General features: G+C 38.7%; 2 protein-coding genes and 1 long non-coding RNA gene across 5 annotated transcripts; 2 read left to right on the forward strand and 1 right to left on the reverse strand.

Annotated features, from left to right (window-relative positions):
* The first annotated feature begins 11,048 nt into the window (after nt 1-11,048).
* LOC131233852 (uncharacterized) lies at nt 11,049-14,950 on the forward strand. 3 transcript variants are annotated; one of them, XM_058230668.1, is made up of 3 exons: nt 11,049-11,693; nt 14,183-14,379; nt 14,757-14,944. In XM_058230668.1, exons 1-2 carry the CDS (start codon nt 11,423-11,425, stop codon nt 14,359-14,361), a joined length of 450 nt encoding a protein of 149 aa, XP_058086651.1. In that variant the 5' UTR covers nt 11,049-11,422; the 3' UTR covers nt 14,362-14,379; nt 14,757-14,944. The 3 variants fall into 3 exon arrangements, with proteins under 3 accessions (XP_058086651.1, XP_058086650.1, XP_058086652.1); XM_058230667.1 differs by having other exon boundaries at nt 14,183-14,950; XM_058230669.1 differs by lacking the exon at nt 14,757-14,944 and having other exon boundaries at nt 14,191-14,358.
* A 25,120-nt stretch (nt 14,951-40,070) lies between these two features.
* LOC131232976 (proteinase inhibitor-like) lies at nt 40,071-40,816 on the forward strand. The gene is made up of 2 exons (XM_058229518.1): nt 40,071-40,128; nt 40,499-40,816. Exons 1-2 carry the CDS (start codon nt 40,086-40,088, stop codon nt 40,690-40,692), a joined length of 237 nt encoding a protein of 78 aa, XP_058085501.1. The 5' UTR covers nt 40,071-40,085; the 3' UTR covers nt 40,693-40,816.
* Nucleotides 40,817-49,710: 8,894 nt separating this feature from the next.
* LOC131232977 (uncharacterized) lies at nt 49,711-51,722 on the reverse strand. The gene is made up of 4 exons (XR_009165010.1): nt 51,459-51,722; nt 51,231-51,342; nt 50,914-50,982; nt 49,711-50,139 (listed from the first exon to the last, which is right to left on the reverse strand). It is a non-coding gene; the product is annotated as an uncharacterized LOC131232977 (long non-coding RNA).
* Nucleotides 51,723-72,089: the final 20,367 nt, after the last annotated feature.

Below are 72,089 nucleotides of genomic sequence, written 5' to 3' on the forward strand. Positions count from 1 at the left end.
TTTGGGATTTTTGAGATTATACAAGCTGATGCTGTTGTGTTTCGATGGGTGTTTGACTAATGCGGGATAATCTTTCCGAGCATCTTTTGCTATGGCAGTGATTCTAATGGGTAGAAATGTAGAATGTCGTTTTCTATGTATGTTGGATTGTGATTTGTAGTTGTCTATTTGTTGTGCTATTTTATGAAATACGATTATCGGTTTCAGACTGGAAATTGGTAATTTTATTCTGGATGGATTGGGACTTTTAACTGGCACGTCCTACTCACAGCTGCACTCACGGGGCACCTGCCAATGTGTCACGTGTGTACGAAATCTGAACTGTTCATCGGTGGGCCACGACGTGCAGATGCTCTGGTCCAAAAATAGCATGGGTCATTCTTCCATCATTGGGTGTCCATGCACGTGTGATGGCAATGGATGGTTAGAAATGATTGTTGATGACCCACTTCCAACTTATAGGTGTGGATGGTTCTTGGGGTGGGTCCTGCCTGATGAATGGATTGGATCTTGCACAGGTGAGCCATGTTGTCATATGAGCCAGCCAGAGCACCTGCAAGTCTAGATATATTCCTTTCTGGAGTACAGAAGAAATATGAGCAACCTGTATAGATGGTGTTTGAGGTCCCTTATGGATGACTCCGTTGATGTCGAAATCAAGTTAATCAGGCTCATTTGAGTTCTTCTCAATATGCCTCTACTTCACTAATCTACAATCATCAATTTTGATTTTCTTGTTCTTGATTGTGCCATATAATCTTTTTTTTTTCAATTAGCTATGATGATTGTGTGTGGGCATGCATTCTTTAATTAATTATGCTCTTGGTGTTGTCTAATCTTCAACACCTTATCCTTGACATGCGCGTTCTTTAATGAGCAATGTCCTTGGTGTCATCTGATCCTCGGCATCTTTTCCTCGACATTGATGATTTTGTGTGTGTGCTTGCATGTGTGTGAGAGATGTGGCTTGTAAGGATTCTTGATGACTTGGACCATAGAAATGTTTATGAGTACTTAAAAGGAATGGTGAATTGTCATAGGATGCATCTTTTTGATGTTGTTAAAAGGAATGGTGAATTGTCAAGATTGAGGATTTCACCTTGTCTTTCATTCCCCGTCCTTAAAAAAGGGCGCCTCTTTACTTTTTCTTACTTTCTCCTTGATTTTTCCGTAAGACTTAGCTTTTCGCACTTTTTTTCCTAGAGGAATTCAAAATCGCATGTAAAAGTGCTTATTGAGGTGAAATAGATTGTGTCTCGTCCACTTAAGTGCTGATTTCTTGAGTTTGCTGGAATCCTTCAATATCTGGGTCACTTGGATTTGAGGATTTTTATGCACTTGAGCTCACATGGTCTTTCCTTCTCACTATGTCCATTACTTGTACCCAGTCTTTTAGACAGTGCAACCGCATTTAGTGAAAAAGCAATAAAAAAAATGGTGAAGTATAGGAAAAGAAAGACATTGCAGGGCAAAGTTAGGGGGATTTGGGTGTGGGAGTGCAAAAGTGTCTATAACAAATGACTAGCAGGGTTAAACACCGAAGAAGCAGAAACATACTTTCCACTTTGAACCAATATGTTTTTCAAGTGGCATTGAGAGATAATAGCATTAATGTTCCAAAGAACAATCAGGAATCTTATAGCTGGTAATTAATAACAGCTGGGACAATGGTCATTCTCTCCCTTCATCTCTGCATTTTTTAAAATGATCTATACTTTATATTCAAACAACTGTCATATCTGTTATGAAGAAAAGAATAAGAAAATCACCATTATGAAGGTTGTCCTAATGGTTATTTTCCATAAATTTCTTCTTTTTGAAAATTGATCTTTACATCCTAGTTGTTATAATACACTACGACTAACGATCCAAAAAAGAAAGACTATGATGGTTACTACTATTAGCTATTGCATCACATTCATAATATAACCAAACCCCCCCCTTGTTTGGTTTTGAATTGATTTAACCAACTTTCAAATATGTATGTCCTTTTGAACCTTCCCTAATTGCATAAGTGGCTGAACTATCTCTATATGTTACACATAATTTGCATCCACTAGTTTATGTAAATGATCCATGTTGTATGCGGTGAGCTTCTCCTCAAATGCGATCTTTTGAGCAATTTCTAATGGTAAACCATAAATCCCTTTATATGCATCCCCAATAATCACACTACGAGAAGAGAACCCTGATCCCTTCCTGATAGACAGTGTCCGCATCTTTTCAAGCCATGCCTTTGTAGAAGAATTATTAACCTCTTTAACAGCCACATACTTCCTAGTAATGTCATGGGCTGCCTTGTAACCTTAACCTAAACCTATAACCTATACTTACAACCTTAACCGAAACTTAACCTAAACCTATAACTTATACTTATAACCTATAACCTACAACATTAACCTAAACCTAAACCCAATCCTGAACCCGAACTCAATTCCCTAAACCTTAACTTACACTTTAACCTAAACCTATACTTATAACCTAAACCTATTCTCAAATCCCAAAACCTATAACCTAAACCTAAACCTATAACCTACAAATTGAACCTATAACCTAAACCTAAACTTGAAAACCCAAACCTAAACCCGATCCCGAACCCGAACCCGATTTCCTAAACCTAAACCTTAACCTATTCTCAATTCCCTAAACCTATAGCTTATAACCTAAACCTAAACCTTAACCTAAACCTAAACCTAAACTTATAACCTTAACCTAAACCAAAACCTATGACCTAAAACCTTAACCTATAACCTATAACCTAAACTTATAACCTATAACCTAACATTAACCTAAACCTAAAATCTAAACCTTAACCTAAAACCTAAAACCTAAACCTAAACCTAAAACCTAAATGTATTCTCAAATCCCTAAACCTAAACCTACACCTAATCCTAATCTCAACTCCCTAACCTAAACCTAAACCTAAACTTGAAAACCCAAACCTAAACCCGATCCCGAACCCGAACCATATTTCCTAAACCTAAACCTTAACCTACTCTCAATTCCCTAAACCTATAGCTTATAACCTAAACCTAAACCTAAACCTTAACCTAAATCTAAACCTAAACCTATAACCTATAACCTAAACCTAAACATAAAACCTAAATATATTCTCAAATCCCTAAACCTAAACCTACACCTAATCCTAATCTCAACTCCCTAACCTAAACCTAAACCTAAACTTGAAAACCTAAACCTAAACCTGATCCTGAACCCGTACCCGATTTCCTAAACCTAAACCTTAACCTATTCTCAATTCCCTAAACCTATAGCTTATAACCTAAACCTAAACTTAAACTTTAACCTAAACCTAAACATAAACCTATAACCTATAACCTAAACCTAAACCTAAAACCTAAATGTATTCTCAAATCCCTAAACCTAAACCTACACCTAATCTTAATCTCAACTCCCTAACCTAAACCTAAACCTAAACTTGAAAACCCAAACCTAAACCCTATCTCAAACCCGAACCCGATTTCCTAAAACTAAACCTTAACCTATTCTCAATTTCCTAAACCTATAGCTTATAACCTAAACCTAAACCTTAACCTAAACCTAAACCTAAACCAATAACCTATAACCTAAACCTAAACTTAAAACCTAAATGTATTCTCAAATCCCTAAACCTAAACCTACACCTAATCATAATCTCAACTCCGTAACCTAAACTTAAACTTGAAATCCCAAACCTAAACCCGATCTCGAACCCAAACCTGATTTTCTAAACCTAAACCTTAACTTATTCTCAATTCCCTAAACCTATTGCTTATAACCTAAACCTAAACCTAAACTTAAACCTAAACATATAACATATAACCTAAACCTAAACCTAAAACCTAATGTATTCTCAAATCCCTAAACCTAAACCTACACCTAATCCTAATCTCAACTCCCTAACCTAAACCTAAACCTAAACTTGAAAACCCAAACCTAAACCCGATCTCGATCTCCCTTGTTGCAGTAAGAGATGTAACAAGAATATGCATTGATTGTGTATTTGAATTTTTTTAAATTCACCAACCAGAAACGATTTGAGACGACGTTCAATGATACTTTGTTAAATATGAAATTTATGACATTTAGTAACTTGGTTAATTAAAAAGAACTACATAATGGCTTGATCCCAATCTGACTTTTTACGTACGTAGGCAGCCGTTCGTAATGTACTAGAATATCAGTGCAGCCACAAATCTTTTTTCTCCTTTGAATTGTAATAGACTGTATCGTTTACATTTTTCTCTTTTATACAGGTTGTGGCTATCATAGATATAATATCACCTCCTTACAGGGAAACATTTAATGATGTGTACAGATAAATTCATTTTTTCTTATTCCTTATATTATTTCCCAGTTATATTTGTGTTGGTTTCAGAGTACAGGTAGCAATAGAAACTGTTGGTCGATTGTGGCTTATAGACAAAGGGATGAGTTACCAACAATACGAATATGGGAGGCCTTCCCTAGGTATCCAGATGCTTTTAGATATAATTATGTTGTTTTTAAAGGTATTAGCTCGAAATTGATAGAGTAGACCCGGATGTGCATTGGAGCTATCCTGATGTTGAGCGGAGGTCCCTCGAAGGTGGGAACCGCTGTTATGACCATGATGAAACTGTCCATTTCTTATGGACAGCATTGGAGTGGCCTGTCCATTTGGACAGGCCATGTTTATGTATTTACTCAAAATTGATGAGGCAGACCTAGATGTGCGTCGGAGCTATCCGGATGTTGAGCGGGGGTCCCTGGAAAATGGGAACCGCTGTTATGACTATGATGAAGCTGTCCATTTCCTATAGACAACATTGGAAGGGCCTGGCCAATTGGAGCAGGGCGTGTTTATATCTGTATGTGCAGGGACCACACCCTTAACCTATAACCTAAACCTATTCTCAAATTCCAAAACCTATAACTACAAGCTAAACCTATAACCTAAACTGAATTCCCTAAACTTTAACCTACAACCTAACCTAAACTTATACTTATAACTTAAACCAATTCTCAAATCCCAAAACCTATGACCTAAACCATAACCTAAACCTATAACCTATAATCTATAACCTAAACTCAATTCCTTAAACCTTAACCTATAACCTAACCTAAACCTATACTTATAACCTAAACCTATTCTCAAATCCCAAAACCCATAACCTAAACCAATAACCTATAACCTATAACTTGAACTTATAACCTAAACTCAATTCTCTAAACCCTAACCTATAACCTAACCTAAACCTGAACTCATAACCTAAACATATTCTCAAATCCCAAAACCTATAACTATAACCTAAACCTTAACCAAAAACCTATAACCTAACCTAAACCTAAACCTATAACCTTAACCTAAACCTAAACCTATAACCTTAACCTTAACATATAACCTTAACCTAAACCTAAACTTATTCTCAAATCTCTAAACCGAAACCTAAACCTAAACCTATTCTCAAATTCCTAAACCTAAACCTAAACCTTAATGTATTCTCAAATCCCTAAACCTAAACCTATACCTAATCCTAATCTAAACTCCCTAACCTAAAGCTAAACCTAAACTTGAAAACCCAAACCTAAACCCGATCCTAAACCCAAACCTGATTTCCTAAACCTAAACTTTAACCTATTCTCAATTCCCTAAACCTATATCTTATAACCTAAACCTAAACATAAACCTATAACCTATAACCTTAACCTAAACCTAAACCAAAACCGGTAACCTATAACCTAAACCTAAACCTCAAACCTAAATGTATTCTCAAATCCCTAAACCTAAACCTACACCAAATCCTAATCTCAACTCCCTAACCTAAACCTAAACCTAAACTTGAAAACCCAAACCCAAACCCGATCCCGAACCTGATTTCCTAAACCTAAACATTAACCTATTTTCAATTCCCTAAACCTATATCTTATAACTTAAACCTAAACCCAAACCTAAACCTAAACCTAAACCTATAACCTTAACCTAAACCTGTAACCTATAACCTAAACCTAAACCTAAAACCTAAATATATTCTCAAATCTTTAAACTTAAACCTACACCTAATCCTAATCTCAACTCCCTAACCTAAACCTAAACTTAAACTTGAAAACCTAAACCTAAACCCGATCTTAAACCCGAACCCGATTTCTTAAACCTAAACCTTAACCTATTCTCAATTCCCTAAACCAATAACTTATAACCTAAACCTAAACTTAAACCAGTAACCTATAACCTAAACATAAACCTAAAACCTAAATGTATTCTCAAATCCCTAAACCTAAACCTACACCTAATCCTAATCTCAACTCCCTAACCTAAACCTAAACTTGAACTTGAAAACCCAAATCTAAACCCGATCCCAAACTCGAACCTGATTTCTTAAACCTAAATCTTAACATATTCTCAATTCCCTAAACCTATATCTTATAACCTAAACCTAAGTCTAAACCTAAACCTTAACCAAAGCCTAAACCTAAACCTGTAACCTATAACCTAAACCTAAACCTAAAACCTAAATGTATTTTCAAATCCCTAAACCTAAACCGAAACCTAATCCTAATCTCAACTCCCTAACCTAAACCTAAACCTAAACTTGAAAACCAAAACCTAAACCCGATCCCAAACCCGAACCTGATTTCCTAAACCTAAATCTTAACCTATTCTCAATTCCCTAAACCTATAGCTTATAACCTAAACCTAAACCTTAACCTATTCTCAATTCCCTAAACCTATAGCATATAACCTAGACCGAAACCTAAACCTAAACTTGAAAACCAAAACCTAAACCCGAACTCGAACCCGATTTCCTAAACCTAAACCTTAACCTATTCTCAATTCCCTAAATCTATAGCTTATAACCTAAACCTAAACCTTAACCTATTCTCAATTCCCTAAACCTATAGCTTATAACCTAAACCGAAACCTAAACCTATACCTTAACTTAAACCTAAACCTAAACCAATAACCTATAACCTAAACATAAACCTAAAACCTAAATGTATTCTCAAATCCCTAAACCTAAACCTACACCTAATCCTAATCTCAACTCCATAACGTAAACCTAAACCTAAACTTGAAAATCCAAACCTAAACCCGATCCCGAACCCGATTTCCTAAACCTAAACCTTAATGTATTCTCAAATCCCTAAACCTAAACCTACACCTAATCCTAATCTCAACTCCCTAACCTAAACCTAAACTTAAACTTGAAAATCCAAACCTAAACCCGATCCCGACCCCGAACCCGATTTCCTAAACCTAAAACTTAACCTATTCTCAATTCCCTAAACCTATATTTTATAACCTAAACCTAAGCCTAAACCTAAACCTTAACCTAAACCTAAACCTAAACCTGTAACCTATAACCTAAACCTAAACCTAAAACCTAAATGTATTCTCAAATTTCTAAACCTAAACCTATACCTAATCCTAATCTCAACTCCCTAACGTAAACCTAAACCTAAACTTGAAAACCAAAACCTAAAACCGATCCCGAACCCGAACCCAATTTCTTAAACCTAAACCTTAACCTATTCTCAATTCCCTAAACCTATAGCTTATAACCTAAACCGAAGCCTAAACCTATACCTTAACCTATAACCTATAACCTAAACATAAACCTAAAACCTAAATGTATTCTCAAATCCCTAAAACTAAACCTTCACCTAATCCTAATCTCAACTTCCTAACCTAAACCTAAACCTAAACTTGAAAATCCAAACCTAAACCCGATCCCAAACCCGAACCCGATTTCTTAAACCTAAACATTAACCTATTCTCAATTCCTTAAACCTATATATTATAACCTAAACCTAAACCTAAACCTAAACCTATACTTGTAACCTATAACCTAAACCTAAACCTAAATCCTAACTATATTCTCAAATCCCTAAACCTAAACCTACACCTAATCCTAATCTCAACTCCCTAACCTAAACCTAAACCTAAACTTGAAAACCAAAACCTAAACCCGATCCCGAACTCGAACCCGATTTCCTAAATCTAAACCTTAACCTATTCTCAATTCCCTAAACCTATTGCTTATAACCTAAACTGAAACCTAAACCTATACCTTAACCTAAACCTAAACCTAAACCTATAACCTATAACCTAAACATAAACCTATAACCTAAATGTATTCTCAAATCCCTAAACCTAAACCTTCACCTAATTCTAATCTTAACTCCCTAACCTAAACCTAAACCTAAACTTAAAAACCCAAACCTAAACCCGGTCTCGAACCCGAACCCGATTTCCTAAACCTAAACCTTAACCCATTCTCAATTCCCAAAACCAATATCTTATAACCTAAACCTAAGTCTAAACCTAAACCTTAACCTAAACCTAAACCTAAACCTATAACCTAAACCTAAACCTAAACCTAAACCTAAAACCTAAATGTATTCTCAAATCCCTAAACCTAAACCTACACCTAATCCTAATCTCAATTCCCTAACCTAAACCTAAACCTAAACTTGAAAACCAAAACCTAAACCCGATCTCGAACCCGAACCCGATTTCCTATACCTAAACCTTAACCTATTCTCAATTCCCTAAACCTATAGCTTATAACTTAAACCGAAACCTAAACCTATACCTTCACCTAAACCTAAACCTAAACCTAAACCAATAACCAATAACCTAAACCTAAACATAAAAACTAAATGTATTCTCAAATCAATAAACCTATACCTACACCTAATCCTAATCTCAACTCCATGACCTAAACCTAAACCTAAACTTGAAAACCTAAACCTAAACCCGATCCCGAACCCGATTTCCTAAACTTAAACCTTAATGTATTCTTAAATCCCTAAACCTAAACCTTCACCTAATTCTAACCTTAACTCCCTAATGTAGATCTAAACCTAAACCTGAAAACCCAAACCTAAACCCAATCCTGAACCCGAACCCGATTTCCTAAACCTAAACCTTAATGTATTCTCAAATCCCCAAACCTAAACCTACACCTAATCCAAATCTCAACTCCCTAACCTAAACCTAAACCTAAACTTGAAAACCCAAACCTAAACCCGATCCCGAACCCGAACCCGATTTCCTAAACCTAAACCTTAACCTATTCTCAATTCCCTTAACCTATAGCTTATAACCTAAACCTAAACCTAAACCTAAACCAATAACCTATAACCTAAACCTAAACCTAAAACCTAAATGTATTCTCAAATCCCTAAACCTAAACCTACACTTAATCCTAATCTCAACTCCCTAACCTAAACCTAAACTTAAACTTGAAAACCAAAACCTAAACCCGAACCCGATTTCATAAACCTAAACCTTAACTATTCTCAATTCCCTAAACCTATTGCTTATAACCTAAACCGAAACCTAAACCTATACCTTAACCTAAACCTAAACCTAAACGTATAACCTATAACCTAAACATATACCTAAAACCTAAATGCATTCTCAAATCCCTAAATCTAAACCTTCACCTAATTCTAATCTCAACTCCCTAACCTAAACCTAAACCTAAACTTGAAAACCCAAACCTAAACCCGATCCCGAACCCGAATCCGATTTCCTAAACCTAAACCTTAACATATTCTCAATTCCCTAAACTTATAGCTTTTAACCTAAACCTAAACCTAAACATAAACCAATAACCTATAACCTAAACCTAAACCCAAAACCTAAATGTATTCTCAAATCCCTAAGCCTAGACCTACACCTAATCTTAATCTCAACTCCGTAACCTAAACCTAAACTTGAAAACCCAAACCTAAACCCGATCTCGAACCCGAACCCGATTTCCTAAACCTAAACCTTAACCTATTCTCAATTCCCTAAACCTATAACTTATAACCTAAACCTAAACCTAAACATAAACTTAAACCTAAACCTATAACATATAACCTAAACCTAAACCTAAACCTAAACCTATAACATATAACCTAAACCTAAACTTAAACCTAAACCTATAACATATAACCTAAACCTAAACCTATAACATATAACCTAAACCTAAACCTAAACCTAAAACCTAATGTATTCTCAAATCCCTACACCTAAACCTACACCTAATCCTAATCTCAACTCCCTAACCTAAACCTAAACCTAAACTTGAAAACCCAAACCTAAACCCGATCCCGAACCCGAACCCGATTTTCTAAACCTAAACATTAACTTATTCTCAATTCCCTAAACTTATAGCTTATAACCTAAACCTAAACTTTAACCTAAACCTAAACCAATAACCTATGACCTAAACCTAAACCTAAAACCTAAATGTATTCTCGAATCCCTAAACCTAAACCTACACGTAATCCTAATCTCAACTCCCTAACCTAAACCTAAACCTAAACTTGAAAACCCAATCCTAAACCCGATCCCGAACCCGAACCCGATTTTCTAAACCTAAACATTAACATATTCTCAATTCCCTAAACCTATAGCTTATAACCTAAACCTAAACCTTACGCTACCAAAAAAATGAGCAAAGGCTACGGACTATTCTGTTTTTAGCTACGGACATAAACCGTAGCTAAATAGCTACGGTTTAAAACCGTAGCTAAAAATGATCATACCGTAGCTGAAAGCTAACACCACCACACGTACTTACAACCTGGGACAACTCCATAAGGGACTCTACGAGGCCCATTAAAATGTGTGCGCTCCATCTAATACGTCTATCCATTTTGAAATCGCATTTTTTGGTAAGAGCCCAAAAAAGTAAGTAGATCGAAGGCTCAAGTGGACCACACGGTAGGAAACAGTGGAGATTAAATACCTACCATTGGTCGATGGTGTGGTTCAACTAGACCTTCGATTTGCCTAGATTTTGGGGTCATTCCCTATAAAAAAATTTACAAAATTAATGGACGGAGTGGATATATGAAATGTATCACGATGAATCCCACAAAGCCCTTGAGAGGACAATTCGTCCAGAACCGGCAAACTCGTGCGGAAGTGGACATGGTGTGAAGAACGGGACAATAGCTACGGTCCAGATGGATTTTAGCTACGGTTTAAGACCGTAGCTGAATCGTAGCAGGTAAAATTGCAGAAACTTATCCCGCGCTGCCCTTTTTCTTTTCCCTCCTCTCATGAAACTTTTCATCTCCCTCCACTCCTGGGAATAAAACCCCATTCCGCATCCCTCTCTCTCTCTCTTGATCTCATGCGCCCCTTTTCTCTCTCTCGATCTCCCCTCTCACGAACCCCTCTTCTCTCCCCAACCATCCCCTCTCTCTCGATCTCACGAAGACTTCCCTCTCTCACGCCATAATCTGCGTCCATTTTAGGTATGGAAGACCGATTAAATACCTACCAAACACTAGAATTTTCCTCTGAAAACAGCCCCAAATCCTACACGATGATACATGGTTGAAGAAGAAGAAGAAGAAGAACCAGGTCCTTCTGGAAGGGTACGTAGCGACGGACGAGAAGAACGATCTGATTCTTCAACATCAGCAGCAACAGCAGGGGATGATGTTGAGGATGAAGAGCCTGACTAATGGAGATCTTGACGAACTGAAGGGGTGTTTGGATCTAGGGTTTGGTTTCAACTATGAAGAGATCTCGGAGCTTTGCAATACCTTGCCGGCGCTTGAGCTCTGCTACTCGATGAGCCAAAGGTTCTTGGATGATCAGCGGCAGCAGCAGCAGAAGTCTATGGATGGGAGGGATGCAGAGGAGGCATGCTCCGTGTCATCAGCGGCCGCGAGTCCGATCATGAATTGGAAGATTTCAAGTCCTGGTATGCGATTCCTCTCTGTTGTTTTTTATTTGCTGAAAGTTGAAAGATTTGAACTTTCTTTATGTAAAGAAATTCTGCTTGTTTGAAAGGATTATATGATAAAACTGATATTTACACACCCTTTTCTCTGATATGAACTCCCCTTTGGAAATGCTGGTGGCAGAAGTGATGAACTTTGCTGTAGGGGCTTTGATTATGACTGAGAATTAGGCATAGATTGTAAATATTTTAATTTGGGGGAATTTTGATAGATTATTTTTAGAAAATTGGGGTGAAATTTTGACCTTTTTCCAATAAAAAATTGAATTAGGGTGTCTGATTCGAGTGGAAAATGCACAGAGCTCATGAAAGCTTAAGATTTTCCCTCCCTTGGAAATATAGTTGAATTCATTTTTGATTTATAGGTATGGATTAGCAGAGTTTAAGAGAGCATATAGATCTGAAGCTCCACTCTCTTAGCAAGAGAAAACTCTTGCCTACCTAGGTACCTACAGGGAAATAGACTTGCGTAAAATGCACCTTGTTCATCAGGTGCATTACCCCTTGTTTGGCCTTGATCCCAAAAATCAGGCTGATTCAACATTCAGGTGGGCCACTCCACAATTAAATCCTCTAAAATCATGCAGTATGGTCCACCTGAGTTTTGGAACACAATGATTTTTGGATAATTATTTCATCCCTGTGAGACACATAGATGAATGAATTGGATGGCACAAACATGATGGTGGGCATCCCTCATCCCTAATTTTTCCTAGGGTGTGGCCGACTTGAGTTCTGGATGGTCTTGATTTTTGGGTTCCAAGGTGTACATGAGCAACTTACGTGATGGATGGTGGATCTAATGGAAATTCCACCCAAGTGGCTCTCAATGTGCCTGTGGCTATTTAGCAATCCCTCCTTTCCAATTAATGATTTCAGGAATACCCAGAATTCCTTTCTTAGAAAATATTCATTTCCATTTTCTGTTGGAATCCTTTACATTCTTACTGAAAATGTTGAAATTACACGAATGTTTACCGCATTAAAAGATGATGTTTTTGGGCTTATGTGAGTAATTCGAATGAGTTTTGGAGTTGAAATGTACAGAATCTCTAGATTTTGTGTTCACGACTTTGTATGGGATTGTATCCTCAACATTAGTATCTCGGATTTTACTAATCCTTAAGAGATTGGTTTCTGCTTCTGTTTAAAATCTCAATTAAGTACCATGAGATGCTCAAACCTAGAGTTTGCCCTTCCTGACCGACCAATCATCTAGAAGCACCCACAATAGAAAGATCATGAGGAAATGATCTAACCTATCTGATCTTATCATCCATATGAAATGACCTAGAAACTATTGTCCAGAAAAGAAGTTTTTCACGCACCTTGGTGATGATCTCTGACACATGTGGTTTTTTCCATTTTGACCATGTCATCATTGCCTTGGTGGTTGGTAGCTCTTCACAACCTTTCTTGTATTTTGGAAATGTCATTTCCCTCTAATTTGTATAAATTTACTTACCTTTCTTGTCTTCACAACCTGTGGAGGCTTCTTCTAGGCTGCTCCAAACAAATGGTGGAATGGATACTAGTCCATTCTAGCCATGAAACCCATCTCACCCACACAAAAGAAATGATATGGATGGCATACATGGAACATTTGAGCTTGTCCATCAAATGGACCTTGCTATAAATGCCCTGAGTCCAAAACCAGAGTAGCACACTCCTCAAGTGGGCCCTAAAGTCAGAAATACTCTTGGGGCTGTTTGGATGCAAGCAAAGTTGTGTTTGCATGTCTTGGACAGGCTACCCAAGTCATGCTCTCCTGAACTGACTATTATGTTCACTATGTTAAGCACCAATCCCCTCGAGCATGAGTAAAGATAAACTGTAGTGCATGTGTGGAGCTTAATGTGAATGGTGGCATATGTAGCATTTATAACACATGCACATATTTTTGCATGTGGCAAATGTTGGGCACTTAAATATTGCAACTTGCTAGTTTTCATTGTATTAGTATCTTTACATGTATCAATATCGTTGATATTAAAAAGAAAAACATTAGAGAAGGAAAAATGTTGGGATTTTTTTAGTAAAACTTCAAGAGGTGTTAAAATTCATATATTTGTATATTTTTTTTTAAAAAAAATTGCGAAAAAAAACATGCATAACAAGCTTTAATTTAATGGGGGCTTAAAAAGGCATCAATGGCTATTTTTGTTTGCAGATCTCAATCTATAATGGACCAAATGGATGGCTCAGTTTGAATCTCATTGCTAAAAATGAATAGCCATTGATTTCACATACATGTAAAGTACCATTGTGATTTCTCATCCTTGATGGTATCGAAGATTATTACAAAGATTTTTTTTTTCTTTTTACTAAAAAGATTTAATTATAGGAATACTAGGAATACTGGTACCAAAGGATCGCATTTCCTAGTTCTTATAATAGAAGAACAATCTTTTCATAATCAACCTTGCAATGATAGTTGCTGTTGTTTCCAGCAATGCAGGGACATTGGCAAGGAGCTTTGTTGGATGATTTGGGCCCTCCAAATAGCACACTTGCACAGATGGATGGAGAAAGTCAGGTAGACACTCATGAATTGTCGTGGATTGATTTGGCAACCATACAACTTGCCACCAATAACTTTTCGGAGGCAAATAAGCTTGGACAAGGTTGATTTAGCCCTGTTTACAAGGTAATAAAAATTTCAACCTAACTTGGAAGGACTGGTTAATACCATCATTGGTGGACAATCTAACTTCCCTAACGAGGAATTATTACATGAAAATTCGAACAAGGTGTGTTACCTGATGGAATGGACAATCTAACTTCCCTAACGAGGAATTATTTCAAATTTTGATCATTTGACTCTGTTTGAGATGTGTGGCAGTGGCGTCCACTGTTAGGAATAAATGGCATCTAACCTGTCCAGCAGTATCACTCCACCATTCAATTGGATTTCTGAAAGTTCTATCACTGAACTATACAGTTTGGTTTGCCTTTTACTTGTTTGTTGACATTGTTGTATGTGCTAGAATGATGGAAAATGCTTACTGCTTATGTGTGAATCAGGTTTCAGACACATTGTTTACATGGGCAGACTTGCAGGCCAAACTAAACAGTGAGTTGCTGAGTAACTTGGGCAATTTTGTTAATCGGGTCCTGAGTTTCATTGTTAAACCTCCAGGTTGACCAGTTGTGTTTGAAAGAAATGTGTTAGTTTGAATTATCTGCATTTTCTTGAACATGCAAGTACTATTATGAAATCTAATTTAATGAATTTTGATATTCCTACAAAAAAATAAAATAAAAATGCTTCACTCTTCAAGTGGACCAAAAATGATGGGAGCCAGTGGCAGATAATCTGAAAATTCTGGCATGAAAACTGTAGCATTATTGTGTAGTTTGTGTTCTCGACCATCATCATGGTTTTGTTGCTTTAAATATAGTCTGCATATTATTTATATTGACAAGGTAAGAACCCTAGGTTGGGTATCTATAGCTTATTCATGAAATTTTATGATTCACTTGAGGCATTCCAGAGAAGAAGGGTGTTTAGAGACAATAAAGGGTCCTAGATGCATTTTACTTGGACCGAAAAAGATAGCTTATTGAAAGGGAAAATAGCATGTTGGTATCATCCCGTGAAAAGATAGCACTCTTTTTCTTTCCCGATAAAGTGCACACTAATCCTTAATGGGGACGTGAGCAATGCCTCCAAAGCTTTTAATGGACACATGGGAGGACCAATCATCAATTTGAACCGACCATTCTTTCATACAACTAACCATGTGAAAAAATCATGCAATAGGAATGATCCCAAGCAACTGATCAGTAACATGGAAAATGGACAGTCAAGATTGAGCAGATAAACAAAATAAGTCCAATTATCATCTTGAACCATCTATTTGATAGATCCTACTTTGTATAAGTTATGATAGATCATCTTGAACCATCTTGAACCTTCTCAGCTCAGCTGTTTCCATATCTAATCTACATGAATATTGAGAAAAAAAGAAAGAAAAAATGTTAAATTCAAATTTTAGTTTCTCAGTTGAGTTGATGAGGAACACAAGGTTTTTGTAAATATGGAGTTTGGGTGTGGTACTTGCAGGCCTGCCCTGAATTGCATTTTAGTCCTTTGCCATCTCCCAAATAAATCCTTACTGAAGAGGGTTCCGGTGGTTTTGATCTCCTCTCCCCTTATTTTGTGCAAGATGCTAGCTACTCATCACATGGGCCCACCATGGAGGTGTCCGTATAAAAAAATTAGGTCGATTTGAAAATCCTTGCCATTGAATAAGAGGTCGAAGATAGATGGTTAAATAAAATTAGTTTAATGGATTTAGCCATAACGATTGTTTAGTCTTTGCTGGCATATTAGATTAATCATTAATCATTAGTTCTCTATTGAATCTATAACCATTCTGTGATTATCATGCTTGATTGAGTTCTATTTTTTAACGTATACTTGACTGAATTTTTTTTCAGGTCTTCTCTTCATGGGAAGGGATTAAACAAATTCTGGTCTAACATTGAAGGTTACTATGGAAGCTCTGCATATGTCTATGCTATAAGCCCAATTTTCTACGTATTTCCACCTTCTGGTACGTAGAAAAAATTCTTTCTACCTGTACTGGCATTCTGTAGCTCAATTGAGCATCTATTCTGTCACTGTGCAGGGAAGGACAAGAATTTTGTATATAGCCACTTGCATCCTACGGGGAGATATGAAGCATATCCAAAGCCAGTGGGTATCGTGTTTGGAGGAACTATTGGAAATGAGAGAATATTTATAGATGAAGATTTGGCTAGAGTTAATGTTCGTCATCATGCAGCTAACAAACTTACCAACCTGGCTCTCTAGTTCCCAATCAAGTAAATTTAGAACCACCTGGCCCTCTAATTCCCAGTCAAAGTGAAAGAAAAACATCGCTACCTACCTGAGTATACTGTGCATTGGACTTTGGCTCCTAGTCCTGCTTCCTTACATATTTCTTTTTCTTTTTTGCCTGCTATCTAATTACCTAAATTTCCTTCTATGCAGCTATATTTTAATCCTACTACTGTGAAAATGCTGAGCAACCTGAAGGTATATATTGTTGATATATGGATTGCCTTTGACATTTTGCATTTTTCATTTTAGCACAACTGTTGCACACTTGCTGTATGTTGATGAAGTTTGGTTTTGCAGCATGAAAGCAATGCATGGTCCATGAGGTGGTTAGATGACAGTTTGCAATTACAGGTGAGGATCTTAGCTTTGAATGCCTCATATTTTTTGAAAAATGGAGGTCATTTTGTGATATCAATTAAGGTATGCTACTGTCAAATTTATTTAGCCTTGCTTGGTAGGATGCGAGTCAAACTGCCTTTTAAATAAAGACTGTGGCACAAATGTTCTCAAGTGTTCTCAAATGTTCCCTAGCTTTTCTTTGTAAGATATTCTTTGTAAGATATGTTGATTGGTGGACCATTTTTATGAGGGTTCATTCCAAAATTTCGATGGACTAGACCTCATCATAAAATGGACTGTCAATATGAAAAGATCTACTGCAATTCAAAAATAGCAAATAGATTTTCAAATATAAAAAATACTTGATTATTTTAATTTTATATTCAAAAACAGCAAATAGATTTTTCAAATATAAAAAATACTTGATTATTTTAATGTTATTTTACCTATCTCCCTGATACCTTTGCTGCTCTCTCACACTCTTTACAAAGTTTCCTAGGGGACTGTCTTCTTTATACATTCTGTTGAACTTTTATCCATCAAGTGAACTGACAAATCATAGGTTGAGTGAAATCTTAATTTAGCTGAAATGGTTGATCTATTCTGTTTTCACAAATTTAGTTAGTATTGCTATACCTATATTAGTTGGTATTTTGAATAGCTGAATGTTTATTTTGTCTTTGACTGTTGCAGATTTTACTTGTTTAGAAATGAGAAGATCAGCATATGCTCCCGAGTATTGTCTTTTTTTTTTTCTTTATGTCATCTCCTCGTCGTCTTTCTCTATAATTTAGTTCTTCAATTTCGGGGCATAACTTTTTCATATGACTACATTTTTTATATGATGAAATTGATTTTCAGCCATGTGCAGTAAGCTTTTGGATTAAAACAAAGCTGAGAATTGGGTGTTAGTTGATAGCAAATTGATAACCAGTAGAGGCACATCCATGGAGTTCTCGCTTGTGATTGTTGACTAGCTATTTGGCTACGAGAAGGCATTAGATCTTGCTGTCAATGAGAACTTTAAATAGACATATATCTATTATGTTGCCATTGTACTTTTGTGATTGAATAAATGAATGAATGATTGAATGGATGAATGAATGATTGAATAGATGAATGAATGATTGAATGATTTGGCTATGAAGTAATATGAGTCGATCTATCAGGGCATGTACTACAATGGTAAGAGATGCCATTACTATATATTTTTAATTTTTTTAAAAAATAGGCATTAGCTACGGCTATTAACCGTAGCTCTTTATCCGAAAATCGTAGCTGTTGCTAATTTCAGCCTATTGCTACAATTCTTACTCCACTTTTAGCTGCAGATATAATCCGTAGCTGTATATACTTAAGAGCTACGGAAAGTATGGCTACGAATTTAATCCGTAGCTGTTATTTCTATGGCTACGGATTTAATCCGTAGCCATAGCTTTAAGACCTATGGCTACGGCACCAATGGCTACGGTCGTGCTACGGACTATAACCGTAGCCATAGGAGTTTAGCTACGGCTTTTATCCGTAGCCTTTACTCAGTTTTCTAGTAGTGTTAATCTAAACCTAAACCTAAACCTAAACTTAAAACCTACACCTAATCCTAATCTCAACTCCCTAACCTAAACTTAAACCAAAACTTGAAAAACCAAACCTAAACCCGATCCCGAACCCGAACCCAATTTCCTAAACCTAAACCTTAACCTATTCTCAATTCCCTAAACCTTAACCTATAACCTAACCTAAACCTAAACCTATTACCTACACTTATAACCTAAACGTATAACCTAAACCTAATCCTAAAATCAAAATGTATTCTCAAATCCTTAAACCTAAACCTACACCTAATCCTAATCTCAACTCTCTAACCTAAACTTAAACCTAAACTTGAAAACCCAAACCTAAACCCGATCCCGAACCCGGACCCGATTTCTTAAACCTAAACCTTAACCTTAACCTATTCTCAATTCCCTAAAGCTATAACCTATATACTATAACCTATAACTAAGACCTAAAGCTTAACCTAAACCTATAACCTAAACCTAAACCTTAACCTAAACCTAAACCAAAACCTATAACCTAAACTTTAACCTATAACCTATAACCTAAACTTATAACCTATAACCTAAACCTAAACCTATAACCTATAACCTAAAACCTAAACCTAAACTTAAAACCTAAATGTATTCTTAAATACCTAAACCTAGACCTACACCTTATCCTAATCTCAACTCCCTAACCTAAACCTAAACCTCAACTTGAAAACCCAAACCTAAACCCGATCCCAAACCCGAACCCAATTGCTGTAATAATGTAGCCCAATCACATGGTAAGAAACAAGAATGTATCTCTTTTAACACATGCCCCTTTTTACAAAGCTTTAATTTTTGTTGTTGTTTCTATTAACTTGAATTGTAGCCCAATTACATGGTAAGAAATAAGAATGTATCCATTTTAACACATGCCCATTTTTACAGAACTTTAATTTTTGTTGTTGTTTCTATTAATTTTGAATTGAAACACTTTTTTGCATTATTTGCTTGTATTAGTTTTATTTTAATGATTAGTTTTATTTTAAAAAACTACCCACTTTTTTGTGAGAAGTTTATGCAATTCTTCATGATTCTGAATTATAATGTTTTGTTGGTTTAATATATATATTTTTTCAGATGAAAGACAAAAAGAAAATTGTTGCTGATTTTTTTCCTTTTTTTATTTATGATGTTAAACTTATATGTATTTATGCGTGGATGAATGTAATGTGGATAAGATTGTTTGTGTTTGGATGGACGTAGTTTATGTTTGGATGAATGTAGTTTATGTTAGATTTACATAGTTTGGGTTTAGATGGATGTGAATGTGAATATGATGAAATATATTATATAACAGGTGTATATCAGGAAAAATACGATGAAATATATTGTTACAGGTGTATATTGATCCTCTCAAATTTGAAAATGTGCTTTTAAGGCTCATAAGGGATGGTCCATGACCGTCTTTTTAAAGGACGGTCCATGGCCGTCCATTAAAGGCCCATAAGAGACGGTCCATGACAGTCCTTTTTAAGGATGGTCCATGGCTCATCCACTGAAATTATATATCAAAATTTATGGGCGGCTTAGATAAAACACACATATTCTAATGGGCCCCATGGAGCTCCTTAAGCACCATCAATCTCTAATAAGATCTTGGTGGAATGTAGGTTTTAGCTACAGGTTAAGTAGGTTTTAATTATCGAATAAATCCATATTGAATTAGCTATGGTTTATATCTGTAGCCAAAAGCTTCCAAAGTCCGTAGCTTTTGCTCAATTTTTTGGTAGTGAATTCATTGTCCCCTTCAAATAGAATTCTCAGGATTGACTGCAAGAGGCCGAGCGAAGGGGTTGAGCCTTCCGACTTGAACGCTAACTCGAAGAACTTTACCGCTTCCGATTTGATTAAGATGGGATCCAGAATTTGCTCCCCACCCTGAATATTTATCAACCTAATTTCCGCTCTCCTAATTATGTCTAAAACTAAGGCGTGGAAGAACTTTGTGTTCTTGTCGCCCTCCTGCCCTCTTGCAGGCAAGAATTTCTTAACTTTTGCTTCCAGAAGATTTTTTCCCTTAGCTCCATACTTTGCAAATGCTGCTTAGCTTCAATAAATTGCTGTAGAGTTCTGCATCCTCTACTCAATGTTCACCGGCGCTTCTTCTGCCGCTTTGACTTGAAGGTTGATGTTGCCGAAGAACTCTTTGTTTCCTAACCATGCATATCTGATCAATGATTTCTTCCCTTGTAGTCATCCATTTCCCAAGACACCAATCAGATTGTTAGTCTTTGAATCTAAGTGAGTCTTTTGATGTAAGTGATTCATAGTTTGAAAAAAAAAATCCCCAAAAATTGGGGGCTATCAAGTGTACGATCAATTTTGATAATCATACTTTCTTTTATCATTTATGAAAACTGTCCATTTTGAAAGCCATTGATTCAATGGTCAAGATCATCCAGTCAGTTTGGTTTAATGCTAGTGGCTCATGACTATTATTATTTTCCGCTTGTCCAATACCACCCATTTACACCCTAATGCGTAGGATGCCTAGGACAAGTTGGAAAGTAGTACTTCCTTTTGGGGATTGCTCACTGACGTTCCTTCCTTCTCGAAGGAAGCGGAATGCGTGTTGTGCCGCGCGCCACCGACCACCAGCGGTGGTTTGTTGACGTACAAGTTCTGTGGGGCCGCCATTATGTATCATGTTATATCCACTCCATCTATCCATTTTGCGAGATCAAAATCGAGGCAGATTCAAAGCTCAAGTGGACCTCACAATAGTAAGAATTGGGCACAATGACGCCCACCGTTGAAACCTTCCAGTGGCCCACCATCATGTTTATTGGTCGTCTAACATGTTCATAAAGTCGCACAGAACTGGATGCCTTCTATGCCCACCGCTGTGGGGTCTACTTAAGCTCTGGATCTGCCTCATCTAGAAAAATGGATGGACAATATAACACATACATTATGGTGGGACCCACAGAACTTTGAGGTTGACACACCACCAAGGTGGGTGGTATGTGCCACGCAATCAGCTTCCCTTCTCGATAAGCTTTGACATGGTAAGCCTAACAATGCCGTGGCTCCCTTAAATGTATAAAACTCTTCTCTCTCTCTCTCTCTCTCTCTCTCTCTCTCTCTCTCTCTCCAAATTCAATATTCAAACTTCAAGTATAACAGCTACTTAGTCAAGAACTACATACGTGAGACAGCTCCCACTTGCAAGGCACCATTCTATAAATACCCAATTCCTCCTGTGAGTTTCTAAATCAGAACAAACAAAGAAATCAAAAGATGGCATCTCAATGCACAGGTAAGCTATTGTTTCACCATCTAGGTACTTCGCTGACATGCGGCTCATGCACAAAATCCAAGCCCGAAATCAGGCTGCCCAATTCATTTTTGTGAGCCACAACCGTAGTCGCAGTGGACCACTTGAAAATTTTTATAAAACCATCCATTGTTCTCATATACGTGTGGCTTAGCCTGGTTTTGGGGGAAGGCCATCTAATTCTGGTGTCCTCCTGATAAGTGTCTTGAATCTCACACATGTGCCACATGTCATCATTTGTATTTGTTAGATGCCAGTGGAAAATATAAGAGCTATGTTAGTTTATCTCTAATTCTTTATGATTTATGATGAAGTGTTGAATGATATATACTTATTTTTCTTTGAATGTGAAGGTAAAAGCGTATGGCCGGAGCTCTTGAATGTAGCAGGAGAGGCTGCGAAAACAACGATTGAGGACGAGAATCCGTCAGTAACTGCCAACATCGTTGAGGAGGGAACGATCGTGGATACGCAATTTCGCTGCGATAGGGTTTGGGTTTGGGTTAACACCAATGGTATAGTTACAAGGATTCCAATGATTGGTTAGAATATGTTACATGGTATCGAAAGACTCGTATTAATTATTGTATTACTATTTGAAAGGATTACCACACATGAGGTTTCTCTACTTCTCATGTATGCTTTATAAATAAAATCCTTAATTTCTTCCTTATTCAAGTCTAACATAGATCTGAAAGCCGTGGATATTCAGTCACCACATTAAGCTGGCTTGGGAGGTGGATCAAATTGGTCCTTCTTATGTGTCCCATCTGTACAACGGCATTGTTATTATGGCTGGGCTCAGGCCTATTTTCTTTTTGTGCGGTACCCAGGCTAAGGCAAAGCTCGGCCTAAGTTTTATTTTGTGTGGTAGACAATTGGATAGATCTCAGCCCTGCTTTCTGACAGCTATATATATAACTACAGATAAAATGCAGCTAAAAAATGTTGACGTAGAAACAACCAAATTTTCACATAAAAACCTGACTGTCTAGCCAGCTTGTCAGCTCATGCAAAATATAGGAGCCATTCAAAAGTGAGTCTGACTATGAAAATTATCTGGTGCAAAAAATGAGGCGAGTCCACTCACCAAGGGAATGTACATTCAATATATATGTGGGCCTGGCTGTCGCACCTGATATCGGTCAGGCTTAGGCTGTACATAGGCTCGCAGATCCATCACGAGCCTGTTTTTAGGCCCAATTGATTAAGGTTGGATGGGGTGTAGGTTTGGAAAATTTTCTTACCAAGGCCCTGCCTAAGCGCAATTGGTAGGTGCATTTATGACCTAATGGTCAGGCTTGGGCTGATTAAATATCAAGTCCTTCAAACCCATGCACTGAAATAAGGGTGATATCCATCCCCCGGGCTCACGGTGTGGAGAACTTAAACCACCCCCTCTGTTTTGGGTCAGTAGCAAGAACAGTTTGGATGCATTTCCACATAATATTTGATGTTCCTCACATTCCTAATCAGTCCATTCAGCAGAAAATTGAATTATGGTCCTCAAAAGCGTCGAATTCCTCTCGCATCAAGCAATTGCTTGGCATGGCTCCTGCATTAATCTCCTGGGAATTATGGCTGAGCGGCAACGACTCACGCTTTGAAGGGGTAAAGATGTCAGCCCTCAAGGTTATTGCTCAGGTTTCTCGATGGATGGAGGATATTGGCAACCCCTTGCCTCACAATGATCATCAATCTCTTAGGGAGTTGGCGACCATTCATGCTCTCCATCTGGACAGCGGCAGAGTGACACCCGCTCCTTTCCCTACGATTGTTAAATGGTCAACACCTCCCCTTGGCTGGTAAAGCTGAACGTTGATGGTTCTTCCCACGGAAACCCAGGTGAGAGTGGCGGAGGAGGTATTACCAAGGACTCCCACGGTCGGGTGATTTTTGCCTTTCACAGGAATTATGGCCTTGCTTCCAATACGATTGCTGAAGCCCAGGCTATGTTGGATGGAATTACTCTTTGTAGCAAATTGGGACTCTCTAATGTTGTTGTAGAATCTGATTCCAATCTGGTGGTGGAGGCTACTGCGGACCCCCTAGCCCACTGCCCTTGGAACATTTGGTACAGGTTGGGAGCCATTCATTGCTTCAGCCCGAGGCTCAACCTTTGTTTTAGGCATATCTTCCGGGAGAGCAATTCTGTGGCAGACGCGCTTGCCAGGATGGCTAGTGATGGTTGTGCCAACTCTTTCTTTTGGTCTCGCTCGGACCTGCCAAGGAGTATTAGGGGTCTGTTGGTTCTCGACAAAGCAGAGCTAGGCTATTTGAGAGCATGATTTTGGTGCTGGCTCTCTTCCTTTTTGATTGGCTGGTGGGATCGATCTTCCTTTTGCTGCCTGGCCCTCCGTGTATTGGCCATAATTTGTTGTCTATAGTCATGTAGGTGTGCTTGTATATGATAGGCGGGGCTCCTTACCTTTTTGTGGGACCCTGCCCCAAGAGTTGTTCTGTCTATATCTTTCTTCTTTTAATAAAATTAGGTGGCTAGCTTCCACCTTAAAAAAAAAAAGGGTGATATCCATACCATATATATATAAATGGAGTAGCTTTTGGCTTATTTAAAGGATAGGGGATCGATTCTGCAGTCCCACATGATATGCAATAGCCTCTTTTTATTCAATGGAAATATAAATGAGTTGTTTAAAATAAAAATTAAAAAAGGACGGGAAGAGTTTTCAACAAAAGCAAAGGGTATATGCATAATTTAGAAAGGTGCGACGGAATGACAGTGTGATGGACTACACCCCCACCTCGAATTTAAATGGTGAAAAACTTTAATAGTTGGTCAGAGTATGATGATAATATATATGGGAACTAAGAAATTAAACTATAGATAGAGAAGACCATGGCCTACAATCAGACTGCAAATGGTGTGTTTCAATTCTTTATTATAAAAATCATATTGATTTGATTTTTCCAATAGGATGATTGGCACATACTCAATGTTTGCATGCACAGGCATCACACACACACACACACACACACACATATGAGAAATGCTCACCCATTACTTGTTGGACCATTCAAATTGATCCAATTAGATATGCATCAAATAGAGTAATTAATATTAATAAATATTGCCTTGGGAAATAATTTATTTCAAAGTTGAATGGAGTTGTTGGATTGGGTGGGCCCCATCATGAGGTTACTATGAAATACACCCGGATCATCTGGTATAAGTCACCCCATGTTAGAGTTAGGACCCAAAAATCAGATGCATCTATTATTCAAGCGGGCTCCAAGTTTGGAAAAACTGTACCGTGAGTAAAAAGCGCAGCTTTCAAACTGTTTTCCTTAGTATGGCCCATTGCATCACAAATGGGACTGACTGTTAGCCCCCAAGCATCGGTTTTCATCGTGTCATCTAATGGTTGAAGAGGATTTCACATACTCATAATGGTGGGCCATGTACAAATCAAGGGTAGACATTTATTTCTCGATTATTACATTAGTGTGGCGTACTTGAATTACAAATCAACCTAATATTTTTATTTTGCCCTAGGATGAGGTTACATATCTAATAGACGGATTGGATCTACATATAAATCAAGGTGGGCCTCTCAAAAATCAATACTTAGCTTGGGTCTTCCATATATTCTGTTCTTGATGGTGTTACGTTTGAGATTGCATCCCCCAAATGGAGCTTTTAAGTTGCGTTTGAGATTACATTCCATTAGATGGATGGTGCAGATTAAACACATTCTGAAAAGTTCCTATGCTGTGAATATAGGTGGGGCCCACAGTGATGTTTTTGAGAAATCCACCTCGTCTATCTGTTTTGGGAGCTCATTTTAGGACAGGGCACAAAAACTAAGCTGGTTCCAAGACTTAGGAGCCTACACAAGAGGGAAAATTGGGGAAAGAAATGCATATTGTTAAAACCTTCCTGGGATCCACCATGATCTGTATATGCCATCCAAACCCTTTATAATTAAGGTCATTCCCATTAGGATGAAATAAAAACAAAATAGCTTAGCCTGATAATAAAAATAAAAAAAAATCGTGGCCATGCAAATGTTTCAACAGTAGCTCACTGTTTCCTCTTGTGTGGCCCACTCAAGTCTTGGATCCCAGTCATTTTTTGTTGCATGACTTAAAATGCGCTTGCAAAATGAATGGACAAGTGGATTGCTCACAAACATCACATTGGCCGCCTAGATTCCTAGCGTAAGAGCTTCTCTTTTGGCAGGAAATCCGCACATGAATCATGGTGGACTCTATGGAGGACCAATTAGCACCAACAAGTACCGATACCGATAATATTAATGTGATGATAAAATTTATGAGAAGGTTTATGAAAGAGGATTGACCAGAAGCTAGGTTCCAACTAGCCACAACACCTAATTAATTTTTATGCATGTATGACAGCGACTCATATCTAATGGATTGTTCATCACAAGCATCACCTTTTGAAATTTGTAATAGTCAGTCATTAAGTGGGCTAGACACGCTTCTTAATTTATTAATGTTTGAATGGTATTTTTAAATGGTGTGGACCACTTGATGCGTAGATATTAATGAGCAGTTTAACAAACAAAAAAATCCAAATGGTGGGGCCAACCCGTTGAAAGGGTTGGATTTCACATGCACTTCAAACTTTGTAAGCTATCAAATGATGGACTATAGCTTTTCATCAACTAGTTGAATTTAAAAGCTTCTTTGTGGGAATATAATCTCAAACGGAGGACAAAGAATGAAATATGTGGGAGACCCAATCCAAGCATTGATTTTAATTTGACAACCTCACCTTGATTTATATATAGATCCAATCCAATCATTAGATATGTAACATCATTCCAAGGCTAGAATAAAAACATTACGCTAATTTGTGATTCAAGTACACCACACTAATGGAATAGTTGAGAAAGAAATGTCTACCTTTGATATATACATGACTCAGGATTATGAGTATGAGAAATCCTCTCCAACCATTAGATGACACGACAAAACTTATGCTTGAGAGCCAACCGTCAGTCCCATTTGTGATGCAAGTGGGCCATACCAAGGAACAGTTTGAAGGCTGAGCTTTTTCCCTGTATAATACTTTTCCAATCACGGAGTCTGCTTGAACAACATATCTAGCTTATTTTTGGGTCCTAACTCTACATGGAGAGACTCACCTAATGATCCGGATGAATTATGTGTGTGTGTGTGTGTGTGGATTGTTTTTAATCCAAAAGGAAAAGTTTGTTGTTCTTCTTAACCTTTGTTTCCCCTTAGCCTTCACAGGATTACTGTCCTTTGCAACCTGTAACTTAATTGGAGATATATGCAATAATTTCAGTATGTGGTTTGATAATCTTAATCTTTATTGCACCTTTGCAACTTATTTATATATTTGTCTGTGTAGGATGAAAGTACTATGAGGTCGACCTTGTGGGAAGCTTCCTATGAGGTTGAATTGTGTGGATCCTCTACCATGATGTGTGACCGACATCCTCTCCATTAATTAAATGTACCCTTCCATGGTGGGCATAAAAATAAGGCCAATTCATTAATTAGGTGGGCCACACCATAGACAACAGTTGAGAGTAGATATGCACGGATTGAAAGCGTTATGATAGCTTATAAGGCTTACTGATATGCGGTGTAGAAATTCATGAGCTCATTCATTGTATGTGTCCCATTGGATAAGGGGTCATAATACGTTTCAATAGTACAGGTGGGCTCCAAGAGGTGCTTCTAGATATTTAAAGCATGATTTCACACTGTTTCATACGGTGTGGACCGCATCAATTATGTAGATAGGATTTCTTTTATAAATTACTCTACCAAAACTATTCACCGCAATTCCTGGGGCATGACAAAGTCATACAAGACTTCTCAGGCATTGTATAATCCTACATATATGGTAAGTCTAATATTATCATGAAAACGATACACGGTTTGAATAAAATATTGTAGACGTTGTGAAATGCCTTTACAGGGTTTGACTCCTACTTAAAAAAGTAATAATGACAGAAAAAAAGCTCCAATCCAACCGATTGGGTGATGAGATACTGTCCAAAAGCGTAGATTCTTGATCAACATGCCATCCATGATGGCTCATCATAAGTCTGCACACTCTATGGACCGATTTCCAAACAATATTCTTCTTCGACATAGAGATGGCAACGGGCCATAAGGAGCTTCAATGCAGCAGGGCGTGGTTAGGGTAGATCCTTATCTGTAGGGCCCACTATGATGTATGTTACTTACATCCACACTATCCATCTATTTTGCCAGCTCATTTCAAGGCGTGATCGAAAAAATGAAGCATATCCAAATCTTAGGTGGACTATATCATAGGAAACAGTCGTGATTGAATCCCCACCATTAAAAACTTCAACCTGTTGATAAGGTCACAAAGACCTTCACCACACAAATATCAGCTTGATCCAACACTATTATGGCCCACGAGAAGTTTTTAATGGTCAATTACCATTGTTTCTTGTATTATTGTCAACCTAAGTTTTGGATCTGCTTTATTTTTAGGTTAATGTCCTAAAATGAGTTTTCAAAACGGATGAATGACACAGGGAAGGATATGATGAGGTTGATCATTGTCTTCCTTAATCGATAAACATCTTGAATCCATAAGGTACTCTTGAATCCACATGAGTAAATTCTCGAATATGCAAGAGATATAAAAGTTTCCTAAAAATTTTATTGATAGATTTCTATATATAAAAAAATAATAATAATTAAAAATTTAAAATTAAAATAAATAAATAAATAAACTGAATTTAACATTCTTAAATAACCCTAAACCAACCCGAAAACATCATTAAAGAATCCAAATCAAATAAGGAAACAAATTTTGAAAAACATGCAAATTTTCATTGTGTGCGACCAGTCGAATTGATTGGTCGAACAAACTCAAAAACATCCAGAGACTAAAACCAAAAATTCTATAAATTCTGTCAACCCGATTGGTAAACCTGTTAAATAGGGCCTTTAACCTGTCAACCAGATCTGTCGACCTACCAAAATGGCAAAAATTGTACATCAACCAATCTAAAATTTCTGGCAAAATTTTGACCCGTTGACTAGATCTGTCAACCGGTCGAACTATGTTGAATTTTAACTCATCCTTGGGCTCCTCTTTGGGCTTATTGATCCATGTCCTACATCAGTCCCCTCCACTTCAAGAAAACTCATCCCCGAGTTATCCCCCAGTTTTGGTTCATCATACTAGTGTAGGTTCGACACATTGAACATGCATGAGATCTCCATGTCTTCAGGAAAATCAACAACATAAGCATTGTCATTAATCTTATGGAGGATAGGTGCCGATCCAATCTTTTTGTTCTTCATCTTCTTTTTTACACACACACACCCACGCATGTCATGGTGGGATTTCACCACCTATGGGTATCGAACCCAAGACCTCGTGTTGAAACTCCTCAGAGTCTACCATTGAGGTAAGGACTCGAACCTAAAACAATGTAGGTAACTGAGGAAATGTGATGGCTAGCATTTGCTTATAGTTACCCCACTAGATCGTAAGCTTGTTCTTCAGCTTATAGTACGTCCCAATTGGAAATCTTTCCATGCACAGATAAACCATCATGTTGTCACCCACCTTAAACACCTTCGAACGCCAATGTTTGTTAGCCAGTTCATTGTATTTTTTATTAGAAGCATGCAATTTGGCTTAAACATTAACATGAATGCCCATGATTCGGTCTGCCATATGTTCTGCAGCAACACTCACATTCGGAAGCTTGGGCAAAGGAACCAAATCAAGAAGTATGTCGTGGCACCCATACATAGACAACTTCAAATAGGAACTTGCCAATGGAACAATTTTACATATTGTTGAAGGCAAACTCCACCTGAGCAAGAGAAAAATCCCACTGCTTGGGTTTATCACACGAAAAGCATCGTATAAGGTTCCCAAGTGTACGATTCACCACCTCGGTTTGTCCATCTGTTTGTGGATAATATATACTGTTGAACTATAAGTCAGTGTCCAATTGCCTCCACAAAGTCCTCCAAGTGTGACTGAGGAACTTAGTATCATGATTTGAGGTGATAGATTTTGCGACGTCATATAAGCACATAACCTCAAGGTAGATGGTCAGACCAGTGGAAGTCAAGAAAGCTTGGGCTCAATTGGTTTGGCACTCTAAACTTCCCCCTAAACTTTCCCTCCTTACGTGGAAGATCATCCATAAGGCGGTCCTGGTAGATGCTAGAATTCAATCTATAGGTATCTCTTTAGCATCTACTTGCGTATGTTGCTCTCCCTTGGCCCAGCCCCACATTGAAACCATCGACCATGTCTTCTCCTCGAGTGGTTTAACATTGAAGGTATGGCCCCATTTCTAGCCCCATTTCCACATTTTGCAGGTTACAAACAGCTCCACCGTGAGGAGAGCAACTAGGTAACGGAATCTTTCGGCCACATATGGTCGCCTCAAATCTTTGAGAGGTTTAGCCCATATTCTCATTTTCCGGTAGATTTGGAAAGCTAGAAATGCAGCTCGTTTTGACAACTGCCTCCTCAGTGTCGCCAAGGTGGTATCTTCTATCCACTACTGGATTGCTTGGATCAACTCTTCCCTTCCTCTCCCTAAGGTGCTTAATCGTTTCTTAGCCTCAATTTTGGCAGATTTGGGTGTTGATGTGGCTTCTTTGAAGCCTAGGAAGTTTCAAGTTGTTAGGTGGTCGAGGCCTAAGGGTGGCTGGATTAAATTAAATGTAGACGGGTCATTGTTTGGGAACCTGGGCCCCTCGGGTGGGGTAAGTGTTGGTAGAGACAGCAATGGTAAGTTCCTTTTTGGCTTCCAATCTAGATACGACTTTGGGTCCAATTCAAGAGCGGAGATTAGAGCCATTTAGGAGGGTCTCTCCCTTTGTGCCAAGTTGGGCTTCTCTAAAGTGGAAGTAGCTAGCGACTCCAAATCTATTATCTCCTTTCTTGCACAGGCTTCGTCTCCTTCTTCGTGGTTTATGTACTATTGGCGAACCCGAATCCAGGTGCTCAGGGGAGCTTTGGAAGTTTCTTTTCCTCACTCCCCCAGGGATGCAAATGGTGTTACTAATAACCTAGCTAAAATTGGTAGTGGTTCTGTAACATCTCAAAAAAAAATCCATACAGAAACTCGAGTACCACCTCAAGCATAAATCACTAAGGACCAAATCCTTTAGAAATTAGACAAGAATTATAAGTGTTTAACGAGACTACCTGTGGAATTAGCACTAATCACTTTAAATACGAGCCACAAGACCCAAAACATGTAGAATTGTTAACGCTACATTACCTTAAAACTTAGGATCCATCTCAAAACCCAGTTGCTCTTGGGAGCACTTTGAAACTTCGTATCGGACCTGAACCGCGCGTCGAAAGTCCGATTATTACGAAACTATACGGTTATGACCGAAGTACTGGGCTTGATAACCATCTCGAAAATCAAGTCCTAACAGTATCCGGAAACGCACAACTTGAGCCCAGAGTGAAGTGTGTGAGAAACGCAAATATCTTTAGAAAATGAACTCAGATTTAAGTGAATTGAGTCGTTTGCTTGCAGGTCAAATCTAAAGATTCAGACCATCAGAATCTAACCCAATTGCACCCTCAAATCAGGAAAAATTTCTAACTCATGTTGATGCACTTGTGGCCCTGATCGAGTACCGATGACCGTTGAACTGAAACTAGTCCGCCACGGTCGATCTGTAAATTCGATCGGACCGAAAACTCAGTTTGACCTAGATCTAATATTAGCAAGTTTAAGTCCGACCGCATGCAGAAAAGGGGCCTCCAAATGTGCGTCGTTGGACCGAAACGGCCACTCTTTGGTTATAACCTAAGTATACCATCAGTTTTGGGCCTATATAAGAGCTTAAACCCTCTCTCTCTCTCTCATTTTGTACGAATTTCTAACCCTAGGTGAGAGAAAAGAGAAGAAAGAGAAGGAAAGAGAGTGAAAGTGAGAGAGAGAGAGTTGGCGTGTGTTCCTGGGATTCAATCTCGCCGCTCCACGTGCTTAACCACCCTTCCCGTGTCTCTATTCCGGCAATTCCGATTCCGTTCTTAGGTAAGAAAACATAACCCTAACCTATTTTAGGGTTTCAAATAGAGCAAAGAATGAAATAGCTAATATATTTCATACTATAGGTTGCAGTTGTGCCGTAGACGACGAGTTAGAGAACGAATTGAGTTCGTTACGAGTCTACAGGTGAAAGGTGTGGAATATAAATGTTTAGGTTATGGTTTTTAAGGCTTTCAATGTCATTAATGATTTATGACTGACTTGGATGCTACCACATGCTTAGATGCGATGTTTCCCACACTTTACACATATATATGAATTATGTTGAATATAGTGAAATCTATGTGTTTGTTGATATGCTTGAATGAATATGGAATTATAATTCGTGCTTGTCATGATTATTGATTGTAAAAGCATGATCGTTATATACGTGGCATCTCCTTTGTGAAAGGATTTGCTATAATATGTATTTTAACTAAGTTATTACATGTATATAATATGTGTAGTCTAAGCGTCTGATAAAATGCCTCAATGAGGAAATACTTGTTGAAGTGCATGTAATGAGGGTGTTGAGATAGGATTCTCAATTCCCTTAACTATGGCTATAATTTCTTTTATGTAACCTATATCGCTATTACTTGCTTTATGGTTAAAATGCCTATGTATGCTAACATGTACCCTATGTGTTTGTTAAAATGCTCATGTGAGATCTGTATTTGCTTTCAGTTGCCACATGTTGTTTTGGCTTACTATATGTGAATGCTATTGTTTGGAAGGTGTTTGGGACTATTACATAGTCCAGGCAATCGGTAACAGGTTCCGACCAGGTGGCTGAAGTTGTTTTCGCCACACAGGACGTGTTTGATGAATCTAAGCCGTACCTCGGTTGTAGACAGTGGTTAGGCCACACGGAGTGCTTACGTGCTCCATGTCGATTAGCTCGACGTACGCTCATACTAGTCGAGCTCGTCAAGTAACCCAATTGACCCGATGTATGTTTACCATGTATGGACTCTACTACTTGAACCTAAGGTACCAAACTCACCAGTGAAAACCCTGTTAACTTTGGTACCTCGATCCGCCAAGACTCATGAGCCAGACATGGTGGTATGGGACACCGTGGTCGAGCTATCGGCCTACGCTGGGGCGACGAGCCTCCCTGTAGTATCCAGTGAGCGAACCTAAGCTCGTGAGCCGAATACAATGGTATGGAACACTGTATTCGAGCAGTCGGCCTACGACTAGGTGACAAGCCATTCGTAGTGACCTCAAGCATACTCTAAGACTGCACTAAGGCGACGATCCTTTTTGTAGCAACTGGAGTATAAGTTAAGCCTGCATTGAGGTGACGAGCCCTTTATAGCGACATGAAACCGTAATATTGTATGAGACTAGCTAGGACTGATGACCCTAGAATGGATCATCGTTTGGAAAATGATATAAGGGAGGTACCTTAGTTTTCCAATCCTGCTATATGAAAAGGCTTAATAAGAACTCGGTAATCACGATCATGCACCGCATTGCATATGCCTTTGGCGTTGGTGTTGAGCACAGAGGAAGGGATGCACGCCGCGACCGTAAGAGGAAGATCGCAGAGGGAGTGTAGGCGAGGGCATGCATCATTAATACATATCATTTTTGCATTAACTAGAGTACTTAGGGATGCTTAATTGTATTGTTTTACCATTACTGCTTGATTGAATTGATAACATGTTAACCTTTGCCTTATATCTCCAATGAGTTGATCACTCACTCCTACGTTTCTAGGACGGTGTTGTACACACCAACCAGAATCTGTCCTAGCTGCAGCTGATGGCGATGATTATGAAGCAGAGCCGGACTATTACGATGACAAGGAGGAGTTCTCCTATATGCAACTCTCTAACGGATCTATGTAGGCCTGGAGTTGTGTAGTCAAGGCTACAAGGTTTTAGATAGAGAATATTATACATTTTGATTTTGTATATTTTGAATCAAACTTGTAATTATTTAACCTAGTGACATTCATACTCTGAGGGCTTGCTATTACCTTTATATAGTTTATATACACATCACAGTCTTCCACTAACGCACTTTAATTACCTCTGGAGTATGATATGCTATTTTGGTATAATCTCATTCACGTTTAAGGCACTAACGTGGACAATATAAATCATCATTATTTATGTTGCATAAGTGATGTGTTGGAACTAGGGAGTTGAGTTTATGCTCGACCCCCGATTTTCAGGGCGTTACAGGTTCCCAATCGTCTATGTTTCTCAACTCTCTGGTAGAGGTCCCACATATCCCCAAAGGTCTTCTTTTTCTGGATAGAGTGGGGCTGGGCAATCTGAGAGCAAGATAACCTTCTTTTTTCAGTCCTTACGATAGGCGGGCCCTTGTCTCTTTTTGTCCTAGGGTCTACCCGAAATCTCTATTGTAATTTCCTTAATTTCAATTAGTATAATATAAAATCTTTAAAAAATTAAAAAATAATAAAATAAAATAAAAACCTCTTGGAAAAATAAATTTGTAACATGTGTGGTGTCAAGAGCCTTCTTGCACAGTGTGAGATGTGTAAGTGCTATAGTTTATATCCCTGTCTGTTGTCAAATTTGTGGTGCCAAAATCATTGTTATATATACCTTGCATAAGTGAAGCTCTCTCAAGGATCAACATTCATAAACAAGCCAAAGCTCACAACAAGCAAAGCTCACAAGTACAAGGATCAATCTTGAATGCAAGAACTGCTCACAAGACAAGACTCAAGCTGCAAGACTTCAAGAAGAGTTCAAGGCAGTTTGTAAAGAACTCAAGACACTTTCAAGATTGAGCTACATCAAGATTTCAACTACATCAAGACTTCAAGACTCATACTTCAAGGTCACTAGTTCCTAATGTTTCAATATCCTTACTTCATGGTTGAGGTTTGACTGACTATAGGTTGACCTTAGAAGTAGGTCATTTTGGATATATAAGTCGAATGTTATTTTACATTAGTTTGGTCTGTTCTTCGACTAGTCCTAGGCCTTCTTCGACTAGTCCTAAAGTTGCTTCGACCAGTCTAAGAAATTCCTCGATCAGTCGTGAGTTTGTTACAAATTTCAGATAAAATCTGTTAAGCTTCGACTAGTCCAGAAATTCGATCAGTCGTAGGAACGATGTCGACTGCATCTTCGACCAGCCGAAAATCTTCGACTCAAAATCCAGCGATGTGTTTCAGTTTTTAGTCGAAGGAAACCTACGACCAGTCGAAGGTGACCTACGACCAGTCGAAGGAAACTTTCGACCAGTCGTAGAACGGTTAGAGCTTATCCCGCCGGATCTTTCAAATATCTGTTATTGCTTCGACTAGTCGAAGAGCTCCCTAGACCAGTCGAAGATGCGATCTGCTCACCTATAAATAGTGCACGAATCTCAGAAGAAATCATCGAATTAATTAATCCATTCAAGCCAATCTTCGTCGAACTTCTGAGAGATAATTATGTGCTCCATCTAAGCTAAGTGTGCTTATTTAATATTCTCTTTCCTTAGCTTTATTTAATTAATTTTGTTTCTGCTATTCCAATCTAATTTGATAAGAGGAATTGTTATTCCCTTTCTTTGGAATCAAAATCAATTAAGGCAAGCCCTATTTGGTTTAATTTAAAATCTATTAGAATTATAACCATTATAATTGAGTACTGGACATTGAACTTGGACATTCAATCATCTACTTTGATTTGGTTCTACTGGGCTGCTACAACGAAGGAGATAATCAGGTATTTTACATTTAATTGTAAATTCCTTTTTGTTTTGGTTTCTTTCAAGATTTGCCAGAAAAATCTTGTTGTATTGGTTATCTGAGGAGAGCCAGGAAAACTCAGAAGTGGGGTTTTTTAATTGTGTAAGCCCACAGACAAAGACACAATTGTAAAGGTTTTGGGTGAACCTGGGAAAACCTATTTTTAGTGAACGCTAATATCCCCTGTGTGAGGATATTAGAGTGGAGTAGCATTTTGTGTGGCTGTTGTTTAACAGTTGGTGAACACACAGGCGAACCACTATAATCCCTTGTGTTGTGGTTGAATGATTTATGCTTCTGATTTTTAATTATTCTTTTGTGGGATGTATGTATGGTGGTGAATGTTGTAATCATTTAATTCAAGCATTTTGAGAATGTTGTAATAGTTTAGAATTTATTTTCTGCTATTCCTTTATCAGCTTGATATTCTATTTCCTTTAAAAGTTGTTCCAGCAAGGTTGCCCTGCCATTTTTATGGTGTATGGCTGTCCCTAGAACAATACATTTATGATTACAATTTATTTTAATTCAGTTTGTATTTATTTCTGCATTCCTCTTCGATTTGAGATTTGATACAAAGATCTTTCTAGAAATAAGGTTGTCCTACCATAAACTCTGGTTTTTGGTGTAAGGTTGTCCTTAGAACAACATTTGTATCAACCTCTCAAGATCTGAATTTTGAGGTTATTTTACTTTCTTGCATTGTGATTTATTTTGGCTATCATATTCTTTTTAATTCCGTTGTTATAAGTTTTATTTGGCATTGTCCTATTCACCCCTTCCCCCCCCCCAAGGACATATAGCTAGGCCTTTTCAAAATGATCCATCTTGGAGAATTTGTCGACCATAACAAACACTAAGTCCGTTCAACGCTAAGTCCGTGGGAGGCCTAGCACAAAATCTATAGATAAATCCTCACAAGAGCCATCAGGTAGTAGCAATGGAGTGTATAGGCCTGTGTTTTATGACTGCCTCTTGGAAGTCTGACACGTATGGCATTGTTGTACCACTTTTCCAACATCATGCACGCTTCAATTATGGCCAATAGTAACACTCCTCCGATTCAATTTAGAAAATAGTTTTACCCCTTCTAACATGTAAAACATATAGTCCATTTGTGATATAAGAAATTTGTAGTTTATAGTTATTTTATTTATTTGAGCGTGGTTTTTCCTGACCTGATGTCATACGAGGGTCGTAAGTTCTCCTATAGCCCTGAGGATCCTGTCAATAAGTAGTTCGTTTTCAATAACGTGAGGAGTAGGTGTCCCTGATAAGGCTCCGTCATTCAAGTTAAATTCTAACATGACCTATGATTATTTAAACAAATAAGCTTTAGTATACTAACATCTAAGTAAGACATGAGACGTTAAGTTTTTCTTTTGTAGATATTATTATAGAAATGCATCTTAAGTTAATGATTCTATGTTAAAATCCCCCCTAGGTCCTCAATTTGATGTTAAACCTGGGCTCTGATACCAACTTGCCACGCCCCAAAATCCCGGTAACCGAATAAGGTATTCAGGACCAAAATTCCAAGTTCGTCAGTTTTAATAAATTGATATTCATTACAATCCACATAATTCCATAAAATTTAATAGATATTCAGAGTCATTTAAAAGGAAAATATTGTTGAAATAATATAATGTTTACTAAATTCCACTCTTTTGATACTTTTCTTTTTGTTCTACATCGAAATTCAAAATTCAAAATAAACCTAAATAACAAAAAGGAATTAAAATGTAAACTAAACTTAATAGTAGAGGCCTGCCTGCTCTTAGTATTCCAGTTTTGCACTTATACATTTTTTTGTAATAGGGTAAGGATAACAACCCAATAGAATCATTTCTTACCTAAAATTTAAAATATTCAAATTATATTATTTTTTTTTTTATAAATAAGAGAGAAAAATAGAATACGGATAATAAAAAAAACATAAATTTAAGCATTAGAATCGTAAATATGTTATGTAAGTGATACTTTCCATGAATTCTCATAAATAATATACATTATCTCTTACAACACTATACCCAAGTGGATGGCCACATTGCATTAATGTCACCCACCGGTACGTCGTGGTAAGGGATCCATTTATACATTAGTTGGTCTAACTACTGCTCCAGCTGTACCTTTGATGTATGCCCGTGCACACAATTATACTCATACGTCGTAAACAAAGAAGACTCTATGTGATGCCCCGTCACTGTGGCCACATGTGGGCGGGACACGTGGGCGGGCCCCAAAATGGCTTGCAGGCTACTGTGTGGCTGGCAGGCTATTGTGCACACAGTGAAGGTGAAACTTTGTCCCACATTGGAAGTGTCGTCTGAAGTAATGGTAGTTATATGTGGAGTTGTCACCCTATACTGTATTAGACCTTTTGGGGGAGTTCCCCAAGAACAAAACCGTACGGGCTGTGCCCAGAGCGGACAATATCATACAGTGTAGGCATAGGCTGTTACAAATGGTGTCAGAGTCAAGGACGGCTCTGCCCTCGGTGGGGGATATTGTGACGCCCCGTCACTGTGGCCATATGTGGGCGGGCACACGTGGGCGAGCGCACATGTGGGCGGGCCCCAAGATGGCTGGCAGGCTATTCTGCACACAGTGAAGGTGAAACTTTATCCCATATCGAAAGTGTTGTCTGAAGTAATGTTAGTTATATGTGGAGTTGTCACCCTATACTGCATGAGGCCTTTTGAGGGAGTTCCCCAAGAACAAAACCGTGCGGGCTATGCTCAGAGCAGACAATATCATACAGTATGGGCGTGGGTTGTTACACTCTAAAGGATCTAATGGGTTATGGGGTCTTTCACCTAGGGGACACAATCACCCTACTTGCTAGTTTTAGGATCTTATACAAAAGGAACACGATCAGCCTACTTATTTACATTACATCCAACATATCAATATCGATGCTTAATGAATGCTAGAAATATATGTAAAGTGAATCATTGTTTCGTAATTGAAAATATAAATATAAAGCTATCATGGATTTATTCTCATACTTTTAATACTCTTAAAATAATATTCTAAATTTATTATAAGAATCAATAATTACTTAATTGAATTATAGATATATCAACAATACAAATTGAATTATAGATATATCATATTATGGTTCCACCAGTCAAAATTGGCTAATCTATTTTAAAATGGTACCAGTGAGTTTTAAACTTTAACTAGCATATCATCCCACTAGTTTCCCCATATTATGGTGCAAATGTGATGAATTGGATACATGGAAGTCCAAAATTTTGATCTGGATCAGCCAACATATCCCAGCCCATTCCTCATGAGCCAATAGATGATAACCATACGGATCAGTTGATCCTAACCATCCGATCAATGATTTCTTCTGTTGTAGTCATCTATTTCCCAAGACACCAATCAGATGGTTAGAGTCTTTGGATCTAAGCGATTCATAATTTTTTTTTTAATGGAAGTTGGGGCCTACCAAGTGTACCATCTATTTTGATGATCATACTGTTATTTTATCATTTATGAAAACTGTCCATTTTGCAAGCCATTGATCCAATGGTCAAGATAATCCAGTTTGGTTTAATGTTGGTGGCCCATGAAGATGAATATTGTCCGCGTGTCCAATACAACCCATTTGCACCCTGATAAGTAGGATGCCTTGATCAAGTTGGAAAGTACTTCCTTCTGGGGATTGCTTATGGAGGTTTCTCCCTTCTCGACGGAAGCAGACTGCGTGGTGTGCCGCGCACCACCGACCTCCAGTGGTGATTTTTTGACATACTAAGTTCTGTGGGGCCCACCATTATGTATTATGTTATATCCACACCGTCAATCCATTTTGCGAGATCAAAATCGAAGCAGATTCAAAGCTCAAGTGGAACACAATGCAGAAAGAATTAGCGACCATGACGCCCACTGTTGAAACCTTCCAGTGGTCCGCAAGCAGTTTTCAATGCCGCACACCACCGACCTCCAGTGATGTTTATTTGTCGTTAGCCTGTTAATAAGGTCACACAGAACTGGATGAAGGGAGAGCAAAAACATCGGCTTGATACAAAACTTCTGTGGCCCCAAGCAGTTTTCAATGGTAAGCATTTTATCTCCACCGCTTTTCTGTGGTGTGGTCCACTTGATCTTACATCTGCCACATTTTTTGGCCCGCATACTAAAATGATCTATAAAAATGGATGGACGGTGTGGATATAACACATACATCATTGTGTGACCCACAGAACTTGGTGAGGTTAACACACCGCAGAGGTGGGTTGTGTGCGCCACGTAATCGGCTTCCCTTCTCGATAAGCTTTGACATGGGAAACCTAACATTGTGGTGGCTTCCTTAAACGTCTAAAACTCTCTCTCTCTCTCTCTCTCTCTCTCTCTCTCTCTCTCTCTCTCTCTCTCTCTCTCCAAATTCAATATTCAAACTTCAAACTTCAAATATAACAGCTACTTAGTCAAGAACTCCAAAGCGTGAGACAACTCCCACTTGCAAGACACCATTCTATAAATACACAAATCCTCCTGTGAGTTTCTTAATCCAGAACAAACAAAGAAATCAAAAGATGGCATCTGAATGCACTGGTAAGCGATTGTTTCACCATGCAGGTACTTTGCCAACATGCAGCACATGCGCAAAATCCAAGCTACGTATTAGATGGCCCCAACAAATGTATGTCGTGGCCCAAAATCAGACTGCCCAATTCATTTTTGTGAGCCACAACCGTAGTCCGCAGTGGACAACTTGAAAAATTTTTATAAAACCATCCAGTGTTCTTCTATACATGTGGCTCAGCCTGGTTTTGGGGTGAAGGCCATCTAATTCTGGTGTTCTCCTGATAAGTGTCTTGAATCTCACACATGTGCCACATGTCGTTGTGTGTGTTTGTTAGATGCGAGTAGAAAAAGCTATGTTAGTTTATCTGTAATTCTTTATCATAAAGTGTTGAATGATACTTATTTTTCTTCGAATGTGTAGGTAAAAGCGAATGGCCGGAGCTGTTGAATGTAACGGGAGAGGTTGCAAAAACGACTATTGAGAGGGAGAATCCATCGGTAACTGCCTACATCATTGATGAGGGAGCGGTTGTCGACACACAATTTCGCTGCGATAGGGTTTGGGTTCGGGTTAACAACAATGGTGTGGTTACGAGGATTCCAAAAATTGGGTAGAACATGTAACATGGTATTGAAAGACTCGTATGAACTATTGTATTACTATATGAAAAGGATGACCTCACATGAGACTTCTACACTCATGTATGCTTTATAAATAAAATCCCTCTATTCTTCTTTATTCAAATCTAACATAGATATGAAAGCCATGGATATATGTTCAGTCACCACATTACGGTGGCTTGGGAGGTAGATCTAATTCGTCTGGACTAGGATAGATCTCAGCCCTGCTTTCTGATAGCCATTTATAATTACAGATAAAATGCAGATAAAAATGGTTGACGTGGAAACAACTAAATTTTCACATACAAACCTGACTTTTACATGGCTCATGCAAAATATAGGGGGATTTTAATGATTGATATCCAATCACTATTGTTTTCCTGTGGTGGGGTCCACCTGATATTTACATCCCTCTCATTTTTTTGGATCAAGCACTAAAATGATCTGTAAAAATGGATGAACAGCATGGATGAAATACATACATCATGATGGGGACCACCAGCCATGGCGCTGGTGGCAGGGGGAGTAGCCAATCCGTTTCTATCTCAGCCCTGCTTTCTGACCGCCATATACAATTACAGATAAAAAATGTTGACGTAGAAACAACTAAATTTTCACATACAAACCTGACTTTCTAGGCAGCTTGTCAGCTCATGCAAAATATAGGAGCCATGTAAAAGTGAGTCAGACTATGAAAATTATCCGGTGCAAAAAATAAGGCTGGTCCCCTCATCAAGGGAATGTACTTTCAATATATATGTGGGCCTGGATGTTTGCACCACCTGATATGGGTCAGGCTTCGGTTGTACATAGGCTGGTGGATCCATCAGAGGCCTGTTTTTAGGCTCAATTAATTTATTAAGGTTGGGATGGGGCGTAGGTTTAGAAAATTTTCTAAGGCCCTGCCCTAAGCGCAATTAGTAGGTGCATTTATGACTTGATGGTCAGGCTTGGGCTGATTAAATTTTGAGTCGTTCAAACCTGTACACTGAGGTAAGGGTGACAATGGGGCCACCCCATCAGCCTCGGTGACCCAATCCAGGAGTGCCAAGGCTTGGCCCACTAAACTTAGCCTGAGGTCTGGACCCAGGCCCGAAATGTAGATCAGATGTTCGGGCTGGACTGGGCCAAGTTCAATTATGAATATCCCGGCCCGGCACATCAATCTTATCCAATCATTAAGTTGGCCACCCTTAAATAGCTTAAAGACACTTATTAATGGTTACCTACTATGCACATTTAATAGCTTAAATTAACCATTTTTAATGATCCAAACTAATTACCTTTGATGTTAGTCATCCATCATGTGGGGCCCACTATCAATGTTATTGTCCATCATATGAGGCACATCTTCAATATCCATTGCCCATCATGTGGAGCCCACCTTTGATGTGGATTGTCCATCATGTGAGCCCACCTTTGATGTTAGTCATCCATCATGTGGGACCCACCATGGATATGGGCCACTCATCATTAGGCAGACCTTTGATGTGGATTTTCTATCATGTGGGACCCATCTTGATTTGGATCATCCATCATGTAGGGCCCACCATTATTAAGTGCACATCATGCGGGCCCCACCATCATTCTGGGTTGCCCATCATGTAGGCCCCACCTTCAATGTGAGTTGCTCATCATGTGAGGCTCGCCTTGGATGTGGGCCATTCATCATTAGGGATGTAGATTATCCATCATGTGGGGCCACCTCAATATGGGTCATCATCATGTGGGGCCCACTAAATCATCTATCCATTCATTGGATGATTTTCCAATTTCATGAACTTAAAAGGGGTTCTTGGCCACTAAAAGCATATTCCCTTAAATTATTTTCTAAGTTGTTATATCACCAATGAAATGAAAGAAATAAATTACTTTTGGAAGTTGAAAAGCAATAAAATAAAATAAGTTACTTTTTCTATTGAAAAAATAATAAAATAAAACTAACTTATTTAAGAAAAATAATTTATCCACTGTAGTTTAAAAAGCTACTTATTTGGTAGTATCCAAACGGGCTTAAGGGACAACTAAATTGATTTGAATCAATGGTTATGGTCAATAGCAGGAGTTACATTTCATACCATTAGGTCACAGAAATCAACAGTATAGATGTCATCGTGAGTAGATTGCTTTGTGTGAACTGATTGTACAGAGGCCTAAATTGGTTGAGGCCAGAGTTTGAATAGCTTAGATTGAACCCATTTGATAATTTGACATTCCATGGCCCATTAATTGATGTGCCATCCAAATCAAAAAAGGAGGGAAAATGTAAGAGGTACTTTCTGGCTCTGAAATCTAAACTACTTTATAAAGATTGTCTTCTAGGTGTGGGGCCAACATTTATAAAATGGATGGTTCAGATCAATGTAATTTCCGCACAAGCCATCTAATTGTTGGCAATCAGTGCAGAAGTGCAGCAAAGTGATCAAGAGAAATTTCATCTAATGCCAGAGGATCTACACCATCGATCAGAAAGCAGTACTTAGAAGCATAACCAACCACCAGAGTATTAAGGATAATGGTGGAATGGACAGTTTGCACCTGATACTAAAAACGAAGGCCCAAGGCTGAGCCGAAAAAAATATGGTTGGGCCAGGCCTGGCCCGACCAATCCAGCCCAAAATATAACATCCCTATTTACCACTTAAACATTTATAATCTAATATTGATCAAGTGGGCCACGTATGCACAAAAAATAGACATTTCAAAGGAATTGGTTGCCTAAGTAAGGATTAGGATTGCATTTTTGTAGGATAGTAAAGTTGGGTCGAGTTGGGTCGGGGCTAAAATGATTTACGCCCAAGCCAGACCAGAAAATTCATCGAACCAAGAATGTGAGGCCCAAGCCCAGTCCACAGGCCTTGCTAATAGGTCCAGCCCAAAGCCGGGTCGGGCTCGTTAGGCATGCTTTACAGCCATTGACACCCTTAATAAAAGAAATCCCCCCTTTACAACTAGGGTTGGGCACAGGTCGACTCGACTCGGCAAACTTGACTTATTTGACTCGTTTAAACCTGACTTAATCTGAACCAAGTGGGTGAGTCGATCCGAACCGAGTAGGCTTCGTCCAATCCAAACTCAAACCAAGTCGAGTTTAGGTCACCCAATAACTCGACTCAACTCGACCCGTAATCCAACTCGGCCCTGACTCGACTTGATTTGAAACTCAACTCATGTGTGCATGTGTAGAGAGAGAGAGAGAGAGAGAGAGAGAGAGAGAGAGAGAGAGAGGAATGCTCACCCATGCACTTTCTTACATGAGCATCCATACGTACCTTTGCACATGTCTTTTTTTTTTCTTTTTTTCTTTTTTGAAGACATCAAGGCTGGTATTTGGCATGTATTCAGGTTTTTTTTTAGGCTAGACCCTTTTTTTTAAAATAAGCCTCTTTTTTTCAATAAAAAATTACAATCTAAGCCATTCAGGTGGGAAAATTACAACTGAAGCAGAGAAAAATGATCTGTCACACCTATCATAAACTATACAAAAGAGGGCCCAAGGCCAGACAAGAGACCAAAAGCGAAAAAGACCTCGATCCCAAGGGGGGAGAGGAGAAACTAGCACTAAATCTGAGGAGCGAGAGCGTGTTCACAGATGGCCCCTAACCAGTTTTATCAAGGACTTGGCCTCTAATGTAACGGGGCAGGGAGGAGGTATTGGGAAAAAACCTATTAGACTTGCGGCTTGTTCCCGATTTTTGCCAAGCTATCAGTTGGCCCATTGGCTTCACGAAGGACATAAGAGAGAGTAAAAGAGGCCCCGTTGATAAGTGTACAAATTCTGGTTAGCCAGTATGACCACTTTCAGGATGGGGCGGTATTCTTCTGTAAGCAATTAACGGCCCAGTTGGAGTCAGATTCCAAGATAATATTATGAAGCCCAAGGTCCAAACAGTATTTAATACCATCATGAATGGCCTGCAATTCGGCGGAGTTGTTGGAGGCTTCCCCGTAGCCACTGGTGAAGGCGAAAAGCAAATTACCAAGGTGACCGCGACAAATTCCTCCGTTGCCAGCAGGGCTGGGATTGGATAAGGCGAAACCATCAACGTTTATTTTGAGAAATCCCTCTAGCGGTCTAATCCACTTAACAATTGAGAAGATGCGAAAGGACCGAGGGGCTCGGCGAGGAGCGGGAGCAGCAAGGCTGGTCTAAGAGGGAGGGATAACAACTCTCGAGAATTGGGGAAAGAGGGTAATCAGCCACCATTTCACGTTTGAGAACACCCTAGAGGCAGAGGGCACTCTATTGTCGAATCTAGCCCCATTCCTAGCTTTCTAGATCTCCCAAAGAAGAAAAGCATGGGCAAGGAGAAAGCACATCGAGCAGATATTGCGAGGCAAAGGCCAGAACCACCACCAATGGATGTGCTCCTGGATAGAGGAGTGGCTGAACAGGGGAACTCCGAACATATCGGCAATAAGATTCCATAGATTGCCTGTCAGTGCGCCATCCAAGAAGAGATGGGAGGGGGTCTTAGTATGAGGGCAGGATGTGGGGCTGATCGTGCAACAGTTGCATTTGGAAGCCAACTGAACGCCCTTCCTTTGGATAAGAGCGTCGATGGGCAGAGAATTACCAGAAGCTTCCAGACGAATAGAGAAATTTTAGGAGGGATCGAAGAGTGCCAAACGATCTTTGCCTAGGGAAGAGTTTGATCTCTATCACGAATGATGTTTTAAACAAATTTAATAGTGAATATGCTCGCAGGCTTGAAGGGCCATAGAAGATGGTCGTCATTGTCCGACGTGTAGAAACCCCCCTGAGAGATGAGCTGGGATAACCACGCTAGGAGAGGAGCAAGAATATTCTGTTTCAAGCCGCTAGTGCCAAGGAAATTTGCTATCGAGTTGTCGCTAGATGTGACAGGGATGTTAAGGGAAGGAAGAGAGTCCAAGGGGCCCAAACAGGTCCAGTTACTATGCCACATGCTGCACACACCACACCCAATCAAAACCTGCGCATGGTGGTCCAAAACAGGGAAAATACGCTCCAGTATTTTCCAGATGGGGGAGGCATGCAGCGATCCGATGGGAGAGCGTAAATCGGGCAAAGCCAGTGAGTATTTGGAGTGCATAAAACTACCCCAAAGGTTGTTGTTCCTGTCTTACTTGACCCCCCACGCCATCTTTGGATGGAGGGAGCGCATAACTTCCTTCAGCTTCCTGATGCTGAGGCCACCCTCGGATTTGGGCTTGGAGATGAAGCTCCACTTCCACAAATGAAGCTTCAGCTTCCCGTCATTGCAACCCTAAAAAAAAAATTGCGAGGATACTCTCAATAGACTTTAGGACCTATTTTGCAACAATCGTGGAGGCAATAGTTTGAATCGGGACCCCGCTAAGCACGTTGGCAAACAAGGCAAACCAACCTACTTGGGAGAGGATCCTAGCCTTACACCCTCTGACCCTAGCTGCCAATTTATCAATCAACAGGGAGAAGAATCTACTCTTAATTTTTCCTTTGATAATCGGAACTCCCAGATATGAGAAGACACTTGCGGCCTTACTAATCCCAAGGATCTCTTCAATGCTTCTGATCCCGGAAGATGTAAGCTTAGAGGAGCAATAGAAGGCGCTCTTGCGCGGGTTGATTCTTTGGCCTGAGATGGATTGGTAGCGAGAGAGGAAGGATTTGACAACTTGAAGGGATTTTTTGGAACTGTTGAGGAACAGAACTGTATCATCAACATAGAGAAGATGAGAGATCTGCTTGCATCCTTGTTTCACTTTAAAAGGAATGCACAGCCCACTGGAGGTTAGATGGGGCCCCCGCTAAGAACTTCAGAAGAAAGAATGAATAGGCTTGGGGAAAGGGGATCTCCTTGGCGTAGACCATGGGTTGATTTGAAGAAACCACAGCTCGACCCATTCACTAGAACCAAGAGCCAGTTGTTATTCTAGCAGGCTTCAACTAACTGAACTGACCTCGGATCAAATCCAAATTTTAGCAGAACCTCTTTTAGAAAATTCTAATCCACTCTATCATACACTTTTTCCATGTCAAGCTTCAATACAATATTTCCTCCTATCGATGTCTCTGAAAATCTCTTGCCCTAGGGTGATGTTCTCAGTAATGTAACGGCCCTTAACAAAAGCCCCTTTCTCCAAAGAAATCAACTTTGGAAGAAGGGCATTCAGCCTACTAGCAAGAACATTGGCAAAAATTTTGTAAATGAAATTGCATAAACTGATAGGCGTGTAGTCAGCAAAGGATCTGGCTCCTGATTTCTTTGGCACTAAATAGACCAGCGTAGTAGAGAAGGACCTGGGAAGCTCGTCTCTTTGAAAGAAGTCAACCACAGCAGCATGGACATCATTAGAATAATAGGCCAGCAGCCAGAGAAAAACACTGTAGATAGACCGTCCGGCCCAGGAGAGCTATCCCTAGGCATTTTGAAAACTACTGCTCAAACCTCCTCCAAAGACAGGCAGCGAAGGAGCATTATGTTGTCTTCAACGGAGACCAAAGAAGGAATATGGCTCAATAGCTCACCCATGGAAGACGCAAGGGACGAACTAGGATCTACAATAATAAGGGGACTGGAAGAATAAAACAACCTCCCTTTGAATGGAGGGCTGATCTGAGATGCATCTGCCATCATCTATCTAAATTTCAATGATTCCCAGCCTGCGAACCTTTTTAGAAGCCGAGAGATGAAAAAACTTCGTGTTTCTATTGCCATCTTCCAACCAAGAAATACGGGATTTCTGCTTCCACAAAATTTCTTCTGCAAGCTCCATCTTGGACAGCTTGAGTTTGGCCTCAACAATAGGAGTTGAAGTAATTTCAGGGTCGCTTTACGTGCTGGTTTCCAGATGAGAGAGCTCCTGCTCCGCTTTGGTAACATTCAGAAAGACGTTGCCAAAGACGTCCCGATTCCATATTTTTAGTTGCAACTTAACCTTCTTCAATTTTTAGCAATAGATTCACCACGGGCTGCGAAGAGAGATCCATCTCCCAAGCATCGGCGACAGTCGCTGAGAAGCCACATCCGCTGGAAATGGAAGGGCCTGGGGGCCAAGGGGGGCGCTCTGGGGAAGGACAACAAGAGTGGGGTATGGTCAAAATTAACTCTAGGAAGGTGCTTAACAAGGAAACCAGGGAACCTGTGCATCCAGTTGCCGTTACAGAGAAGACGGTCTAGCCTAGCCCAAGCCTGAGAGATGCTCGCTTGGTTATTACACCAGGTGAACTTGCTTCCGACAAATCCAACATCAATCAGCCCTGCTTTATCTGTGGCTTCTCGGAATTCTCACGAGCTATCTGGATCATGATGTTTATAGCCAAGCCTTTCCGCAGAGTCAAGAACAACATTAAAGTCCCTGCACATAGCCCACGAAGCAGAAGAAGATGAGGCGAGAGCCTCCAATGAGTCCCAGAGGGGTCTCCTGTCCAATCTCGAGCATTTTACGTAAATTAAAGATAGCCTGGGGGAGATAACCTGGTTTTGAACTAAAATTTCTACAGAAATCATTTGATTAGTTGAATCGATGACCGAAATATTGAGATCATCTCTGTGGTAAATCCAGATTTTACCACTATCAATGGTGTTCGAGATGGAGGAGTGGAAGCCAAGCTTTAGGCCAATGCCCACTCTCCAACTATCTCTAGCCATGGGCTCCAAAACAGCAATGATGGAAGGCTTATGAGCCGGAATAAGCCTTTGGTGGTCCGGATCGTGGCCGCATTGGCCAAGCCACGGGCGTTCCATATAAGGATGCACTACAAGAAAAAGGGGCTTTAGCCTTGGTTCAAAACTGTGGTTAAAAAGGTTAAAAACTGAGGCTGAAGCCTTTAGCCTTAGTTTTGCCTCAGTTATCCAAACCGGGGTTGAAACCCCAGTGGCTAAAGGCTTTAGCCCTCAGTTTTAGCAACCGAGGCTAAAATGACTTTTATAACCTCGGTTCTTCAAGTGAGGGTAAAAACCTTTTTAGCTTTAATTTTCTCGAAATGAGGCTAAATCAAAATTTTAGCCTCCATTATTTTCAACTGAGACTAAATCCAAATTTTAGCCTCTATTGCCTCCAACCAAAGCTAAATCTATTTTTAACCTCGATTCTCAACAACCGAGGCTAAAGCCTTTAGCCACGGGAGTTGTAATCTCAGTGTAGGTAACTAAGGCAAAACTGAGACTAAAGATAGATTTAGCCTTTGTTGACATCAATTGAGGCTAAAATCAATTTCTAACATCATTTATCAATAATCGAGGCTAAATCATTTATTTTAACCCATTCATAAACCTATGCATATTCAATGGCCATTGATCAAATGTCTTGCATTCTTGTTCTCATAAGGTAACAACTCATGGAGAAAAACCTGAGAATCGCACCGACTTTTCAAATTGAAATTTTAGTTTCTATTTGGAATAGAAATCTGGGGAAAAAAAAAAAGAATTCAACAACTGAAGCTTTGATCAACCGTCATCACTGGATTCTAATTTAGATTGCTAGATCTTGACTGCAACAACTGAAGCCTCTGGTCCATCTCAGAGAAATCAGCCAACATGATGGAGCTATAGTTGGGAGAGATCTAGTGCGTCATCGGCAGTGGAAGCTTTCCTCTGCTAATGGCCATAATCACAGGATCGATGAATTCAACATCAACATAGCTGCTATTTCCAGCAACTTGTTGTTGCAGATTCAAATTAGCTAACTACCAAGGAACGGATACTGTGCAACTGAACCTGCCACAAGAAGGAATATAAGCATCCACAACAATCAGAAAAAAGATCTTACCAGCAAGAAAATAAAAAATAGATGGTAGCAAAACTGCAAGAATTTGAGCCAGTAGATCAATGGTAGACGGGGTGCATTTCAACATTGAGGTCTCAGATTTGAACCTTGCTTACCAGCCAATCAACAAAAACAAAAGAAAAGAAAAAGATTTTTAAAAAATATCTTGAAACTGCCAATGAAATATCGGCATGTATTCAACAATAAATTATCAGACTTACAGATATTATGTTGCACCAAAAATCCGTGAATATTGATCTTAGTAATGACACTACTGGCAAAATAAGGTGAATGCCATTTTAATGGGAATCTACATATGTCGTGGTTACAAAAGGGGATAAAAATGGTCATGCCCCAGGAATCAGAAGTGAAACTAGAAAAAGACCTGATTAGCGAAGCTGACTCCACACCCCAGGAAGATCCTTCCTATAATGAGCATGGCAAGGTTCTGGGCAGCTGCATTTAGCACCACGCCAATGATGAAGAAAATCCCTGCAATGAGCATGGTCAGCCTCTGACCGAGGTTTCTTGTGGTGTAGGATGCGAAGAAGGTCGAAGTCAAGCCAGCCAGATACAACGATGATGTGAATAGCTGAAGGCCGTGGTTGTCGTATTTGCAGTAATTGCTGTCCAAACCAGGATCTTTGGTCTTTCGATAGACCACTGGAAAGAACTTCATCAAGAAGGCGTCCATCGATGTTACACCACCTGCAACAGAGAAACCAATACACCACCATGTCAGAGGAGTGATTCATAACAATTAGACTTGCATGTTTATTTTATACTCAAGGCCCTGTTTGGTAGTCACCCAAAAAAGTGAGTTGATCTAATTGTTCAATGTAATGATTTATTTTATGCATTGGAGATCAAAATCTCTAATATATAATTACTGCTATCTAGAGTGAGATTAATTCCTATATAGGTGTTTGGCAACAGAACTAAGCATTTTTTTTTTTTAAATAAAGAGTTCCAAATGGAACATGTTTTCAATTTTTTATTTTTTAAAAGGATTGAGGGCGATTAATCTCATTGGTAAAAATAAAGAATGCAATGCACCGGAAACAGAAAAGGTATGCAAGCAGGCATATTATAGCACTCAACCAGAAACATATACAAGTAGGCACCCATGACGCATATGCACAAAAGCATGTTATATGGATAATCCAATTGTAGCAATGTATCAAAACAGTTATTGAACTGTAGCGAGATTTTTGCCAACTTTTTAGATTATTTTTTTTCTAATCACTCCAGAGTGCAGGTAAAACACGTGGTTCTTTGCATCCCCCATATGACATATTATAACCAACCAACATTCCAGATTAGTTCTGCGTCTAACGAATATGGCACATGGAAAAGAAGCCTATGAACAATGATAACAATGTAGTTCTCTACATTGCATGAATAAAGTAGTATAAGTCTACCAACCAACATAACAAGTCAGTTCATCAAAGAAAAAGGAAAGGAAATAGAAATAAAATTTACATGGAAAAGATGCCAGATCGAATTGGTCTTTGAGTAGATCACTTTCATTGGAAGTAATTGCAGCTTCCCCTGAAGAAAAAGTAAGGCGGTGAGATTGCCAGCTTTGCCATCAGCTAAGAACTTCCTAAGCTCAGGAATAACAAAGGTGGCTTCTTTTTTATCTCCACTCCCAAACTCAGAGAAAGCTTTCAGAATGCATGTCCTCCTGAGCTGATATTGTACAACCAAATCAGAGCTTATCCAGAAAGAGACAGATAGGCAGCATGCCACAGGAAATTAAATGACCTATGGAAGCATATACATTTGATATGGCATACCTCTGAAACTGTAATATCAGAAACAGGTTTTGCCAACAGAACATACAGGGGTGATGCATTTTGCACTTGCACTTCATCACTCCTAGTCCCAAGCGATATGGTCATTTGTATTCTAAAAGTCAAATGATGGTGATATAGTCAGTGTCCTCAGGTTTGAATGGCTAAAGACAATGATGATGCTACATAACAAACATATCAGTTCAGCTACATAAAAGAAAAATGTAAGACCTGTGGCTCAAAATCATCGGCCAGAAGGATGTTCGATGATTTCACATCCCTATGGATAATGGACTAAGCACTGCAGCTATGTAGATAATCAAGTGCCTCAGCTACATTGATAGCAATCTTATATCTCTGATTCCAACTGAGGACAACATGATCTTTTTTTCCTAACAACACAAATGATGGAAAAGATCAGCAACTGGAAGATTAAATCCAATCTACCTGCAATTTATTCAATAGAGTTGAACAATATACCTTGAAGGTTTTCTTCCAAACTAAGCTGAAAAACTTCAGGAACAATAATTCACATCATGTGGTCCCCAAAGTGTAATGCAGCAAGCAAGTATGCTAGCCTCTGTGAAAGGAGGTAGATACCAAAATGACAACATGATTACTACTTGTTACAAATTAAAGTATACAAGCAAAACCTCCTAGAGCAATGCTTCGACATTTTAGCATCAAAATAGAACCTTTTCATCATTCCTTTTCATACCACCCACATAAAAGGCAAGCTAATTTAAAGTATCAGACTTGATGAAATTGGAACTTGTACCATAGCACACTGCGTGATTCAAAATATAACCCAAAAAATAGGGAAGTAAACCCACCACCCTAGCAAGCACACCAGTATTAGCATTTGGCCCAGTGCCTTCCCATAGCTTCACCACAAGTGCCTGAAATGTGATAACCTCAGTAGATGAGATGACATACATTTAGCTTGTACTAAGGACCAAATCACCGAGTTCTTACAATTTAGCAAGTACATTGTGAAGATCTTAGGTGAATTATTCCATTGGCAATGACATGTTTATATACTAAAGGTAACCTAAAATCTAATATAATCTAATCTATAACAGATATTTCAAATATAGTTAGAGCATTTTAAAAACTTGGACTAGTTGTTGAAAGTTTGCTGATATCAGAAGTCAACATAATAACCAGCTACAAGCCACTAGCTAATGGAGTTCTTTAGCAAACAAGAGTTCATTAGCAAACAAAGCATGAAGCGAAAAAGCTTCATGCCAAAAATTCATGCCAATCCACTGTAATTATTACTCTACTCAACACTGGTCTTGCTACTATCTTATATTCTAGTATAAATTGGTTGCCAAGGCTTCAGGGCCTGTTTGGATAATTAAAGGATTGTTGAATGAATTTTAGGGCCTATTTGGATACCGCCAAATAAGTTATTTTTTTCTACTTACAGCAGTAGATAAGTAACTTATTTGAGATAAGTAAGTTTAGTTTAAGATCAATTATAAGTAATTTTTTTACTTAAAGTTACTTAATCACTCAGCGTAATAAGTGGAAACCAAAATAAGCTACTTGAAGCATAAGTAGCTTATCTTAAGTAACTTAAGATCCAAACGCCGCCTTAAAGACTCATGGCTCCGTGTTAGACACTGTGTGTTTCTACACCGAGGTCATGGATTCGAGAACCCATGTGGTGTGTGGGTGTGGGTGTAAGAGTGTATGTATTCACCTTTCAAAAAAAAAGGAAAAAATAAATAAATTAATTAAAGACTTCTAGGGCATCACACCTTATAAAGGACAGAACTAGGGCATCACACCACTATTTTGGGAGCATCACATCCCACAATCTTGACCCCCAGATGTTACCAGTAAAAGAAGTCTTTAACCATAAAAAGTTAAACATGTAGAGTTCCATACCTACAGCCTTCTATATATAGGTTATGCACAGACCATTTTCCTAGTTTAACTATTTTTTTATTTTTATTTTTGGATAATGTACTTTCCTAGTTTGACTTAAACTCTAACTATGTGCTTGCTTAGCAAGTGTTCTTTTACTTAAAAGTGGAAACTAACTACTAACCTGAAAAAAATAAAAATAAAAATAAAAATAAAATAAAAAAAGAAAACTATGCTTAGCCCATGCATGTGTATGGGTGAAAGGTGTACATGGATGAGCATTGCACACATGAAAACATGATTTGATTGCTTGTGGTGCCCCCTGATTTCATTTTAGGTGGCAGGTTGTTGCAGTCAGAGGCCTGGATGCATAATCTACCTATCCAATCGTGTTGTGAATTTGTGATTTTCCTGCTGAATGTGGACCATTGCACTTTTTAGTCAACAGTCTATTTTGTAGGTCAATGATTGGATGACTACTACATTCCAACCCCTTTCCACATGGTGGCCCACTCAATTAGTGGAAGCTGAGTGATATAGGACAGATGAATCAAAGAAACACACCTTAAAACTTGATTTCAGGTTTCAAGTTTGAAGTCACATCAGGCCTAAAACCTCTGGTTGAGCCACACCTCTGATTTCAGGTTTCAAGTTTGAACTTCTTCCTATCTGTCCTGAATGAATATGTATTCTTCTTTAGATCATGAATAACAATTCAATCCTGTATTTGGTCCCTCATAATGATATGGCAATGGTCCATTGGCCTGACAGCACACCACTTATCTTCAGAATAAGAAGAGACCTTGCAGAAGATCTCTTTAAAATTGTGTTGTGAATCTTACTCACATCATAAAATAATAGGAAAGATAGGACAACGGGTAAGAATAAGACGAAGAAAGAGCAACTAAACAGATTTAATACTGTTACTTATATTATTTTAGTAAAGTCATTGAAATTACCTGTTTAAAACTTAGGCCGATCCCTTCATCAAGGAAGCAACACCATCACAGTCAATGATAGCCACTGGTTTTAATTAGCGTCCATGTGTGGTCCACCTAATCATAATGGATTAAAACCCCAGCAAACTATACTAATAGACCGTGATACGCAAAAACAGAATCAACTTCAAACCTTTTAATTATTCACATCTAACGATGAAAAGGGGAGTTACAACACTAGTTGGAAAAATATTAAATGATGTTATCGCCAGCAGATATCATACACTAAGATTTTTAAAAAAATAACGGCATTCAACACAATTTTCAGGTCGAATTTGGGAATTTCTTCCCAAAAGGAATATCAAAGTGAAATAATGGAATTTATTATGAGAATCAAAATGTACAAAATGAGATTTTTAGAAAATGCATTTTTGAGCAAATCATGACACAGACATGCATTAGGCACGAAAACTGAGAAATTTGGGGGGAAATCTGATACTAGAATGGTACCCAAGACATGGCAGCTGCGAGGACGCCGGGATGGTAGAGTTGCTGCTTCTGTAGCAACAACTGCTGCATCAGGGCTTGTTGCTGTTGCTGCTGCTTCAATCTCTGCTGCATTCTCCCAACCTTCTTGACTGTATTGTCCCGAAACCCAACGGCAACCCTAGAAAGGAGCGGAGAAGAAGAATTCTAGCTCTCTTATAGAGATTGAAGCTGAGAAAACGAGAAAAAAAAAAGGAGTAAAATCTACGAATCGGGAGCAAAAACCCTAGGCGAAAAAGCGAAGAAAGAGATCGAGGTCTTAACAAGTTCTTCAAAGATCGGAGAAATCAAAGAGACTTGTAGAAAATTAAATGAAAAAAAAAAAAAGGAAGGACGATCGAGGTGTGAACATCCCAGGGGAAAACCCTCGAAAAAGAACGCATATCTCTCTCGCTCGCTCGCACGGCGAGTAAGAAAAGGAGTTAGGGAAAAAGCATGCATGCGCGCCCATCGAATTTATATTTCAGAATTAGACTTTTAGCCTTGGTTCCTATGTAATCGAGGCTAAAAAGTAGACATTTGACCTTTATGTGAAATCTTTCTTCCGTCCATTCATCCGATTTCATTTGAAATTTTTTAATTTTTTTCAGAATTTTCAATTATTTGAAATTTCTCAATTTAAAAAAAAAAAAATTTCAATTTTTTCCAAGATTTTCAAATTCAAAATTCCTTTTTTTTTTTTCAAAAATTTCTAAAATTTTCAAAATTCTTAATTTTTTTAAAATTCTCAATTTTTTTAAAAAATTCATACTTTTCATGATTATCATTTTTTTATTCTTAATTTTTCAAAAAAACATTCTTAATTTTTTAAAAGTCTTAAAAATTTTAAAAATCTTAGTTCTTAAAAAATTCAAAATTCAAATCCTTTTCAAAACTCTCATTTTTTTTTTCAAAATTCTCAATTTTTTCCCAATTGTCTTCATTTTTTTCAAAATTCTTAATTTTTTCACAATTGTCAAAAATTTTAAAAATTATTAATTCTTTCAATATTCTCAATTTTTTTTCAATATTCCTAAATGTAGACTTTTGGCCTCGGTTCTTATACAACGGAGACTAAAAAGTAGACTTTTGGCCTCAGTTCCTATGCAACTGAGGCTAAAAAGTAGATTTTTTTACCTCAGTTCCTATGCAAATGAGGCTAAAAATTAAGCCTTTTGTAAGACCCGTATTCTAGCCCGTACCGTCCCGTGGGCTTCCGTGGTCCTCCCGGTAGAATTCCGGCGACCCGCGATCTTTTATTAGCAGTTGCGCGCGACCCCGAGTGGTATCCCGTATTCCAGAGTCAGCTCGACCCAAGACCTATACCCTTGCGACCGCGCAGTCACTGCGATTCTGACACCGCATCTCGCTCGCCGAGGCGATACTCAAGCTAGGAAATGTGGGCCCGTGTTCGGTTAGAGAAAATACCGCACGTCGCAATTTCTAAGAGAATCTCTAGCCTAAATGTCACATCAATCCATTAATCAAGTCTAAGTACACAACCTTACTTAGCCATCCCCTTTTCACCAACAAGGCATGGCACCCATTCCTTTTTCACCCAAAAGTCAACATGCACCATCCCTCTCTCCCATCACCCATCTCTTTCTCACTCCTCTCTCTCTCATTCTCTCTCTCATTTTCCCAAGCATGGAACTGTCTATGGCATTCCATGGGAGAGAAACTAGTGAGGCCCCCTTCCTACCACTCAATCCAACCCTTGGATCATCATCTCAACCGTCGAAATTGTTCCCTTGGGGTTCTAGATTGCATTGGCAGAAGAAGGAATAGAAGATCAAAGGTGGGTGTTCCTTTCTTTCTCCTTCTCATTTTTTTTTGTGATGTGTGGCCCACTTGAATGAACCCCACCTTGAGGTATGTTTTATCCAAACCGTACAAGTCATGTGGACCCTACCTTATAGTGGTGGAAACACACAAATATCAAGTTGATTTAAATATGGTGGGCCATGTTCATGTGGGACCCACCTTGGTGACACATGGGCCACCTACACGTGGGACCCACCATGATGATTGTGTTATATTCATGCTGTCCATCGTCCAAGGGAAGCTGGACAGGGATTGGCTAACGTGGTGTGCGTGTACTGACATGGTGGTGTACTAACAAGCAAAGAGAGGAAGAAGAATAGTGTTTTGAGGTGGGCCGCTCATGTAGGCCCCACCTTGATGTATGTATAAAATCCACGCCGCCCATTTCACTTCTTAGCCCATTTTAGGTGTTGAGCCAAAAGATGAGGCTGATCTGACAATTAAGCGGGCCATATCATAGGAAATAGCGGTTGAAACTCACTTTGACTCTCCTATTCGCCAAAAACACATTGCATATTGGTATCATTTGGTCGATCATGGGCCGTCGAATACAATGGATGGGTCGAATCGATCTAAAGTGGGCCCTACCCCAGAAAATCTATAAAATTCCTTATTTAAAAAAAAAATTAGGCAGCAGCTGCTGCTGCCGCCGTTGACACCGCCCAAGGACGCACGCGCCAGCGTCCTACGCTGGCGGGTGAACAAACGGACTGGGCCTCACGGCCCAGCTATGGGCCCCGCCGTGACTCGTTTTGAACATCAACGCCGTGCATTGGGTGGGCCCTTGGGGCAGTGCCCCCCCTGTCAAAAATCAGCCGTATATGGAACTTAGGTGGGCCATACCATCTAAAATCATGTGAAAACATGCCTAAACATATAAAATCATTTGGTGGGGCCTTCCTGAGTTTTGGATGTGATTGAAACTTGGTTTGGACCCCTAATTTTATGGGACACATATAATGGACGGAGTAGATCTGGTTAATGTGGGTCCTACCTAGGATAAAAAGAAAAAATAATAATAATAATAAATATACATGTATATGCCTTGACGTCCAGACGAGTCTGGACGTCCAACGTGAAATAGGGAGGGCCCCCTTGGCCCCAATTGTGGACCCTTCCATGATGTATGTTCTACATCCATGCCGTTCATTTAATAGGTCCCCTTTTTATGATGCGTTGGTTCCAAAAATTATTCATAAAAAGTTCTCGGATGGCCCACACCATCACCTTTCATGCAGTGGTGTGCCAAGCCACATGGAATCAACTGCTGGGGTCCACATGCAGCTTGGATCCACCTGAAACTCGGTTTGGACCCTTAAATTGGTGGGACACACACAATGAATGGGTTGAATTTGTGAACTACATCACGGTGGACCCCAGGACCACATAACCATACCAAAAGTTTGGTGGACAAATAAATATTACAGTAGGCCAAAGGCCCACGTGACCTTATAAACTGGTTGTATGGTAAGTAAACATTACAGTGGGCCCTTGGCCCATGCGACTTTATCAACAGATTGGATGCAAGTAAACATTTCAGTGGGTCCCATGATCCGATGATCGTGTGACCCTATCATCAGGTTGGGAGAAAAATAAATGCTGTAGTGGGCCCCATGTCTATATGACCTTATCAATAGGTTTGAATGGAAATAAACATTATGGTGGGCCCAAGGTCTATATGACCATATCAATAGGTTGGATGCAAATAAATATTACAGTGGGCCCTAGGCCCATGTGACCCTATGACCAATTAGGATAAAAAAATAAACATCATGTTGGCCCCAGTTTGGATGGACAGTATGTTGGGCCTTAGGTTGGGAGGAAAGTAAACATTTTGGTGGGTCTTACTTAAGACCCATTTATGTATGTGTTGTGTCCACAATTGTGGACCTCCATCACGGAATATGTGACTTATCAATACCTTCCATCCCTATGGGACCCACCATGATGCATGTGTTTCATCCAACCGTCCAACCATTTTTGGAAAAGGATTTTTAGGTTTGGGACAAAAATAAGACAAATTTATTTATCAAGTAGACCATAGTGCACGGTGAGGATTGAACGGCTATCTTTGAAATCTTTGAGATCTTATGATTAGATTGGATGAGAAATAAATGTTATGGTGGGCCTTGGAAATTTTAGTAGTGGAAATCATTATCACCATTTATATTTGAGTGTGGCTCATTTGATATACACGTGGCCATGTGGTGTGGCCCACTTACCATATTTATGGCCCATTGTTAAGGCCCACCTTGTTATATATGAGGTCCCTGTGATGCGGCCAATTAGATGTATTTGGGGCTCATGGGTCGAGGCCCAATATGATGTATATAAGGCCCTTTTCAATGTGTGATTCCGCCATGATAAATGTATTGCATATTCGCACCATCTACCCGTCTTGATGGCGCAGGGCCCGCTTGCTGCATGTGCTGGGCCTGCCTACACTGTACAGGTCCACCATGCTGTGTGTACTTCACCCACACCGTCCACTTGTGCGGCCCGCCTAGATGTTCGTATTTTGTATCCACCCCGTCCATAATGTTGGGATAGTGCTAGACAATGTTTGGTTGGCGCCGATTTACATGGATATGTTTGTACCAGTGCTGATCATCATACGTGGGCCATGGGTGTAGTGATACACATGTTATACCTACAACTATTGAAATGATTTTTGGTGCGGCCCATATAAAGAGGCCCACCTTGATGTATTAGTGCGGCCCATTGCGACGTATTTCTAGCCCGTATGTCGTGGCCTATTGTGATATGCTTCCGACCCATTTATTGAGGCCCGACTTGAATTGCATGAGGCCCATTGGTGCGGCCCAATGATGCGACCCACCGTGATGTGTATATTAGGCCCAATGGTAAGGCCCAATGTATCGACCCATCGTGATGTGTAGGCCCACGTGCTGTATGTGTAAGGCCCACCTGTGATGACTGTTTGAGGCCCACTTGTTGGATATTTGGGCCCACCTTATGTTTGACCCTATGTGGACCACTCCTTGGGAGCAATGTTGGTTAAATGTCCACATTGCTGGGCAGTGATGGTTAGATGTCCACATTGTGACCCTTCCTTAGGCCTTATCAGGCCCATTCTCATCATTCTCTTAGTGGGTTAACCCAAATAAGTGGGCCCCATTTACCATGGACGGATGGCTCCGTGCTACCAGATTTGATATAACTACGGCTAAGGGTTGATCTTTATATCATGGTTGATCAGATGTTCATCTATAGACCCAGTCTTGTCTATGTGACCGGTCGTCGGTGTTGATTATCGATACTGATTGTCGGTGCTAATTATCGATGTAGATTATCGATGTCGATTTGTCGAGGTCGATTGTATTGGCCTGTTCCGATTGTCGAGGCCGATTCTGAGTATCGAATTCGATTGCCAAGGCCGATTGTCGAGACCTACATGATGTATATGTGACCCGTAGTTGAGGGCCATTGTGATATGTTTTAAGCCTATGATGCATGGTCCATTTGATGTATTCAAGACCCATGTGTAAGGCCCACATGTCCTGTATTTGAGAACCATGGGCAAGGCCCATTCTGATGTATCCATAGCCCATGGGCAAGGCCCATTGTGATATGTATTAGACCCATAAGCAAGGTCCACCTGTTGTGTATATGTGGCCCTTGAATAAGACCTATTGTGTTGTATATTAGGCCCTTGTGTGAGGCCGTGGGCCCATTATATGTTTGACTTTATGTAGGCCATTCCTTGGGGGCAATGTTGGTTAAATGTCCACATAGTCGAGGTCGATTATCGATGCTCGTTGTGGATACCGATTATGAGTATGTGACAGCATAGCATCATAATACATGCCCATACGCATCATCTGCATATTTGTTATGAAAGGTGGTTGATCATTGCATATGTCATTGAGCATGTTGTTATGAGACTCCCTGATAGGTGGAGGTTATCTCACATGAGCACGCGGTATGTGCAGGACTGATGCATGACTGGATTGTATGACTCATGCATCTCACATTATGATTACTGTATGCCCTAGCGACATCAGGGTCATAGCCTCCATAGGCATATCGTGGATGGCGAAATAGGACACCGGAAATATTTGGTTCTAGCATACGGGCGTCATAGATGTCCCTGGGTGAAAATTTTTAAACCTCCGTGGCCAGGAGACGCCCCAACGTCGAGACCGAGTGGATACATGAGCGCCCAAGTGTCAAATACTAGGAGGCCGCGTCTCCCACTGTGTCGTGGTCGGTTGGGAGGGGGTGTGGCCTTACTCGCCCGAGGGTAGGGGGTAATACTAGGCTGAGTTTGACCAGCTCGTGAATGGGTCCGCTATCGACGTGCCGGATAGGTATTGGCAGACTATTGGCAAGGCAGATAGTGAACTTACCTAGTTATGCGTTCGGATAGGGGCAGTAAGCTGGCGTAGTGTAATAGACCCCAGTGATGATCCTAGAGATGAACTGTACTGATATGTGGATTTAGTGAGTAGGAGTTGCATACTCATTCATGCATTCATTCATTCACTATCCACTCGGGTTGGTGGTGCGCAACTATTTGTTACGAGTGCTTTCGCAATGGCCAGGATTTCGGTTGGGGCGCGCGACTAACCTGAGATCAGGAGTTTACCACATTGAGTCTAACTATCCAAATTTAGGTATGGGACTGGTTTGGATAGAAGTCCCTTGTGATGGACCCCATAGCCTGCGATACTACGTACCATCATCCCGACTTCACACTCCAGTATGGTCATTCCATTCGCACCGCATATTGCAGAACATTCGCGGCATATGGCATTTTGGGCTATTGTGTCTCTGCATTTATATGGTTTAGGTACGGCTGACGCTATTTGTGTTACTCATCAGGAATGTATATTGTATTGTATCCTCTGCATCTGATATTTAGCTATTTATGATTCCTCATTTGCATAATAGTTCTATATTGCATATTCTGACATTGATTGACTCATGGACTTGTCCGTATTTTCGCTTACTCTCTTATCGTATGATCTTATCAATATTCCTGCTTACTCTGATAATTCATGATCTTATCAATATTTCTACTTATTCCGATATTGTATGATTTATGGATTACCGGTATTTCTGGTCTTATATGATGATGTCATTATGTTGAATACTTGGCACTTACCTTGTACACACTTACACCACCCTCTAAGCTTTCTATAAGCTTATGCACGATAGATGCAGCAATGTTGAGCTTGGAGTGTGCGGTGGTCTTCTGGAGCTTGGTTTTTAATTATGTATTTCCTTTCAGCATTGTACCCAAATGATTATATTAGTGGATGTGTGATGATGATGTTGCCTTTGTGAATTGGGTAATCTTGTGGTTATGCTTATTACGAGTTAAATGTATATACAAAAAAAAAACCTCCTTGTAGGACCCCAGGATCGAAATCTGGCGTATGGACGCTAGGAGCAGAGAATGGGATACTATGGAGGTTGTCAGCACCGGATTCGGCAATCGGGATTCCTGTGAATCCGATTTCAGGGTTTGGGGCGTGACAGGTAATTTTTTGTTCTCACTCCAAAAAGCTTCTTTCTTCTGATCTCATGTATTTTTTTGAAGAAACAGTTACTGACGATTTCTCTTGTCCATTTTGCTTGGTGCAATGTGCAAATTTTAAGGTGAGATCTATATCTATATATGTCACTTTTTGAGGTTTCATATGGTTATAGATAGAATGCCAAAAAATTTTATGTTTTTTATTCATGTACATTTTGGAAGCTTAGGTTTTGGTTTACGATGCATCACAATTTCAGTGTGTTCTTTACAGGGTCTGGGATACCACTTAACCACCTCTCATGATTTATTCAACTATGAGTTTTGGGTTGGTAAACTTCAGCATTTCCAAATGACATTTTGATAATTAACTATTATTGACTCTTTTACTGAAGCAAGTGGCTGCCTATTTTGCAGGTAACTGAAGAGTATGAAGCTGTGAATGTTTCTGTAAAAATTGATATATGGAGATCTAAGGTTTGAACTCTCTTCACATTTACAAGTATGCTTCTGTAGGATTCTCGGTTGACGCTAAATTGCTTGTTATCTCTCAAAAATATACATGTGGGGAAAAACATGTTCCACTATCAATTTAATAAACATAGCTTCGTAGTTATTTCTATTCAGGACAACCAAGTTGATCCTTTATAAGTTTTCTTTCCTTTCAAGAAGCTGTCCTTATGTGGAAAGGATGCTTGAAAGTGCAGCTGCAAGATCTGTGCATTAATGCTTGACTCAAATGGACCTTTTGGGTGCTACCACTATCTGGTTTGTGCCAGTAGTTCTTGAGATTGATTGAGCTACACTCACCGGTTTAACAATTATGGTGTGAACTTTGCAGCCACATTCATGCTTGTAAGACAGAACAAAGTTGTTGTTTCCAATCTTCTAAAGGACCTTGTCCATCTAAAGTGGTTAGGAGGTCTAGATTCATATTCACATTGTAGTGCATTAGCCAGCTTGTGTGATTTTTCTTACCTTAACTCAGTGAAAATTTGTGTCACTTGCTGTTAATTTTTGTTTATAGATGTTCGTGAGTTAGATCAAGGCACACCACGCATTCACATGTTCAAGGCACACCATCATTTACCCATGCTATTTATTTAAACTGTTTAATTGTTGGTAATATTTATTTATATACAGAGTGTTGCGGATGGAGTTGACCCAAGGCTACAGACATTTTCCTTCTAGTAATTTCTAGATTTAGTTGCAGTTTTGATCACAATTTAGCTATTTAAGGAGGTTTTTCTTTATGTACATTTGTTCTAGTTGGTTGAAGAAACTTGATTTGTGTGTGCAGCTCGAAGCCATGCAGGCGTAGAACATTGAAAAAGCTAGTTCAAAATGCTAAGCATGTACATCCACATGCCAGGAACAGTGCCTCACCTGAAGTGTCCAGAGAAGCTTCTCATGAGGGTCATTTGGAAAAGGATGTTGGTACGAATTCTTACTGCAAGCCCATTACAACATCTTCAAAAGATGCTGAGCCTTCAAACAGATTATTTCTTCAAAGATTTGAGAAGGGTTAGTTACCAATATGCCCTGGGAGCACTATAATATCTTTGAATTATTTCTGCCAAATACCTTCTTGAGATGGCTAAATAATCAACTTCATGATTCATGGTTCAGATGAAGCTGTCCATTTCCTATAAACAGCATTGGAGTGGCCTGACCATTTGGACAGGCCATGTTTATGTATTTACTCGAAATTGATGGAGCAGACCCGGATGTGCGTCGGAGCTATCCGGATGTTGAGCGGGGGTCCCTGAAAGATAGGAGCTGCTGTTATAACCATGATGAAGCTGTCCATTTCCTATAGACAGCATTGGAAGGGCCTGGCCAATTGGAGCAGGCCGTGTTTATATTTGTATTTGCACGGACCACACCCATAAACTATAACCTAAGCCTATTCTCAAATCCCAAAACCTATAATTACAACCTAAACTTATAGCCTATAACCTAAACTCAATTCCCTAAACTCTAACCTACAACCTAACCTAAACTTATATTTATAACCTAAACCTATTCTCAAATCCCAAAACCTATAACTATAACCTAAACCTTAACTAAAAACCTATAACCTATAACCTAAACTCATTTCCCTAAACCTTAACCTACGCCCTAACCTAAACCTATACTTATAACCTAAACCTATTCTCAAATTCCAAAACCTATAACTTAAACCTAAACCTTAACCTAAACCTATAACCTATAACCTAAACTCAATTCCCTAAACCTTAACCTATAACCTAACCTAAACCTATACTTATAACCTAAGCCTATTTTCAAATCCCAAAACCTATAACTATAACCTAAACCTTAACCAAAAACCTATAACCTATAACCTATAACCTAAACTCATTTCCCTAAACCTTAACCTACACCCTAACCTAAACCTATACTTATAACCTAAACCTATTCTCAAATCCTAAAACCTATAAACCTAAACCTTAACCTAAACCTAAACCTATAACCTAATGCTATAACCTATAACCTAAACCTAAAACCTAAACCTAAACCTACACTTATAACCTATAACCTAAACCTAAACCTAAAACCCAAACGTAAACCCGATCTCGAACCCGAACCCGATTTCCTAAACCTAAACCTTAACGTATTGTCAAATCCCTGAACCTAAAGCTATAACCTAAACTTAATTCCCTAAACCTTAACCTATAACCTAACCTAAACCTAAACCTAAACCTATAACCTTAACCTAAACATAAAAACCTAAACCTAAATCTATACTTATAACCTAAACCTATTCTTACAACCTAAACCTATTCTCAAATCCCAAAACCTATAACCTAAACCTAAACCTTAACCTAAACCTATAACCTATAACCTAAACCTAAAACCTAAACCTAAACCTAAACCTACACTTATAACCTATAGCCTAAACCTAAACCTAAAACCCAAACGTAAACCCGATCTTGAACCCGAACCCAATTTCCTAAACCTAAACCTTAACGTATTCTCAAATCCCTAAACCTATACCTATACCTAATCATAATCTCAACTCCCTAACCTAAACCTAAACCTAAACTTGAAAACTGAAACCTAAACCCGATCCTGAACAAGAACCCGATTTCCTAAACATAAGCTTATAACCTTAACCTAAACCTCTTCTCAAATCTCAAAACCTATAACCTAAACCTAAACATATATAACCTTAACCCAAACCTAAAACTTAACCTATAACCTAAACATTAACCTATAACCTTAACTTATAACCTAAACCTATAACTTAAACTCAATTTCCTAAACCTTAACCTATAACCTAACCTAAACCTAAACCTATAACTCAAACCTAATTTCCTAAACCTAAACCTTAACGTATTCTCAAATCCCTAAACCTAAACCTATACCTAATCCTAATCTCAACTTCCTAACCTAAACCTAAACCTAAACTTGAAAACCCAAACCTAAACCCAATCCCGAACCCGAACCCGATTTCCTAAACCTAAACTTATAACCTTAACCTAAACCTATTCTCAAATCCCAAAACCTATAACCTAAAACTAAACCTTAACCTTAACCTAAACCTAAACCTTAACCTATAACCTAAACCTATAACCTAAACTCAATTTCCTAAACCTTAACCTATAACCTAACCTAAACCTAAACCTATAACCCGAACCCGATTTCCTAAACCTAAATCTTAACGTATTCTCAAATCCCAAAACCTAAACCTACACCTAATCCTAATATAAACTCCCTAACCTAAACCTAAACCTAAACTTAAAAACCAAAACCTGAACCCAATCCTAAACACGAACCCGATTTCCTAAACCTAAACTTATAACCTTAACCTAAACCTATTCTCAAATCTCAAAACCTATAACCTAAACCTAAACCTATATAACCTTAACCTAAACCTAAAACTTAACCTATAACCTTAACTTATAACCTAAACCTTTAACTTAAACTCAATTTCCTAAACCTTAACCTATAACCTAACCTAAACCTAAACCTAAACCTACACCTACACCTAATCCTAATCTCAACTCCCTAACCTAAACCTAAACCTAGACTTGCAAACCCAAACCTAAACCCAAACCCGAACCCGAACCCGATTTCCTAAACCTAAACTTATAACCTTAACCTAAACCTATTCTCAAATCCCAAAACCTATAACCTAAACCTAAACCAAAACCTTAACCTTAACCTATAACCTTAACTTATAACCTAAACCTATAACCTAAATTCAATTTCCTAAACCTTAACTTATAACCTAACCTAAACCTAAACCTATAACCCGAACCCGATTTCCTAAACCTAAACCTTAACGTATTCTCAAATCCCTAAACCTAAACCTACACCTAATCCTAATCTCAACTCCCTAACCTAAACCTAAACCTAAACCTAAACTTGAAAACCCAAACCTAAACCCAATCCCGAACCCGAACCCGATTTCCTAAACCTAAATTTATAACCTTAACCTAAACCTATTCTCAAATCTAAAAACCTATAACCTAAACCTAAACCTATATAACCTTAACCTAAACTTAAAACTTAACCTATAACCTAAACCTTAACCTATAACCTTAACTTATAACCTAAACCTATAACTTAAACTCAATTTCCTAAACCTTAACTTATAACCTAACCTAAACCTAAACCTATAACTCAAACCTGATTTCCTAAACCTAAACCTTAACGTATTTTCAAATCCCTAAACCTAAACATAGACCTAATCCTAATCTCAACTCCCTAACCTAAACCTAAACCTAAACTTGAAAACCCAAACCCCAACCCAATCCCGAACCCGAACCCGATTTTCTAAACCTAAACTTATAACCTTAACCTAAACCTATTCTCAAATCCCAAAGCCTATAACCTAAACCTAAACCTAAACCTAAACCTTAACTTATAACCTAAACCTATAACCTAAACTCAATTTCCTAAACCTTAACCTATAACCTAAACCTATAACCCGAACCTAATTTCTTAAACCTAAACCTTAACGTATTCTCAAATCCCTAAACCTAAACCTACACCTAATCCTAATCTCAACTCCCTAACCTAAACCTAAACCTAAACTTGCAAACCCAAACCTAAACCCAATCCCGAACCCGAACCCGATTTCCTAAACCAAAACTTATAACCTTAACCTAAACCTATTCTCAAATCCCAAAACCTATAACCTAAACCTAAACCTAAACCTTAACCTTAACCTATAACCTTAACTTATAACCTAAACCTATAACCTAAATTCAATTTCCTAAACCTTAACTTATAACCTAACCTAAACTTAAACCTATAACCCGAACCCGATTTCCTAAACCTAAACCTTAACGTATTCTCAAATCCCTAAACCTAAACCTACACTTAATCCTAATCTCAACTCCTAACCTAAACCAAAACCTAAACCTAAACTTGAAAAGCCAAACCTAAACCCAATCCCGAACCTGAACCCGATTTCCTAAACCTAAACTTATAACCTTAACCTAAACCTATTCTCAAATCTCAAAACCTATAACATAAACCTAAACCTATATAACCTTAACCTAAACTTAAAACTTAACCTATAACCTAAACCTTAACCTATAACTTAAACTCAATTTCCTAAACCTTAACTTATAACCTAACCTAAACCTAAACCTATAACTCAAACTTGATTTCCTAAACCTAAACCTTAACGTATTTTCAAATTCCTAAACCTAAACCTAGACCTAATCCTAATCTCAACTCCCTAACCTAAACCTAAACCTAAACTTGAAAACCCAAACCTAAACCCAATCCCGAACCCGAACCCGATTTCCTAAACCTAAACTTATAACCTTAACCTAAACCTATTCTCAAATCCCAAAACCTATAACCTAAACCTAAACCTAAACCTTAACCTAAACCTAAACCTAAACTTATAACCTAAACCTATAACCTATACTCAATTCCCTAAACCTTAACCTATAACCTAAACCTATAACCCGAACCTGATTTCTTAAACCTAAACCTTAATGTATTCTCAAATCCCTAAACCTAAACCTTCACCTAATCCTAATCTCAACTCCCTAACCTAAACCTAAACCTGAACTTGCAAACCCAAACCTAAACCCAATCCCGAACCCGAACCCGATTTCCTAAACCTAAACTTATAACCTTAACCTAAACCTATTTTCAAATCCTAAAACCTATAACCTAAACCTAAACCTAAACCTTAACCTTAACCTATAACCTTAACTTATAACCTAAACCTATAACCTAAATTCAATTTCCTAAACCTTAACTTATAACCTAACCTAAACTTAAACCTATAACCCGAACCCGATTTCCTAAACCTAAACCTTAACGTATTCTCAAATCCCTAAACCTAAACCTACACCTAATCCTAATCTCAACTCCCCAACCTAAACCTAAACCTAAACCTAAACTTGAAAACCCAAACCTAAACCCAATCCCGAACCTGAACCCGATTTCCTAAACCTAAACTTATAACCTTAACCTAAACCTATTCTCAAATCTCAAAACCTATAACCTAAACCTAAACCTATATAACCTTAACTTAAACTTAAAACTTAACCTATAACCTAAACCTTAACCTATAACCTTAACTTATAACCTAAACCTATAACGTAAACTCAATTTTCTAAAACTTAACCTATAACCTAACCTAAACCTAAACCTATAACTCAAACCTGATTTCCTAAACCTAAACCTTAACGCATTCTCAAATCCCTAAACCTAAACATATACCTAATCCTAATCTCAACTCCCTAACTTAAACCTAAACCTAAACTTGAAAACCCAAACCTAAACCCAATCCCGAACCCGAACCCGATTTCATAAACCTAAACTTATAACCTAAACCTAAACCTATTCTCAAATCCCAAAACCTATAACCTAAACCTAAACCTAAACCTAAACCTTAACCTAAACCTAAACCTTAACTTATAACCTAAACCTATAACCTAAACTCAATTTCCTAAACCTTAACCTATAACCTAAACCTATAACCCGAACCCGATTTCCTAAACCTAAACCTTAATGTATTCTCAAATCCCTAAACCTAAACCTACACCTAATCCTAATCTAAACTCCCTAACCTAAACCTAAACCTAAACTTGAAAACCCAAACCTAAACCCAATCCCGAACCCGAACCCGAACCCGATTTCCTAAACCTAAACTTATAACCTTAACCTAAACCTATTCTCAAATCCCAAAACCTATAACCTAAACCTTAACCTATAACCTAAACTCAATTTTCTAAACCTTAACCTATAACCTAACATAAACCTAAACCTATAACCCGAACCCGATTTCCTAAACCTAAACCTACACCTAATCCTAATCTCAACTCCCTAACCTAAACCTAAACCTAAACTTGAAAACCCAAACCTAAACTCGATCCCGAACCCAAACCCGATTTCCTAAACCTAAACTTATAACCTTAACCTAAACCTATTCCCAAATCTCAAAACCTGTAACCTAAACCTATACCTATATAACCTTAACCTAAACTTAAAACTTAACCTATAACCTAAACCTTAACCTATAACCTTAACTTATAACCTAAACCTATAACCTAAATTCAATTTCCTAAACCTTAACTTATAACCTAACCTAAACCTAAACCTATAACCCGAACCTGATTTCCTAAACCTAAACCTTAACGTATTCTCAAATCCCTAAACCTAAACATACATCTAATCCTAATCTCAACTCCCTAACCTAAACCTAAACCTAAACTTGAAAACCCAAACCTAAACCCGATCCTGAACCTGAACCCGATTTCCTAAACTTAAACTTATAGGTTATAGGTTAGGTTTAGGTTTTAGGTTTAGGTTATAGGTTTAGGTTTAGGTTAAGGTTTAGGTTTAGGGTATTTTTGTTTATGATTTTAAGCTTATATGTATTTATGCGTGAATGAATGTGATGTGGATAAGATTGTTTGTTTTTGGATGGACGTAGTTTATGTTTGGATAGATTTACTAGTTTGGGTTTAGATGGATGTGAATGTGAATATGATGAAATATATTATATAACAGTTGTATATCAGGTTGAATGTAATGAAATATATTGTAACAGGTGTATATTAGGAATTTTGTGCTGGAATATTTTTTTTTTTTTAAAAAAAGAGACTTTTAACAACGAAACTTTTCACAGCTAAAAGTTTTGCAAAATATTTTTAGCGACGAAAATTTTCGTAGCTAAAAGTTTTGCAAAATATTTTTAGCGACGAAATGTTTCGTAGCTAAAAGTTATGTAAATATTTTTAGCGACGAAAATTTTCGTAGCTAAAAGTTTTGCAAAATATTTTTAACGATGGAAATTTTCGTAGCTAAAAGTTATGCAAATATTTTTTAGTGACGAAAATTTTCGTAGCTAAAAGTTTTGCAAAATATTTTTAGCGACGAAAATTTTCATAGCTAAAAGTTTAACATTCATTTTTTAACGACGAAAATGTTTGTCACTAAAAGTTTTGCAAAAGTTTTTTGCGACGAAAATTTTCGTCGCTAAAAAGCTTCCATTTAGCGACGATTAAAATTTTTCATCGCTAAAAACCATTTGCTTCGGACTTTTAGCGACGAAAATTTTCGTCACTAAAGGTAAGATTTCCTATAGTGGTTGCTAAGGAACTGAGGCTAAAAGTTCATCTTTTGCCTTAGTTGCATAGAAATCGAGGTGAAAAGTCTACCTTTTAGCCTCAATTATATAAAAACCAAGGCGAAAAGTCTACCTTTTAGCCTCAGTTACATAGGAACCGAGGCAAAAAGTCTACCTTTTAGCCTCAGTATCCTAGGAACCGAGGCGAAAAGTCTACCTTTTAGCCTCAGTTACATAGGAACTGAGGCGAAAGTCTACCTTTTAGCCTCAGTTGTATGGAAACTGAGGCCAAAAGTCTACATGTTAGCCTCAATTGCTTAGGAACCGATGCGAAAGGTCTACTTTTTAGCCTCAGTTGCATAGGAACCAAGGCGAAAGGTCTACATTTTAGCCTCAATTGCATAGGAATTGAGGCCAAAATTCTACATGTTAGCCTCAGTTGCATAGGAACCAAGGCGAAAGGTCTTCTTTTTAGCCTCAGTTACATAGGAACCAAGGTCAAAAGTCTACATGTTAACCTCAGTTGCATAGGAACCAAGGCAAAAGGTCTACTTTTTAGCCTCAGTTGCATAGGAACCGAGGCCAAAAGTCTACATGTTAACCTAAGTTACATAAGTACCGAGGCGAAAAGTCTACTTTTTAGCTTCAGTTGCATAGGAACCAAGGCGAAAGGTCTACATTTTAGCCTCGGTTGCATAGGAACTGAGGTGAAAGGTCTACTTTTTAGCCTCAGTTACATAAAAACCAAGGCGAAAGGTCTACTTTTCAGCCTCAGTTACATACAAACCGAGGTGAAAGGTATCACGCCCCAAACCCTGAAATCGGATTCACAGGAATCCCGATTGCCGAATCCGGTGCTGACAGCCTCCGTAGTACCCCATTCTTGGCTCCTAACATCCATACGCCAGATTCCGATCCTGGGGTCCTACAAGGAGGTTTTTTTTTTGTATATACATTTAACTCGTAATAAGCATAACCACAAGATTACCCAATTCACAAAGGCAACATCATCATCACACATCCACTAATATAATCATTTGGGTACAATGCTGAAAGGAAATACATAATTAAAACCCAAGCTCTAGAAGACCGCTGCACGCTCCAAGCTCAACATTGCTGCAACCTAACATCACTTACACGCATCTATCATGCATAAGCTTATAGAAAGCTTAGAGGGTGGTGTAAGTGTATACAAGGAAAGTGCCAAGTATTCAACATAATGACATCATCATATAAGACCAGAAATACCGGTAATCCATAAATCATACAATATCGGAATAAGCAGAAATATTGATAAGATCATGAATTATCAGAGTAAGCAGGAATATTGACAAGATCATACGATAAGAGAGTAAGCGAAAATACGGACAAGTCCATGAGTCAATCAATGTCAGAATATGAAATATAGAACTACTATGTAAATGAGGAAGCATAGATAGCTAAATATCAGATGCAGAGGATACAATACAATATACATTCCTGATGAGTAACACAAATAGCGTTAGTCGTACCTAAACCATATAAATGCAGAGACACAATAGCCCAAAATGTCATATGCCGCGAATGTTCTGCAATATGCGGTGCGAATGGAATGACCATACTAGAGTGTGAAGTCAGGATGATGGTACATGGTATCGCAGGCTATGGGGTCC

Source organism: Magnolia sinica, chromosome 18, assembly GCF_029962835.1.
Source record: "Magnolia sinica isolate HGM2019 chromosome 18, MsV1, whole genome shotgun sequence".
Taxonomy (NCBI): domain Eukaryota; kingdom Viridiplantae; phylum Streptophyta; class Magnoliopsida; order Magnoliales; family Magnoliaceae; genus Magnolia; species Magnolia sinica.

Coding starts and splice junctions, on each gene's coding strand:
- LOC131232976 (XM_058229518.1), top strand. CDS start 40,086: ATGGCATCTGAATGCACTGGTAAGCGATTGTTTCACCATGCAG. Junction 40,129..40,498: donor GCGATTGTTTCACCATGCAG/GTACTTTGCCAA, acceptor TCGAATGTGTAG/GTAAAAGCGAATGGCCGGAG.
- LOC131233852 (XM_058230667.1), top strand. CDS start 11,423: ATGATGTTGAGGATGAAGAGCCTGACTAATGGAGATCTTGACGAACTG. Junction 11,694..14,182: donor TTGGAAGATTTCAAGTCCTG/GTATGCGATTCC, acceptor TGTTGTTTCCAG/CAATGCAGGGACATTGGCAA.